We start from the raw sequence: 72,089 nt of genomic DNA, 5'->3' as shown, positions 1-72,089 counted from the left end.
ATGAGGAAATCGGGGTCCAGAGGGGAAGAAAAAGGGGAAAGACATGAAAATTAGAAATCGAGGGAAATCATGGGTAAAGCTCGTATTACAGTATAAAAAAAAACAGTGGCGACACCTGCAGGTTTTATATATTTCTTGCCAGACTAAAAAAATGTTAATTTACAGTTTAAATGTTGATTTACAGTTTCATGCTTTATTCATGCTTAGTCTAATTTTTTTAGATTCGTTTGCAGTTGCATTGGACTGTAAAAACTTAAGGTGTGGTATTTCAAACTGATTTTTCATTAGTTGTACAGAGGTTGTTCCCGTTCTTTTTTCGTTTATTTGTTTTAATATTTTTCAAATCACTAAATAAAAAATTCCTGAGAAGGGGAAATCTCAACTGAGGCGTGGGGAAAGGAAATTATTAAAGTGGAAACACTGGTAAGGATTAATCGAGTACTTCTTGAAAAATGGCGCACTCTTCCGGAAAAATTAGAATTAAAATTCTGTCCCGTTCGTTCAACATTACGTTTGGACTCCTTGTCACAAATCAACTCAGTCACTCAGACTTGTCAACAGTCACAGCAATGGTTTGTGGCTGTTGCGATGGTGGTTGCGGGTTCGATACATATGTTTGCCGCGGTCTAGGTGTTTGTGCTTGTGTATTTTGTGTGTTTTCGGACCCCCGACACAGGAGATAATCCTACTGGTGCCGTTGAATGTGAAGCGTTTATTTTTTACTATTTATTTTTCGTCTACACAAGGTTGTATTATTGCTATTTGAAATTGAAACCGTTTTTTTAAGTTTGCAAGTATATACAATTTTTTTACATGAATTCTTCAAAAACTAGTACTAATTTTATAAGCACTGTAAAGGCAATGTTATTAGATAACCTATAACTGTTATTTATATACCAAAATTTGGGAATGGATAAACAATGGATGGTCAACACGTCTACAACAATTCAAAGCTCGACATGGAGTAATAATACTTCATGTATTATTACTCTGTGTATTATTGTCAAATTTAAGGTACTATTGCTTCCTTTTCTATTCTCACTGTGTTTCTATTGTCACTGTGTGTGTAGTGTAAGTGATAAAAGAACACCATGCATAGCAGATACCTGCAATACAAAGAGCAGGTACGCAGACAATTTGTCGGGAATTCACTATGACAGGTTATTACGACCGTTAGGCATTTGTTGTGAGTTCGACTTGCTGGCGCCATATATCCGTATCCTATTGTGTCTCATAACATATGAGCCCTATTTTGTACTTTTACATCCGTAAAATTCGCTAAGACCTCTACTTTATTAAGAAATTCGGTGGTGCTTCATTCAAGTATTTTTTATTTATTTTAGTCAACATAGCCATTGAAAGCAAATAATTGAAGAAGGTTAAATAGACTTTAGAGTTTTAAATAAAAATTTACAACTGTGACAATTTGCAACAGTAAATTTTCTAAAAATCGCTAAATGTCGTCATGGTAATTTATTCCTTGCAGCTGATTTATCAATGTGCCATTAACATTTTGTTTGCCTAAGTTTGTGTGAGTAGTTTATCACTGTATCGATGGCCGGACGTTCCGTCTCGCCGCATTCCCGGCTCTTATCAATATTCTCAATGAAGTATATCCCTTTAAAAATTAATACTGAATTACTAGTACTCAAACTCGACAAACAGCATGATTTCGAATGGCTATATCGCAAACTGTAATCAACCAGCCCGCATAGTTTGTTACGAGATGACTTAATAGAGGGCACAAATGAGCTGAATGCAATAATGAAGCAGATACAGTAACACCAAATAGTGGTCACGTGCCATGAATTCGCCACAATTGCCCCGAGAAACAGAATTAGGGATTTTGATGGGGTAGTATACGATGTGATTATTGAGTTTACGATTATTTATAACGAGCCCTTTTGCTCGCTAGAAACTGATACCCGCCCGTATGCGGATTGCACAAGCTCATGAACGTGTTGATTACAAAAATGTTACGTTTACTTCCAAAACTCGGTGTCAACGAACCTTACATTAGAATATCCATAAACAAACGCCGGCGTAGATATGGTGTTTGCATTTATGAGTATTTCCTCGACATTATAGAATATTCCAAAATTAATTTATATACTATGATAAAGTAATCTATATAAATAAAAATGAATATTGCTAAGCGCATAACTCGAGAATGGCTCGACCAATTCGGGTAATTTATTTTTCGTATGTTCCTTAAGTCTCACGGAAGGTTTTAATACTAAAAAAAAGGAAAAATAATAATAATTGTTACAATTAACTTCTGACAGAACGAAGTCTGTCCGGGCAGTTAGTTTTTTAAAAAAAGTTCAAATTAAGCACGTTATTTCGTTTTTTAGAATTGGTTCAAATTTCATTCACATATCAGCTGTCTTTAGAAGAATATTATCGCTGAGATATAAATTTTTAAGTTTGTATAGTACCTACACAATACACCTTGTACTTACTTAGTTCCCATGGTGGATTTCCCAGGCAGTTATCATATGTCTGACGGTCCGGAGACTAGAGCTTGCGAGTGATAAGCGATCACTTTCATTCTTAGTAAAAGGTATTGTAAGAGGATTGAAATAGTCACTTACTTTTTATCACGTACATAAATAAATATTAGTTCACTGTAATAATAATCATAGAAAGATATCAAACGATACTAATCGTGGGATAAATAGAAAAAGATACTAATAATAGAAACGTGGCAATTAAATCAAAAACTGGTTAACTGTTTTTTTTAAGTAAACCTTATTAAAATATTATAATATATATATTATTATATATTAGGATTAATTACTTGGAACTTAAAAAGTCGACCGATGGCGGGATAACCATCCAACTGCTGGCTTTAAAATACACAGGCTGAAGACGGGCAGAAGCGTCTTCGGTGCGACAATGCCAGCCCTGCGCTCACCAACCCGCCTGCTCAGCGTGGTGTCTATGGGCAACACACATGAATTCACGCCATTTTTGGCGTGAACTTGTGGAGGCCATTATCCATCAGTGGACTGCGATAGACTGAAATAAGATAGACCTCAACTCGTCTAGAACCTAAAGAATAAGGATTAAGTAAATAGTATCTAATTGTAGCTTATGTAAGATAACTATACAATAAATATGTTAATTTCTAGTGTTCATCATTACCTTTAATACTGTTTAGGTTTAAAAGCATCTGGGAGTATTTAAAAAGTACATCTTAGCGTTTTTGATTCATTTGTATTTAGACGTATTATTAACAACCTAACAGGTTAAATTTTCATATTGTTTTAAAATTTCTTTATATTAATAGTCTCATTTTGAATAATAACGAATATAATAATTTCAAGTTTTGTGAAGGAGAGACGTAAAACAAGACAAAGAATCCGTCCTTACTCCGTGGTAACCATTATATGCGTACACGCATACACACACGTAGCAAAATAAAACTTAAAGACAGCATTCCCGGCAACCGAGGCATTTTATAGTATACGTATATTTGTGTTATAAATTTTACGCTCCGCGACAAGTGTTTGCATAGCCTGTTGGAATTTTTGGGACAACCGTTCTACTTGATATGGGCAATAAACGTCACATCTTAATTTCTAACACCGAGGACTGAAACTTGAATTATTTTATTCGAATTATACAAGAAACGACGTTGGCGATATATCGGTAAACCTAAAAACAGTGTGTGTGTGTGTGTACTTATTACGCATGTAAGAAATTATACTACATTGGCTAGCTAACTTCAGGTTGCTAACTTCTTCGTTGACTAGCTAACTTCAGGGTGTCGGTTTTTTTCTGACTGTGTGCGCGCGCATCGTAAAAATTTACTCTCATAATTCTTGCCTACCGCGCCAAAAGAAGTATAACTTCAATAAAATAAAAAAACTCCGTGTACTGTCTTGTGAGAGTTTATTTTGTTTAGATCTATTTGTTTTCGTTATACATTACTCTGAGTATGTTAGGAGACGAAAGGAATTTGTTGTAAATAAATGTGTTTCCTTGTGGGGGGTCTGACGGCGGTGCACGTTTTGATGAAGTTAGAAATACTGCGACTGGGACAGAAATTTATGATTGATGTTTTATTGACATGAATAATTAGATTTTGATACAAATATGTACAAGCTTTATTCTTCTTTTTCGTAGCCACGAATACTACTTTACCACAAATTATACTAATAATAATTGTGTTTGGTGGCAAACGAAAAAAAACCGACTTCAATTACATCGACAAGTAATACAACGTAGACGAAAAAATAGTCAAGTAAATAGACATTATCAAAGATTACTCCAAAACTTGTAATCAGATTTCGATGAAATTTAAATGTGACCACATGATCGGCTTTCGATTAAATTAAATATCATCAAAATCGGTACACCCAGTAAAAAGATATGCGGATTTTCGAGAATTTCCCTCGATTTCTCTGGGATCCCATCATCAGATCCTGGTTTCCTTATCATGGTATCACACTTAGAATATTAGGATTTTTTTATTAAAAAAAAATATCAAAATATGTTCATAAATGACGAAGTTATCCCCGAATATACATAACTATATCCATATATATAAAAGCGAAAGGTCACTCATCACGAAATCTCCGAAACTATAACACCTACAAATTTGAAATTTAGCAGGTAGACTCCTTATAGGGCGTGAACTACCGCTAAGAATGGATTTTACGAAACTCGACCCCTAAGGGGGTAAAACGGGGGTTGGAAGTTTGTATGAAAGTCCTATGTTTTTGAAGTAAGAGACTTGAAATTTAAAATTTATGCTCTATAGATGGTGAGATGGTATCCAAATAATGTATCTTTAGAAATCAACTTCCTTTTGGGGTTAAAACGGGGGATCGTAGGTTGACTCACTGATCATGAAATCTCCGAGACTATAACAGCTATAAACTTGAAATTTGGCAGATAGGTTTCGTATATGGTGTAGACATCTGCTAAGAACGGATTTTACGATACTCGATTCCTAAGGGGATAAAAAGGAGGTTGGAAGTTTGGATGAAAGTCCTGTTTTTAAGGTAAGAGACTTGAAATTTTAAATGTATGCTCTATAGATGGTGAGAAGATGTCCAAATAATGCATCGTAATCTATATATATATATATAAGAGAAAGGTCACTGACTCACTCACCACGAGAACTCAAAAACCGCTGGATGGTCCATCCATCCAGGTTGGACAAAAATGAAGTTTAGCAGGGAGGTAGATTATAGTTAGTAGACGTCCGCTTAGAACGGATTTTGCGATATTCCACCGCTAAGAGGGTTTAATTGGGGTTGATAGTTTGTATGAACTGTATACAGCAGCTATAAGTTCGCCTGATAGGCTATTTATACTGCAGCCTGAAAATAAAACTAAAAACGTGGTGTATGTGGGTTTTATAAAATAACTATACTAAATTGTACCTATTAAAAAGTTACTCAGGGTAATAAGCATTTCAAGTAATATAAATTAAAAAAATCATTTGCGTTAAACATCTTGATAGTAATGCATATTTTCATAAACACGCGGACGTAGTCGCGGGCAACAGTTAGTGTATTATAAAACAAAGTCCCCAAAAGTGTATGTGGTTGATTCCCTCAAAATTTACTGAACGGATTTTCATACGGTTTCACCAATGGAGAGAGGGCTTCAAGAGGAAGGTTTACGGAATGGCTAAGCCGATTTTGATGAGAGTTTCACTGGAAGTTTGCCGGGAAAACTTTGTGACACACTGATTTCAACGCAGGCGAAGCTGCGGGCACAGCTATATTTATATATACACGGTGAATTGAGTAACCTCTTCCTTTTTTGAATTCGGTTAAAAAATATTTGTTTTTTGAAAAAAAAAAATAACAAATGCGTGGTGCGTTAGTAATAATTAAGCAATGAAAGACATTTTTAGAAGTATTTCTGTCTATCCGCACTTTTTTTTTCAGAATAACCAGCCGAGAACATAAGTGACATACGACTATTGAAGGTAAATCAGCCACCCTGAAGGACAATCGAGCGTGGGAGCTACGCGGGAGCAGTCACTAATGGATGTTCAAAATCTTATTACTTTTATATTATTGTTGTGAAAAGTTTTTATATCGTGCCTTATATTGTGACGGACCGCATTGCATAATGGCTCTTGGTGACATTTAGTCAGTTCGATTTTTTTATTTCCCAGTGTTATAGAAGTCGAAATACAATATTATATTACAAACCGTATAAGTCATTGTAGCCTGCTGAGGTTTTGACATGCCAATATTATTTTACAAAATCACATTACATTTCAGTTTTGCTGAGCTTTTGATAGAGACAATAATGTTACTTCTGTAAATAAAAAGGCATGCGAAAATTAAATGTAATGTAAAAACTAGCCAGTAAATGTTTATAAAAGTTATAAACCATCATCATGTCTTTCATTTACCTATTTTTATCCAGCTTACATTTACTGTTGTAATCGTGGGCCTAGAGAGTGCCTTTTACAGGTTTTGGTAATCATCGATCACACGAAAATTGGAATATTTAACGTCTTCTAAATCATGTAGTGATCATCCTTCACTTCATCTACATGGGCGTTCGCTTTTCTGTATATTCGTCTTTCCCACACTTTGAACTATTTCAATATTAAATTTCATCACAGGCGGCTCAGCGGTTTGGTTATGAAAGCGTAACCGACAAACATAATTACTTTATTGTACTGTATAGCAGTTGACATAAAGCTTTCTTAATGTTTTGATGCGTGACGTAGATTGTGTTTTTTTTTTTGTGTTTAAAAGTTTTTCATGCAAGTCTTAATAAAACAGAAAGAAGAAATTATTCTCATGCAATTGTTTGAATATAGACAGCAATCTATGTATGCTAATTTAGGTTGCAGAGGGAGTGTAATGAGAATGCAGCGGGGCTGCATCAGGAATGCAAGTTTGCTAACTCCCATACGCCCAGGATGAGTTGGATATTTTTCAAAAGGGCGCAATTCTTGGAAGTATCTGTCGAGCGGTCGGAGGCTGGCGCTCGCCGGCCATTGTAGTGTGCGGCTAGTTTTGATCTTATTGTTAATGGGACGCCAAGTTTTTTCAAAGGCCTCGGAAAAAAGGTATCATCGGACCCCAGCGGAAACGTTACGGGCCCTTGTGAAATAAAATGTAGGTATGTATAGGTTCTACGAAGGAGGTGTTATTTTAATCGTAGGTCGGCCTTTGTTGTTCAGGAATGTAGATGGCCTGTCATAATTTTAATGGGCAGTTTCTCAGACGTTCTATAAATCTGATAGCGTCCTGAATATCCAATGATCGTAGGAATCAACATAATGTGTTGCAGTGTTCTGAATTTCGCTTTTATATTATTGCAAACAAAACTTATCACGTATCTAATCAGATCGACTTCTAAGTATGTATTTTTACAAACATAACATTTAGGTACTATCATTTCTATACCTATACGAGTATATACTTAAGTCTAAATCATATAGACGTTTTTTTATCTCGCATGTCGTATCTTTTAGAAAGATTACTAACTAATGCAAGTCGTTATTATATGTATAATCCGTATTATGTACTGTACTTGTACTAAGCGTGATCTATGTTAGTGTAAATACACATATGTAGGTAGACAAAAAGCTATTTTTGTTGTAAAAAATAACACTTCTTATCATCCACATCAGGTAGATACATATATTCTTCTCAAGCTATTCAAACTTCATCAGAATTAATGAAAGTAGTGAACTACTACGTTGCACAGCAGTGACAACCCTACATAGAGCAGAACTTTTTAACTGCAAAGAGCACAATCTTTTATATACATTCGCATAGGATAAACATACATAGTACATATAGGCTGTAATTCGTCACTTAATTTTTTTAGACGCAGAGACATAGTACCCTTTTGTAAGGTTATTATGTTTTGTGTATGGCAATGGCGTGACCTTTTTGAGCTACAACCTTCCCACTCAGTAAGATAAGAAGCGTTGAGCAGCATAGATATATTTACATATTTAATATTACTTACTACCAACATGTATTATTTTTATTTACAAATTGTCGTTGTAAAAAAAAATGAATGTAGATAGGAACCTATCTACATTCGTTTTTAATAAAGATATATAATGTATATATATATTATATATATATTTAACATCTTAATCTGTAATTAAAGTAATCGTATCTACGTGTTATTAACCTGGCGTCCTTCCATTTGACTACGATATCAGAATCGATATTGTAACCTAAATATGCAACTTAATTGCATTAACGCTAAAATAAATAATTATAACATTAATTATCAAATAATTTTTATTTATGAAATTGCCGCCGTGTCGTGTCAATGACTCTACCTATTCCTACTCAAACTTTTTTTTCAAACGTGTCGATTTTAAAGTTTACGTAGTAATTAGCTGTACTTACTACTGCTTCATTTATATCTATATAACCCTAGGAAGGACGCCAGTTTCAATAATACGTTGTATATGTTTTTCATCATGTATCGATAATTTTCTTTTTATAACCTACTAGCTACGCGGAAAGACTTCGTTCTGTTAACAGTAATTTTATTTTTTTATATTAAAACCTTCCGTGGGCTTTAAGGAACATACAAAAAATAAATTAGCCGAATTGGTCGAGCCATTCTCGAGTTATGCGCTTAGTAACATTCGTTTTTATTTATATAGATTATATACTTCCAATTTCGAATTACTAAAGTTATTTAATTAATATTTTCATTTAAGCATACCTCATTATTTTAAAATAACGATCATTGTAAGCCGTTGTATGTTGGTACAAGTGAGTTATGAATGGCGTCTTTTCAAAAGACATCTAAAATTCGAGACCTTTTATCGTATGACAGACTTCGGAATTCAGTTCATACGAACGACCTCACAGAGTACTTTCATTCATCAAATGCGGGAAGCTTATACTTCAACACTATCTACAAAGAGATTTGTGATGAAAAAAATAAGCTATTAACAAAACGTATACAAAAGTACAAGTGATACACGATTGAGGTTTAAGTAAAGGATCGTTGGTCGTCGTTTGAATGATACCGGTCTACCCTAACTTGATAGCGGGGAGGGAATCTCTCCTCCCACCAGAAGGATCCAGGAGGCTGTGTGAGTGTGTGCGTCGAAGAATTTTAAGGTCCAATTACTAGCGAGCAGCCTTCCATTAACAACTTTATTTATAATGGGATGAATAAGTTGCGGCTTTTAATCAATCATGTGGGTTATAAGTGGTATCCGGTTTCGACAATTGTTCAATAAACGCTGACCACTCTTATAAATTTAAATTATAATATTTATAGGAAAATATTATGTTTATAAATATATATAATAAACTTTTATTTATATTATTTTGATTTCAGTCTTTAAATTAAAAACCTTTTATATATATTTTAAACATAAATTTTGTATTATTAAAAAAGCATCAATATGTACGAGTATATAGAAAAGATGCGTATTCTAATATATCTGGCGACTGTCTGATTACGCTGGCTCGAGTGTCCAAAGAAACCGACCACAGTGGAAGCGTTTACCGAAAAAAACATCCCGAGACGTAACATAATATTTCCCAAGCAGGCTTTTATTTATTAGACGAGTAACGAACACGGGCGCAGAGCGGCGCCGCGACAACACTACTTCTCAGAACAGAACTCCGACGGGTCGGCCCGAAGCCGTTACATTTTGAAAAAAATTATATTTACGTCGATGAAAAAATCGGGATCCAATACATATTTATTTGAAGACCGTGAGCTTTTTGTTTGTATATCGATTTGCAAGAATCGACATGCGCCATTTGACTTGTAATGAATTAGTGTAGATTTGTATGAAAGGTAACTAGAAACAGGGATTCAAATGACTATATATATATATATAGTAACACATGTAGTTAATGTAAGCCTATATATTATTTAGTTTCTAATTCTAAACTTGAACACAATCACTGAAAATAAAGTCGTTTATTTTACAAATATTTAATGACCTCGTTATTATTTTGAGTCAGAGAATTTACAAAAGCGAGTATTTGGTTTCATAAACTTCTATATTTCGTATTTCTGAATTCTTATTTTTATAAAACAAGTAAACTTACTACTTTTAACTACTTACAGACATTACTAGTAAATTACATTACTAACCTGTAAGAGTGAAGTCAGTCAGATAACAATCCCTAAAAGTAGAAACAAATACATAATAAATAATGAGCGTTTGTGTAACTCAAAAATATACATAAATGTCGGCATAATCTCTTTTCAACCGAATACATTGAGCGACTCCTTCCAATCAATTAATTCAATAAAAGGTCAGGTATCTACGAGATTTATAAAAAAGAGGATTCAATTCTTTTTTAAAATACCTTTGACGTTTTGATCTTTACGTGAAAACCCATGACTGTAACAAGTGTTTTATAAACAGACATGCGAAGCGAAACGTTTAAAACATAATAATAAAATAAGGCGCCTGCTCGCAGCTCATTTTTATTTCCAGATTGCAAATTGCAACAATTTAAATTTTTAACATCGGAATGTTGATACACGGCTAATTAGAATTTTTATTATTATTTTGCGTTCGTGAAAGAACTTGTTACTGTGACGAATAACGATAATGCCTTTAAAATTTTACTAAAAGCATTTTTATAATAAATGTCAACGTCACGGTACATAACATAAATTGGAAAATAGTTAATCAACATTCATTATTTCAGCCTATCGCAGTCCACTACTGGACATTGGTCTCCACAGGCTCGCGCCAAAAATGGCGTGAACTCATGTGTTTTGCCCATAGTCACCACGCTGGGCAGTCGGGTTGGTGACCGCAGGGCTGGCTTTGTCGCAGGCTTCGGCCTGTGTATTTCAAAGCCAGCAGTTGGATGGTTATCCCGCCATCGGTCGTCTTTTTAAGTTCCAAGGTGGTAGTGGACTTTGTTATCCCTTAGTCGCCTCTTACGAGTTTGATGGTTAATACCTAAACGATATACCATTTTAGATTAAAAAATAAGAAAAAAAAAATCGTTTTAATATAGAACGAACTGAATAAGTCGCATTTCATTTTTTTATGGCACTAATGCGTTTGACACCTTTATAAATGGAAGGTCAAGCGGCAAAAAGTTCGGAACGGTGTATTACGTAGATTGATTTCGATTTAAGCAGATTGTCATCCACCTCTGACTTGTATTCTGTTTTTGTTATGGCGTACTATAAACGTGTCACGCACTGCTAAATTATGACAAGGTACAAATATTAGATGGTTTGAAATCAATTCACTAGTCGGTTCCATCCTCGTATTCTATTTTAAATTCTCAACCATTAAGTAGATATTTAGATTTTTTTTTTTTCGTTATGAAAGAGTGGTTTTGATTTTTATGAGAATATTACAACAGTTTTCATTAATCTGTCTAGGTTGTGCTACGCTTTCCGTATTTTGTTTTACTTTCTTTGTCACTACTATTTAAAAGTAACAAATATGATATTTAACTTCTTCGGAAAGTTTTTTTCTTTGTTTTCACAATTCCGTTCCTGGCCTTTTTTTTGATACAATAACTTGTAATTAACATGATCTAACGATCATGAAACAAATTTCCTGGTGATATCAAAAAGCCTAATAATACTCACGAATCCTTTTTACATCATTCGCTTCAGCCTGTAATATCCTACGCTGGGCATAGGCGTTTTTCCCCATGTAGGAGAAAGATAAGAGCTTAATCCACCACGTTGCTCCAATGCGGGTAGGCGGATATATTCCAGACCACGCCAAACATCTGTATGGCATCATGGCGCAACTATCAGCGCAAGAGCCACAAACCAGTGCTGTGACCATTGCGCCAACGCGGCGTCAACAACAGCGTCAATAACGCGCGTTTTTAATTTTTGCCGGGAACATTTATATTTACTTTAGATCTACAATTATAGACCTATTTACTAAATTATATTACTATATACTATATTGTTATTACACTACTACTATTGTAATTAATTCAATATATAATATAGGAACACAAATATATGTCTGTAGGTGAAGTTTAGTAATCGTTACTTAGATCCTTTTAAATATTAAAAATTGGTGTATTAGTCAGAGATTTAAAGATGATCACAGTAAAATGTGGAATATGGATGTGGCATTTTATCTAAGGTAAGGCACAGCAGGAAATTTTCGGCTCAAAAACTATGGAGCAACTCGACTGGGGTAGTACCTCGACTATACAGAAGATCACAGCTAAATAAAATAAAGCTGCTTTCATGCAGTGTTTTGTTCCTGTTGGTGAGTGAGGTGACCAGAGCTTGCGATGCTTCTGGTGTTGCAGGTGTCTATAAGCTATGGTGATGCCGGCTTTGAAATACACAGGCCGAAGACGGGCAGCAGCGTCTTATTTGCATATTATTTTAGAGCACGAGAAACGATCAAGGCTTTCAGTTTGAAAATACTAGGGCATACGGCTTATTAGCCAGAATTGGTTCTTCACTGGTCTAATGAATCAATTTATAGTGCGCTTCAAAAGAACTGAACCATGTTTCAGCGTGGCATACATGAACTGCTGGAGAGGTGAAAAAATGGTATAAATAACAATGGAGTTTATTTTATATTTTCTCATTATTTTCAAATTTAACGTATAATAACACAGGAGCCAAATTTGTTCAGATTATTTATAGTTATTTAACAATTAAGAAGAGTGGAGTTGTTCCAAACTGTACTTGAGCAATTATAAATGCAACTTGAGCAGTTTCTTAACACTTTGAGCAATTTAAAATATTGTATACATCAAAAGACATAGGCGATTGAAATTAAAGATAAATGTTTTTTTTTTTTTCAATGAATTTATTGATTTTTAACGAAATAATTTAAGGTGAGCAATTTTAAAAGACAACGAAATTGAATTGAGCTAGTGAAAATCTATCGATTAGTATTTTTTTTTTTACATATATTGGACCGCAATTTTCTTCCTTCGTGTCACTGTCTGTGCGCATAATCATATGATGCTAAACAAAAAGTCAGAGATACTAAAGGCTTATTCATTTTAGCAGAAGAGGAAATAAGACATCTAAGTTTTAAAAAGTAATTTGCTTTAAAAAATAATTTTAGGAATAAAAAAAATCGTGAAAATAATAAAGTTTCAACTAAATGACCTGATAGTTTGGTACTTTTAATACATGTTAAGGAATGACATGGGATCGTTATGAGAAGAAGGAACTAGTGAACAAAACTATCATTTTGATAAGCTATTTAAGAATATCTGAAATTGAAGGATACAATTCATGATGGCTTTTGCTGTATTATGCTAATTTCCCATTTGCAATGACCCATCCAAGCTACCTATATATGCTGCTGTTGGCTTGGCTAGACTTTTACAGATTTTACAACATATGTTTCGGTTCATACAATTGGCTAGGAGTAGTAGAAAAATAATCTAAATAAATAAATAAACATTTGTTACATGGGGTTAACAATGGAAAGTCATTATAACATACAGATTTTAAGTCAACTTGTTTAATCTGTTCAATGAAATTAATTTTTTTTTTAAACATAAATATCCGTATCAAAATGTATTAGAACACTCACTGCGAGTCACTATCACTGCCAGAATAATTCGCCAACAATGAAAGTCCTGATGCAGGAGGTTTACTTTTTACAGCACTTTCATTAACTGAAGATATTTCTTTGACACTTTGAGAATCTGGTGCTTCTTGTTTTTCACACTTAACTTCGACTGCTTTTTTCTTCACAAGATTAACTAAAGGTGATTTTTTTGATAAAACTCCTATACTTCTATTCCATGACTCATTTCTTTTAGAGTCGGTGCTCGTTTTAGGCAATATTTCTACTTTTGCAGTTTTAACTTTCGGTTCATCAGTGTCTTGGACATCTTCTATTATTTCCTCTGTTACAATTTTATGTTTTCCTGCATTGTTGAATTTGATTGACCTGAAATAATATATTATTTTATTCTTTATAGAGTAAAAAATAGAAATATCAATAGTATAAACAAAACAGTACAAAAATAATGAGACTACATAAAAAGAGCAACTAATCAAAAATTACAATTCATATCAGATTAAATGGCATTGCAGTAGTATTTATAGTTATTAATAGTTATGAAGCAAAAGGGTTGGTTTAATTCCGCACAATAGTCGGATTTACTGAATCTGCCTTTAAAGGCTTTACACACCATACTTACAGATTATTCAGTATTATTCAGTATTATTCAGTACATTATTACTAACTTTTCTGTTTATTAAATATGACTACATTGAGATAAAAACATGCATTTATTTTCGTTGAACGCGCAATATCTAAACCAAAAAAAAAAAAAACAAATACAATGCCTGTGTATCAAATTATACCTTTATTTAATTATTATATTATCTAAATATACTAAAAATTTCAATTTCGTTTTCACAAAAGAAATAAATACACATAATTTTTGGCCACATGCTACAATTACGTGTATTGTGAGAGTAGTCTACCTCACCAAATATCAATAGGGGGTCAAATAATTGCTAAAAGATAGCACGTGGATAATGGACAACCCCTATGCATTTGTAGTCAAAAAACTTACTTTATAAATTCGTTGTCTTCCTTTTCTTCCCTGGCTTTCCGTTCCTCAGCAGTCTCTGGCTGGTATTGCTTTAACATACTCTCATAGTCAATGGTGCGTTGCCGTCTATTAAGCTCCTTTAATTCCTCAAGACTTTCCAACAATTCAATTTCTTGCCTGGACTGTTCGGTCCTGTATTCTGTAATTCATTATCAACAGAAATCATTAAAACCAATTACATTCATCTTAAGTGCTTATGAACAAATAAATTGTTGTTTTGAATATGAATATATAACTGGGATTTATACACTTAAGTGGAATAATTCATCTAGTTTATAATACAAACAAGCTTTCGGATTTTACACAAAAATATATTTTTTAAATATTCTTAGATTAACATGTAAATTCTTAAAGTTTATGAAACACTTTTTAAAAAATACTTTCACCAATCCAGAGAAATGATGGGTGGCAGTCATTAGTAAAAAAAAAAAACCTTTTATAAATGTAAAGAAAAAGATTGGTTTGTTGATTTTAAATTGAAAACTTAATAAATCAGATTAATCATTCTCAATCTGGATATACATATCTCTTAGGAAGCAACATTACCAAATAGTTACATCTTTATAAATAAATGAAATGCAGAACTAACAAAAGTCAGATTTGTCCGGTTTAGTATAAATAGAAATACATAATGTTAATGTAACTATGTATCATAATTTGTAACTTTTTTGACCATTACCAGACCTGACTTGGAACATGATTTTAATATCTTATGCTCAAGTTATCAATAAGGTTAATAGTTTCACCACTTCACTACGAAAAACATAATATTCTGCTTTAATAGATTAGGTTGCAACAAATTCTAATGAAAATAAAAGTAAAGTACTTTCTGTGCCATATTTCATATAAATATTTTGTGATAAAATAATTACAATTTCAACATTTTATTTACTAGTGACTTAGTACCATTATACAAGATGATGATCCTTTTGGATATCCCCGCCTTGCCTCAGAGTTAAGCTGTTGGTCTTGGTTGTTTTCATAGACAATATGGCAGGGAACATATCTACAAGCCCGCAGTGGAGCAATGTGGTGAATTAAGCTCTGACCTTTCTCCAAATTGGAGAAAGAAGCCTGTCCCCAGCAGTGGGATGTTACAGGCTGAATCAATCTATCAATCATGTAAGACAATATTACCGAGTAATTTCATAGGATTATTTGCTTCTTCCTCTTTCTGTTCCTCTTCTTCCCGCTTTGCTTGTTCTTCTGCTAGTTTCAGAGCCATGAAGTTTCTAGTAGCCCCCGCTTCTATCTCATAGTCTGTGTTCTTTGGATCTGTCTTGAATGATATTTCTTGCAAACAACGGGTGCACTGAAATAATTGATTTTTATTTAAACATCCATTAATGTTTTTTAATGATTAAGGATTGATTGATGACAAAACTATTTTTTGTTAGATACACAGAGATGATAGTCTTATTAAAATATTAAAAAGCTTTTCAAATTATACAACTAGATAACATATAATTAGATATTACCGAGTAAAGAAAACTTTGCCAAAAATAAGCTTTAACTTTTGTAAGATTTGAAGAAATCGTATATCACTACATAGTATAAAACAAAGTCTCTCTGTCGTTGTCCTCAATCTGTCTGTTTGAATAGACTTAAAAACGATTATATAGTTTTTCATTACATCAATGACTAGATGCGACAAACTCCACATTACGCATCACTCCGTCTCTACATAAGTCATACTATGCAAGCAATGTTGGAGTAAATTTCTCATTCAATTTAGGTTTTTAACTTATAATGTGATTCATTTTTATAGTTGTATAATTTAAGAAAACATTTTGAACTTAGAATATTGCATATGGCGCATTTTTAAACATTAAATTAGTTATGTAGGAATACACGTTAAATACAAACACTAATAACACCTAAACTCATATTATTAATATTGCCTATCTTACTAATTGACTAATAGCTTCAAGTTTTAAATACTGTGTTTGGTAAGAACTAAATTAAAGTTATTGTGTAAAATATTAGTGGAGTAATTTTTCAAAACTTTTATAATTATATTCACTGTATAAAAACGAAAGTTTAAAATATTCCATCATTATAGCATAGTGATTACTTTTACTTACTTTTATATAGAATCTGTATATCCTTATTCCGAGATAATCTTCATTCTCAACGTCTTCTTTGCGCGCGTTAAACTTTTTTCCCTTATAAATGTACTCTCCACATGTAGCACATCGCATGTTGAAAGGGGCCATCAAACGAACCGTATACTGGCGGTTCTTTGCTAATTTCATACGAGGGATCTTCGACGGATCGAAGTCTGGAGGATAGTATTTCTAAAAAGATATGACACAGTTTTAATACATGAAATTTAGAGAAATACGTTAATAATTACGAGGTACTTACATTTAAAACTTTTCTTTCAGACATTTTGCAATTTAAAAGTAACCAATTTCACATCAATCCAGTCGTACTTTTATTTTATTCAATGAAAGCTTTAAAACTCAATCCTTTTTCGTGTTTGTGTATATACGTCACACCTGTCATGCTGTCAATACTGACAATTGACATATTGATATTTTGACAGTTGACAAAATGATATAATATACAGCCAATTTTGGATAATAAAAAATATTTGTTGAAAACACTGACAAATTGGGCACTCTAAATTCTCATATCGGCGTGAGAAAAATTTCTACTGTCACTCTTCCTGCGTTTCTTGCTTCTGTCCATAGTATCAAGGGTTTATGTTCTGACATCTTAAAATCTAATTCAGTCCAAATTACAGATGCTACAGATGCAATAGAAAACTGGAAGTTAATGTGTCCTAATGGCGATATCCCGAAGGACGTTACAAAACAAAAACTTTGGGATATGCCAATAGTTCACAATACTGACATAAGTTTGACGCAAAATCTTACAAATGACAAAAGCCATGCCAGGCTTTTAGCTGTGTCAAATTAAGAGTCAGGTCACTGGTTACACGCAATTCCGTCAAAAAATCTTGGGACACTTTTAGACAATGAAAGTTTTAGAATTGCTCTCGGTCTCCGGTTGGGAGCTCCACTGTGCTTTGTCCAGATGTCCGTGCGGAAAAGAGGCCGATTCTTTCGGACTAAAAAGCTTTTCCTGTAACAAGAGTTCAGGTAGGTTTTCCCGCCACGGTTCCCTAAATGATGCCAACAAAAGAGCTCTTGCTACCATCGACGCTCCTACTCTTATCGAGCCTACTGGAATTAGTCGCAATGATGGCAAGAGACCTGATGGATTGACGGAGGTTCAAAGGGGACGGGTACTTTTGTGGGACGCAACCTGCGTTGACACACTTGTTCCGTTTCGTGTCAGGGAAACAGCCTTAAAAGCGGGAGCCGCAGCGGAAAAAGCTGAAACGACTAAACGGCACAAATATTCGTCACTAACTCCAAATTACATCTTTGTGCCGTTTGCAGTCGAAACACTTGGACCTTGTAGAAGCAGTGCTAAAAATTTTTTAAATGAGATAACTCCTCGCCTTATTGCCTCCACTGGTGACAAGAGGGCTGGTGCATTTTTTGCCCAGAGAATACCGATTCTAGCCATAGCGATTCAACGGGGAAATGCTGCCAGCATTCTTGGCACGATTTCACGCGGACATGATTTATACCAAAACTATCTGTAAATATTTAGTTTTTAAGTTGTGAATTGTAAATATGTATAATGTTTAATAAACTATTGTTAACCATATAGCATGAGCGGGAAACTTGAACGCGCGCGGTTGTTTTTTTTCTTGCTACTATTAAAATTACTTTAAATATAGTTTAGAACAGGTGTAAAGGGTATATATTTTGTTATTTAGTTTTACTTTTGTATTTAGTTTGTTTTTCTTCTATTTTTGGTAAGTGTATGTAAATATTTACTTTATAGAATCAACGAACCTCCGGAGATGTATTTCGCAACCTAGCCATTTCATTACTATAGATTACGATGAATCAAATATGGAAACTGACCACTCTATGACTAAAAAGCCACTTAAGAGATCTCGTTTTCACAAAATTTATAAACATTGTATTAAGAGAGTTAGAAAAAACGCGAGAAACCAAAAAGTTGGTTGTCATTGTTCGGAGTCTGAGAAATCAGATGAGACTAATAAAAATGAAAATAATAAAGATTTCCCCGTTTCGGTCCGATAATCACAGCTCCAACCTGATAACACTGTCTCTAAAAATCCCATAGGCAGAAATATTTATAATGAAAATGACGTGTCTCCCATATTTAGTTCATGTTCAAAAAATTACAAAATGTGATAACGATGGAGTGATTTTGCACCCCATCACATTTGAAGACTTCCTCATGAAAAATCTAGTCTAGTATATAAAATTCTCGTGTCGCGGTGTTTGTAGATAAACTCCTCCGAAACGGCTTGACCGATTCTCATGAAATTTTGTGTGCATATCGGGTAGATCTGAGAATCGAACAACATCTATTTTTCATACCCCTAAGTTGTAGGCGGGGGGGATTAAGGGGTTAATACGATATATGGCAAAACAACGTTTGCGAGGTCAGCTTTATAGTAAGATATATAATATGATTAATGGCAGTTTGAAAAAAATAGGACGAAACAGAATTTCTGTAGTATTTAATAATTTTAAAGATGCGAACTGATTTTTCAATAATAGTAAGACGTTGAAATTACAAAATTGTTGTTGAAGGCGCTACTATTGGAAGCTCACCCAATCAGTAGTATTTTTTTTTTTGATGGAATGGATTTATGTCCTCCCAAAAAGAATTTTTATATGCTACAATTCTCTTCCAGTCGAGCTTTACATCTTTCCCACAATTCAATACTATAAATGTTGTCGTTATGGACACACAAAATTGCAGTGCAGGTCTAAGCCAAGGTGCTTAAAGTGTGGTCAGGAGCACACATCAGAATCATGAAATGCCAATGAAAATAATTATTTTTGCTGTCTATGTTCCGGCAACCATATGGCAAATAGTAAAGCGTGTCCTGAATTCAATAGTCAAAAATCTATTAAATTACATATGGCTGAACAGTGTGTATCATACACAAAGGCCAATAAAGAGATACCAACGTCATATAAATCTTATTCAGAAGTTAGTAAAGAAGTAAATATTAGCCAAAATCCTAATTAATCATACAAAAAAAAAAAACATTTAGACTCATCATCATCAAACATCTAGACCTCGGGATCCTATTAAGCCTAATGTAGGTTATGATAAAATAGCTCATAAAAATATAATCAAAGAATTTCCATTCAATAAATTTGAAAAAAAATCAACTCCAATAGATATTATTAACTCTAAAAATGATTTTACCAAAATTTCAGATGTGCTTTCACTATTACAGAGTTGTTTAAAAAACAACAAAAGTTTACCGTCCATCATTGCCCCTTTAATACAGTGTATCGTAAATATAATTCAAAATGAACAGGTCCAGATAATAATACAGTGGAACGTCAGAAGTGTATTTAATAATAAAAAAACGACATATTTTATTTGTTAAATAATTATAAACCTTGTTTATTCTTTATCTCAGAAACTTGGCTTAGGCCAAGTAAAAATTTTAGGTTTTGAAATTATAATACCATCAGAGAAGATAGACTAGATGGTTTTGGCGGTGTAGCCTTTCTCATTGAGAAAAAATTTCCTTTTAATTTAATTAATATTCCTGTATATAGTTTTGAACTTTCTATTTTAGCTATAAGTGTACACATCATGTTTTGTGTCTGTATATATTTCTCATATTTTTACTAATATTATTATTATAAACGAAATAAATATGATATATTTAAAATTGTATTGAATTATTTATTTATTTATAATATAGATATTTAATATTATATCCCATATATATATTTTTTATTTTTTTTCCTTTTCATCATAAAATATATTATTTTGTTTCTTCTTATCCTGTTCTGAATCCTGTCATAAATTCCTCTTGTCCGTTACCTCAATTTTACCTGCAATTTACCTGCTCGTCATTGGCAATGCACTAAGTGCATTCCATAAAAAAAAAAGATATAATAAATCTATGGATCGGCCCATCCTATACAAAAATCGTGTATAATGTATTTATAGTAGAATATGACCTCTCCTTAAATTTCTCACCTCAAAGGTTGACAATTTAAAACAGCTGTTTTTTTGTTTCATTTATCCCCATCAAGAAATAGGCAAAAATACAAATTTATACAGCCTCGTCTGAGGTGTTTTGTCCAATTGTTCAATAATATATAAAAGCCCATTTTGCCATGTCTTTAGTAAAATTAGTCTTTTAATCGTTACATATCGGTCAAGTTTATTTTCAAATATAAGTTGTACTATTTGAACGATATGTCGAAGTCCGATTATGTTTAGATACCGCCAGGAGTAAATATTATGTCTTTAATAGAATCGTAAGCTATGCATTTGATCGCGTCATGGATCTTCATCCAAATGTTGTCGCGAGAAAAAAATTATAATAAAAAAAGCATAGCCACGCGCGCATGGTACAGCTAGTGTGATTATAAATTTCAAATTCTTAGCATTTGCTGGATACAGCTCAGTACAAGTCACTAAAAATTAATCTTGCTTTTACGAATTTACTCAAGTTAAAAAAAAATAAAAAAGTTTGATTCTCTTTGTCGCATCCTTTTCATTTATAAGTGACCAGCTGTGCCCGCGACTTCGACCGCGTGGAACTTAAAAAAGTCCAGTCCGCAAAATTACTAAATAAATAAATTTCTAAAATATAAGTAGCCTAAGCTACTCCTTAATACATTAACTATCTGCCAGTGAAACTCCCGTCAAAATCGGTCCAGCCGTTTCAGAGATTGACCGGAACAAACAGACAGACAGACAGACACGACAAAAATTGTAAAAAATGTTATTTTAGTATACGGACCGTGTATTCATCCATACGCATTTAGTAAACAGCGTTTATTTAATATTTACAAACAGACACTCTAATTTTATTTATTTGTATAGATATATGCTCATTTATGTACACCAGTGGTTGAAATTCGACCATAATTACAATTTTTTATTTAAAAAAAAAAAAACAAAAAAGTAATGAAAATAAAGCACCTTTTTTTAATTTTAAATTAGACTACAGCTTTGACAATCAAGAAAATAGCGTATATGCGTGTGTGTGTCAAATCCATGGTAGTGTGTGTAATGTTTTTTAACCGACTTTCAAAAAAGGAGGAGGTTCTCAATTCGACTGTATATTTTTTTTTTTTTTATGTATGTTACATCAGAAGGCCTAGCCAAGTTACAAACGTTTCGTATCGAACGTCTTTCTACAATCGTTAACGGCTCGGCGTAAGTCATTTTAAATTGGTAGCCAAGTCTACACGACTGAGTCAAACGCTCATTCAACAACATCTTTAGAAAAAACTAATACTTTAGTCTATGATTAGCGTTTTTACGAGCGTCAAACTAACGTCAGTCACAACGTCGTTATACATAAAATTATAAATTGTTATTAGAACTATTGAAAGCCATTAATCCTGAAGAAGAAATTGTTATTAACTTATTAAGTATTTTATGCGTAACCGAAATAAGGTAAAGTTCTTCTTATATTTGGTTAATTATTATTATATCGCAGTGTTAATTTTAAACATTACTGTGTCTAGAAAAACTCGAAATTTTATGATAACATAATTCTGAATAGGAATGAAAGATATCTTGAAAGAATATTAGGAATCTTTGTAATTTTAATTTTAAGAATTGGTTAGGACTTGTTCTTATCGTTTCGTTAGCTGTCATGTTCATTAATTTTATTCATTTTCTCTTTTCCCTTAAATTGTAATAGATTGTAATTTACATTTTCAGAAATATTGTGCTGCCATGTATATAATATTATAAGTGGATAACGGCGCTGATAAACTTTTATTATGCAATTGTTTGTTGTCCTAAATAAAATAAAATAAAATCTTAAAAATTAAGTAGTTTATATGATGGAATATAGATCTTGAGCAAGCCCAGAACAGTTCGCAGCTTTACTGGAATTCATGGAAAGGGAAAAAAATTCCACAAAGAGAAAAGGGGGCTTAGCCAAGTTGACAATCTACAATCGATAACGCTATTAGAAAACTAACCAAATGTATAGAAATGACATCATCTCAACGTAAAGTCACGTGATCATAACAAACGAATAGAAAATTCGTAGACAAGTTTACTTGTTCAAAATGTTACAACGTCGAACGGAATCGTTTCTACAACGACGATCACTACATCCCATACAAATGGTAGCCATGTTACAGTTTTGACAAGCGTCAGCGAAACGATATCGAAATTTTTTAACGATAGTTAAAAGATTGCCGAGACCCAGTAGTAAACGTTAAAAAATGGCGTCTATTATGATAATATGAAAGAGTTGTGTTAGGACCGAGAATTATTTATTTACGATAATTTTGAACTATATGCAGCATTTAGCCATGATGATTTTGGAAGAGCCATGCTGAGTTATTATTGAATAAGTTATAGTAATTTTAATTAGTAAGATTTTATTTACATTGTCTAGTTACAAACTTTTATTCTTTTTTTATAAAAATTAATAAACGCTTTACATTCAACGGATCCCCCAGTAGGACTTTCTCCTGTGTTGGGGGTCCGGAAACACACACAATACACAAACACAACACCCAGACCACGACTAACATCTATATGGTCGATATAAATATCTGTCGGGAGCGGGAATCGAACCCGCGACCGCTAGCGCAACAGCCAGTGCATTTACCGTTGCGCCAACGCGACGTACTTAACTTCGTACGTCGTACGTAACTTTTATGTAGGTCCTTCATATTTAATTTATCATTTACCTACATATGATTAATAAGTTATTAATAGTATTTTGTAAATGTCCAGTTAATTTTATGTTCAATGTAATGTACCTACTTAAATATAAAATAATTAATAAAACATTATTATTATTACAAATAAGTTTATTATTGTTTTATTACAACACTGATGATATTCGTGGCATGCACATTTGGAAAGAAAAGATTTTTCAGTCATTAATACTTTTTATTTACAATTCACTCAAAACCCTACATTTTCGGTATTATTTGTTACTTTACATAAAAATCCATTAGCTACAGTTATTGTACATAAATATTAGTTTCATTATTACATTTTAAGTATAAATTAAAATAGGTTTTGTTATATACAAACAAAAATTAATTGTTCCTCTGATATTGCAGGCAATTTGAAATTGTATATAACCCTCAGCTGAGACCACTATCACTACATTAGACATTTTAAGGAATAGTGTTTGTCGGAGGTAGCGATGATGGTCTCAACTTGTAAAAAATGCTAAAATTTGCATCAAATTGTCTAGTACCAACTAAACGACTTAAAATTACATTTCGGCTTTCTTCCATTGCTATCTTTCGCAATTCTAATCACAACCTTTCCTTTTCTCTTTGTGGAATTTTTTTCCCTTTCCATGAATTCCAGTAAAGCTGCGAACTGTTCTGGGCTTGCTCAAGATCTATATTCCATCATATAAACCACTTAATTTTTAGGACTTTATTTTATTTTATTTAGGACAACAAACAATTGCATAATAAAAGTTTATCAGCGCCGTTATCCACATATAATATTATATACATGGCAGTACAATATTTCTGAAAATGTAAATTACAATTTAAGAGAAAAGAGAAAATGAATAAAATTAATGAACATGACAGCTAACGAAACGATAAGAACAAGTCCTAACCAATTCTTAAAATTAAAATTGCAAAGATTTAACACCTAATATTCTTACAAGATATTTTTCATTCCTATTCAGAATCATGTTATCATAACATGTCGAGTTTTTCTAGACACAGTAATGTTTAAAATTAACACTGTGATATAATAATAATAAACCAAATATAAGAACTTTACCTTATTTCGGTTACGCATAAAACAATAAGTTAATAACAATTTCTTCTTCAGGATTAATGGCTTTCAATAGTTCTAATAACAATTTGTAATTTTATGTATTACGACGTTGTGACTTTGACGTTAGTTTGACGCTCGTAAAAGCGCTCATCATAGACTAAAGTATTAGTTTTTTCTAAAAGATGTTGTAGAATGAGCGTTTGACTCAGTCGTGTCAACTTGGCTACCAATTTAAAATGACTTACGCCGAGCCGTCAACGATTGTAGAAAGACGTTCGATACGAAACGTTTGTAACTTGGCTAGGCCTTAAGGAAAGGTTGTGATTAGAATTGTGAAGGATAGCAATGGAAGAAAGCCAAAATGTAATTTTAAGTCGTTTAGTTGGTACTAGACAATTTGATGCAAATTTTACCATTTTTTACAAGTTGAGACCATCATCGCTACCTCCGACAAACACTATTCCTTAAAATGTCTAATGTAGTGATAGTGGTCTCAGCTGAGGGCTATAAACAATTTCAAATTGCCTGAAATATCAGAGGAACAATTAATTTTTGTTTGTATATAACAAAACCTATTTTAATTTATACTTAAAATGTAATAATGAAACTAATATTTATGTACAATAACTGTAGCTAATGGATTTTTATGTAAAGTAACAAATAATACCGAAAATGTAGGGTTTTGAGTGAATTGTAAATAAAAAGTATTAATGACTGAAAAATCTTTTCTTTCCAAATGTGCATGCCACGAATATCATCAGTGTTGTAATAAAACAATAATAAACTTATTTGTAATAATAATAATGTTTTATTAATTATTTTATATTTAAGTAGGTACATTACATTGAACATAAAATTAACTGGACATTTACAAAATACTATTAATAACTTATTAATCATATGCAGGTAAATGATATATTAAATATGAAGGACCTACATAAAAGTTACGTACGACGTACGAAGTTAAGTACGACGCGTTGGCGCAACGGTAAATGCACTGGCTGTTGCGCTAGCGGTCGCGGGTTCGATTCCCGCTCCCGACAGACATTTATATCGACCATATAGATGTTAGTCGTGGTCCGTGTGTTGTGTTTGTGTATTGTATGTTGTATGTGTTTCCGGACCCCCAACACAGGAGAAAGTCCTACTGGGGGAACCGTTGAGTGTTAATGTAAAGCGTTTATTAATTCTTATAAAAAAAGAATAAAAGTTTGTAACTAGACAATGTAAATAAAATCTTACTAACTTAAAATTACTATAATCTATTCAATAATAACTCAGCATGGCTCTTCCAAAATCATCATGGCTAAATGCTGAATATAGTTCAAAATTATCGTAAATAAACAATTCTCGGTCCTAACACAACTCTTTCATATTATCATAATAGACGCCATTTTTTAACGTTTACTACTGGGTCTCGGCAATCTTTTAGGTATCGTTCAAAAATTTCGACATCGTTTCGCTGACGCTTGTCAAAACTGTAACATGGCTACCATTTGTATGGGATGTAGTGATCGTCGTTGTAGAAACGATTCCATTTCGTTGTAACATTTTGAACGAGTAAACTTGTCTACGAATTTTCTATTTGTTTGTTGTGATCACGTGACTTAACGTTGAGATGATGTCATTCCTATACATTTGGTTAGTTTTCTAATAGCGTTATCGATTGTAGATTGTCAACTTGGCTAAGCCCGCAGAACTTTTGACCGGGTGGACCGATTTCGACAAATTTTGTTTTAATCGAAAGGTTGTGTGTGCCAATTGGTCCCATTTACTTGACGCTTATGCGTTTTTACTTGACGCTTTTTTCGTCGACCTACGTTGTATTATACCGTATAACTTTCTACTGGATGTATCGATTTTGATAATTCTTTTTTTGTTGGAAAGAAGATATCCCTAGTTTAGTACTATGATAAGGAAACCAGGATATGATGATGGGATCCCAGAGAAATCGAGAGAAACTCTTGAAAATCCGCAATAACTTTTTACTGGGTGTACCGATTTTGATAATTCTTTTTTTGTTGGAAAGAAGATATCCCTAGTTTAGTACCATGATAAGGAAACCAGGATCTGATGATGGGATCCCAGAGAAATCGAGGGAAACTCTTGAAAATCCGCAATAACATTTTACTGGGTGTACCGATTTTAATAATTTTTAATTTAATCGAAAGCTGATGTTTGTCATGTGGTCACATATAAATTTTATTGAGATCTGATAACTACTTTTTGAGTAATCTTTGATAACGCGTAACTACGTAACTACTTGACTATTTTCTCGTCGATATACGTTGTATTATACTCGTCGATGTAATTGAAGTCGGTTTTTTTTTCGTTTGCGAGCAAACACAATTATTTTTATTATTGATTTAATATATTTTTATGGATTATTTTAAAAAAAATATTAGCAATCTGTACTCCTTCTCTAATTTAAATTAATAAAAGATACATTGAAGATTATTTTTATATTACCTAAAAAATTATTAAGTACAAAACTCGTACAATAACTTCACGCATCGCACACTAATTATAGTCACAAATAATTTTTTCTTTTTTCTGGGAATTCAGACTCGTCTTGAAAATATATTTCCAAGAATTAGAAGAATAGGAATTTTCTGTAACAAAGTATTATTATTATAAAGACCAAATTAAAAAGATAAATAAAATCTTAGCTTAAGATTATACTAATGTTTATCCTAAAAAACTGTAGGTACGACTAAATTTATCCACGTAAATATTATTTTACTATAGAACTCTTATTTTAGGTACATACAATTAATTATATAAATATATCAAAGGGAAAGTATCTTTGATCATGCTAAGTTACTTATTAACTCTATTTTCATTAGAAACCTTTTAAAATTGAATTCGTAAGTAGAGTTGTCTAATACTACGTAATGACATAGCAAGTTAGTTACTGAGTATTAAAGCTAAAAACTTTTCAACGTAACGTCGTTTTATTAAGTTGATATTAGGGCAACTTTAGAGTCGCGTTAACGACACGCTGACCGTTGGCGCTGACTGCCGAAACGTATGAACTTCTAGAAAGCGGCCGAAAAGGCCTTATTATGCTTAGCGCGTTGCCGCCACGTAGCCATCAACGCTGATCGCACGCGGGTGCCCTCAGGTATGTTCCAGTGTTGCACCGAACATACAGTGGCGACGTCTATCGTGCGGTCAATGTGACTCTCAAATCAGCCAAACTAAAAAAAAAAAAAACAACTTTATAAGAAAATAAACTGGTTTACCTTTCACGTCGATTGCCACTAGCTGCAAGTTCATGTTCGAGAGCTGCGATCTTTTCTTCATGGCGCGTACGTTGGACTTGCGCACGTCTCTGCTGTTCTTCTAAAGCTAAAACAATTTTTTCCAACCGGTGGATCTGTTGCTGCTTATTCTCTAGCGTTGAAAACAGCTCTTGTATCTCGTCCGCTTTTGCAGCAATTTGTTTGTTTACCTGTAAAAGAAAGACCAAATAATTAAGCACTAGGATTTATAAGACGACGATATGTATGTTTTACTTTTATTGTAGTGTATTGTTCTCATGTAAGTGACATTGTCTTTTTGAGAATAAAGTTCTTTAACCTTAAATAGTTTATATTATTTTGATGTTTATTCTAACCTGAATAATGTTGATATTTGTTGTTTTTTACTTGTTGACATTCGTTATTATTTCTATTATGTTTGTGTTATTTTAGTGTACGGTTAGCGTACGGTATAAATAATTTTAATATTTCATTTGTCCATTTAGTCGAAGTGAAATACGTTTGATTTACGCGAATCGAATTTCCTGCATGAATATAAAAATGTGATAAAATAAAATAAAAAAAAAAACTCTCACTTCATCTACAATGTTCATTCGATGCTCAAGGTCTTGCTGTAATTCAGTTAGCTCGCGACTCTGTTCAGTTTCTTTATTCTTAAGCATATTTATCAGTTCCTCTCGAACCTAAAATATTGTTAATTAGTATTATAGATTTTAAATAACCTTTAAAATGTTCTAGTTCTCATTGTTATTTTAGCATTCGACTTAAGTCAGTTTAACGGGGTTTCGATCAGTCACGGTAAGATGACCTGGTATTACCTGACACCACTCTGTCTAAAACCCTTATTATTGGTTTAAAATCCCATAATAATGTATCCACAAACCCGAAGTGTGATTTAAACGCATTTTCCAGAGGGTGAATTACGAATTAATAAACCTTCAAATAGATATTGTTGATTGGTTGATTTTTTTTTAAGAGAGACATATTGAATTCACTGTGAGAATTTTTTAGTCATTCATAAATAAAATAATAGATTAAAAAACCCTCTAAAACTTGTTACGAAAATAAATATCTAGTATTGTGTACCGTCCTTAATAATGTATGAAAGAAAACTTCAAATATTATAAAATGCTTAGAAACTTAATTTAATCATACAGACTTTTTTATTTATAAGCTAGTTAAAAAAATATTTTTAGGTCCACTATTGTTTTTGATCTTTGTTAATGATACTGGATCATGCTTCCGTCACTCTAATTTGCTTTGTTCCGCTGATGATATGAAGATTAGGACCATTTCATCTCGATCTAACGAACTTGACCCGGTCTAATTGATTACGTCTGAACTCTAAATTCTAAATCTAAATGTTCATTTGTATCATTCAAATGTCAGTCAGCCCACACTCCATCAGAATATCAATTAAAAAATTGAAATTTGCAGAGACATGAAAATGCGTGATCTTGAAGTAATTCATGACTCAGGGTTTCTCTTCGATGAGCATATTGACGAATGATTAAGAAAGCTTCAAAGGCACTAAGATTCGTCATACGAACCTCAGAAAGTTTTAAGATAAACTATTAAAAATTAAAAAAACTATTAAAATTTTGTATTGCACCATTGTTAGAAGTATCCTTGGGTATGGATCAGAGATCTGGAATTTCCGTTATAAGAAGTAAGTACATAAACAGAATAGAGCAATTACAAATGAAATTAGTTAAGTTTTTATGTAATCGTCTAAAACTGCCTCTTATAATATTTACCTAGATCAATGCGCACGATTCCATTTGCTTTCTTATAAAAATGACGTGAAATCGCTGACATTGTTTTTTTTTATAAAACTTATTTCTAATAAAATTAATTCTTCGGGACTACTTTTTAAAATTAATTTCATTGTACCATCGAAATCAGTACGACCACTAGTACCCACAAATTACTGCCAAAGTGCGTTCCTGTGGCGCGCGAGTAAAACCTTAAATAATTTGTGTAAACTCGGTGATTTTGGTGCATCCAATTCGAGTGTAGCCATGGCAAGGCGAGTATTTAACCAAAACTCTTTCGCATTGTTTTGTACGTTTTTCTTAAAAAAGGTTATACTGAATCTTGACGTCTATTAATTCTGCCCGCACGACATGTATTATTTATATACTAGTTCTTATACGTGAAGACCTATCATGAGCCAAATATTTTTTAGTAGTATTGATATATTTATGCTGTTGGCTTTCCCAAAATTAAACAAATAAGTAAATAAATAAAACGATAAAAAAATAACTAATCATATATAATCATCTAATGCAATGAGTTTAAGTAAGCAAGTAACCTTAATGACCCTTGCCTGGGCACGTGACGTTTTATCCTGTTGTTCAAGCTGCTGGTCTTTTTGTAAAAGAATTTCTGATAACTCTTCATTGCGATGAACAGCATCTAAGAGACTCATCCTTAGGTTCATAATCTAAAGGAAATGAAAAATTATGTCACTTATATTTAGTAATCTAATAATAAATAATTATCCAAATTACCGTATACCTACCTCCTCTTGAAGATCTTGATAGCTGTTACCATTGGGAGTTTCCTGACACTTTGCTGAGGCTCGATTATGTGCTTGCAAGTCACGTATGTATTGTTCATATTGATTAACTTTTTTTTCACTATAAAAGAATAATATTAATATAAACTCGTTAAAAATAGCTTAAGGCAAACGTTCAGAACCCTCTACTCACTATAGTCTGCTATGTTTGGTCAGATCTCTTATTTGAATTTGCATTTTACCAATTATTTCTTCTTTATTTAAAAGTTCAGATGTTAACTTTTGCTGCATTCCTACTTTGTTCTCCGATTCCTAAAATAGCCCATTTCGTTATTTTTTTCACTATTTTTATTTTGACTAGTGGTCGCCTAGTGGTAGTAATTTAACCATAATTAATTTAAATTATAAGTTTGTACACTATATATAATTTAAAACAAAAGAGTATATATGCGTGTGTGGAATAGATGGTGGTGTATGTTTTTTTTTTATTGATTATTGTATTTTTATGCATAATTTTAAATAAACGTTAGCATTCTGCACTCCTTCTCTAGTGTGCGAAATTTCATACTCCTCCGTCCGCGCATTTTTTGTAAAAAGGGATACAAAGTTTTTGCTTCACGTAGTAATATATATAGATAAGTACAAGACTTGGAATTACCTTAAATCGGAATCGTAAAATTTTCGTGGTGTCTAATATTGAAACTAAGTGAAATTTTATTTGTTTTGTTTAAGAATAATCATGATATGTTTTACATTGGTAATCTTGAGCGATCTCACAACAAGTCTATAAAAGGATCATGAAACTCATGATGAAAAATATATATGGAGATATTCACCGCTATTTTGGTAAGAGATTCCAAAAAGCTAATTTTTTCCATTTTACACGTCGCCATTTCTTCTTCCGTGAATCGCAATGTATCTTTTGTAGCTTGCAATTCTGCCCATAAGTCCATTTCTCTTTCTGTGGGTAAATCTAAACAACAACAAAAAAAACAATAACATGCGATAGCACAATTATTAAATAAATACCTAAGACTTATCCGGATTATCTAACCTGGATTCGGCTTGCTATTTTCAAGTTCAGTGATTTTAGCTTTTAATTCTTCTATAGCGCTTTGACTCTCTCTGAGTATGGTCTCTAGATGTTGTTTTTGTTCAGATTCTCTTTGTGAAATTTGTTTTTGTTCTTCTAATACAGACGTCATATCTTTTAATTTTCTGTTGAACTCTTGTATTTCTGATTTGTGTTGAGTAGTCATTGATTGAATTTGTTCTTTCAAATCGTTTACTCTGGAAATATTTATAGTTATGTATTTTTATTGTCGCTATAACCAGAAGACACGGATATCAAATATCATTAGATATATTAAAGTATACTTTGAAATTATAACTTACTCTGCTTGAAGAGCATCTCGCTGTTGGGCTAAGTTGCTACTAGTTATTTCACCTGTTTTTAGAGATTCCTTTAACTTTCGTGCTCTCGCTTCTAATTGAACTTCTCGCTGTCGACTCTTTTCGGTAAAGAAACATTTGAAATTTTGATCAAAACTAATTTCAAGCATTGTATATGACAGAATATTATATAGTTGTGTTTGATAAAAAGACTGATACCTGATCTTCTAAAGATTTCACTGTGCCAGTAAGACTAGCTATGCTCGCTTCGGCCTCCCGTAGCTGACGATCCATTTTAGAAACACGCATACGGGTTTGCCTTAGCTGGGACTCTGTCGTTGCTAGTTTTTCTTTCAAAGCCAACTTTGCACTTCGTTCTTCTTCTAATTCACGTCGCGTTTCCTTTGCCATAAATTTTGTGTGATTAAAAATTATTACGAAATTGAATTTTTTAGAGCTCTGTTTTTCACAACTCAAACAAAAACTAAGTCAATTTGACTCTTTGTTACTTATTGTCTGTTGTAATCTATAAACAATGTACCTCCAAAATCTTTGGGATTTCGGTATCAGCTTGTGTTTCGCGCAGTTCACTTAAGTTAGCAGCGCGAGCGTCTAAGTCTTGGCGTAGCCGAGCTACTTCTCTCACTAATGTTTCTCCAACTGCGACTAAAGTGGATCGCTCTCTACATACTCTCCTGTTTATTAACAAAGGATAATGGAAGTATAATATTTTCAAAAAGAAAGTACACGTCCCATTGTTTGAAGACCTTTTCTCCTTCAGAGGTAGATAGGTCGAAGAGATTAAACAGTTACACTGTTCCATTTCGACTTGACGGATATACATAAATTAGAATCTTAAGAAACACCTTACAGGTTTTGCTGGTCGTTTGAGAAGAAATTTGAGAATATTTCCTCATGATACCTACCTTAACAATCAAATATGATATGAGTTTTAGACAAATTTCACTTGTGAACATACATCTATTATAACATCACTCTAGCTTAGATTTAAACCGAAGGTGGTCAGCTCTTGTACACCTAGTATAAGGTGACTATTGTGAATAATATTATTATTATTATTATTATAACAGCGTAGTTTATTGCGACCTACGATAATGTGAACTATGTGTAACACGGCTACTATGAGCACCGGGATATATTATTGGTTGTACACTTATTCTTAGTTCTCCTTAACAGTAAAAGGAAGTAAAAGGAAAAGTATATCGAGCTGGTAAAAATTAATTAAATCAATAAAAAATACTATGGTACATAAATAAAACTCTTATTTACTGTACTTTGTTAGCAAGGTTATGGCATCTATAGCGTTATCTGCATGCGTTTTAAGATTCCGTAGAGCTTCACACATTTCGAGCCCCTGCGAGTTATACTGCGCAATTTTATCCACAGCCTCATTGCCGACAATTTCCTATTATAAAAACACGCTAATTGTATTCTTTAAACTTATTGGACTTCTAATATAAATGATACTACGAGATTGCGTATTGGTCACAAAGACTGACTCTTGCTAGTTTCAGATTCGATTCTAATTAATGACAATGTTTGATGAACCATACTGTTGATAGACGTAGTCTAAGCGTTTGCTGGTTCTGTGTGTGTTCCTGTGCCCCAACTCATTAGTTCACACTATTATGGGGCCGTTGAGCGTGAGGCATTATATTAATTTCATTATTTATCAATTTATATATTTTGACGTGACAACACAATTCGATATAAACATTAATATACAGTACGTGACAAAACTTTAGTACAATACACGGTTTTAATTACAATTCTTAATAAGAACATTTTTTTTTACTTTTTGATTCTACTATTTAAATGAATGGTAGTCAAGGCATTCATGCAAAGATGAGGAGGTTATTATTATTAGATTAAAAGGACAGCTAGTATTTATTTAAGGGGGTAATGGTTCCGAGTAAGCTCATGCCGCTCGAACGGCAGGACAAAACTATAGCACTTTTAAGTTTAAAAAAATAAAATAGATGGATATTTTTGATTGTTTGTCTTAGTTATGAGTACTTCCTCACAAGCGGCACGATCTTACACGAAACATACAAGTAAATAATAGCTTTCTCCATCCATTCCTTGTACGAATGAATGTCTTAACGTAGTTTGTCTCTAATCGTGGAATCAAAAAGTCAAAAAAATATTCTTAATAAGAGCCGTAATGAAAAATGTGGAGTGTGCTAATGTTTTGTCACGCATTGTACATACTTCGATAAGAAACACACCTATAAATTTATCTAAAAATTCGATTATTAATCTGGACTTTTTAAATTATTTTAGTTTTTAAAGTTAATCCTACGATATACGTACATTTTTCTCAATCAAATTCTTTATCCAATCTATTAATTCCTGTCGAGCAGTAAATGCCTGAAGACACAAGTCTGCAAAACACGCTGGAATTTTTATTACTTTTGAATCCACTTCCGCAAGCGCACATTCATCTGTTAACAATACAAGATAATCCTTTGTAAATTATTTGTATAAACAGGAAAAACTGCGACTTTCACTTTATTATATATTCCAAATATATAGTGGGACCAAATCAGCAAGTAGTTCATATTCAATAAAACAGACTAAACAAGTAACAGTAGAAACTAACTTATTAAACTAATTATCAGATTTGGTAATAAGACAAAAAGTTAGGCACCAATGGGAACGGTTGTATTGAAAAGTTCGACAGCTCCATCAGTAGCGGAGGACGCAACTGCATCACGGCAAAGCTGCGTCACTTCATTTGGAGCCCAGTCCGCTACATTGAAGACTACTAACTCCGCCTGTCCTTCACCTCCAGCATTGATTCCCTCACGTGACATTTGTTCTCGCAGATTTTGAAGACCATCAAACACTTCCAATATAGCTTGCTTTAATAAACAAGTGTAAGTAAGTACAAAATGCCTATTTAATATTCTCATGTATATTGCACCTTACATAATTATATTGGGTGCGTTAAGTTTCTTTAGGCATATTTTACGGGTATATATTATTACAAATTTAGTAAGTTACTGGTATTATTTATTTATTTTTTCATTTAAAAATAGTACAATATTTTGCATGAAAATGATATACTTATTTCATTTACTACACAAAAAAAAATGTATCTCAGATTGGCAATAATGAGATTAACCAATTTTTAATAAAAGTATAGTAATTATAACAACAAAAAATACCTGTTTCAAATCAAGTTCTCTTTTCATGCGATGAAATTGCTTTTGCTTTTCAAAATATGATGCTTTAAGGTTATTCTCGTCTTTTTTAGGCGTTGGGCCTTTAAGTGAAATTACTGGTGTTACAGGACGAGACAATGAACGTATGGGCATTGTAGGTGTTCTCGGTCGAGTTAATTGTGCACTTTTCTGAGGTGTGTTTGGACGACTAACTGGAGTTGAGTGGCGCAGTGCAGACTGCAAAGGTGTACTCGGCCGGCTTGGCATTCGTGGCGTTTGAGGTCGACTCGAAATATTTTTAGGAGTTTGTGGTTGATCTTGGATTGGAGTAGGAGGACGTTGTGTTGAATTTTGCTCTGCAAATATTTTACGTCACTTATTCAAACAATAGATGATGATATTACTACTTTTACATTGATAATACCTACCGATAGTAGGGTCTAACACAGCACTAGCGGTAATTTCTTCAATATTTTCTGTAACTGTACAAATTAGGCATTAACTCAAAGTACTAACTAAACTATTGTCAAATTTATCATTCACAATAATGAATCTGAACAGACCAACAAAATCCGGACAGTTGTTTTGTAAATCATGAGTACTTTTGTTTGTAGCTTGCTGATTGTCAATATTTGCAACGTCAATTTCGTCTTCTTTAAAATTAACCGTTGGTTCTACTTCTTGCTTCACAGGAATTATCTATAATTTTACATTTAAAGTATTATTTTTAGTCAAACTAAATTTGTATAATAAACTGCCACTTTTGTACACTTACGTCAAAATCCATAACAACGGTCCTGACTTCACACTCCCAATTTCGATTAATCTAAACATATATTTAAATCATTATTTAGAAAAAGTTAAGCTATTATGAAAATGTTTTTTTTTTTTTATAATATACAAACCTTCATATCTGTTTTAGAATCAGATCTCTGTCCATTACGAGAAACAGCTGTTTTAATCTATAAAAAACATTATTTAAAAACATACTGGAGTGTAACAATAGAATGTGTAGAATAGAAGAGTGAAAGAATAATTTATAATTATGTTTTAAACTTACTGCAACAAATAAACCCTGAAGTATGCTTAGAAAACGTAAGCCAGACCTTGCGTTCACAAGATTTTGCGTGATTAATTGAGGTAGGGCAATGAGAGATTGAGGTACAGCAGGATATATCCTGCTTATAATCTGGAGCAGCCCGAAAGGAAGGGAAGAGGAAAAGGGAAAGACTTACAGAAGATCAGCTAAATAGCAGTGTTGTGTCCCTCAAGTGAATAGCGGGTAGATTTTACGTGTTGCAGGTAGCTATGGAATCACTTACCATCTGGTAAGTCTGGTATGCTTGTCTACCAACCTAGTTATATGTAAAAGAAAATATTAACATTTTCCATGTTTTAATTAATTATTTTAGTTACTTAATAAATAAGTACTAATATTGTAAAGCTGAAGTGTTTGTTTGTATGTGCTAATTTTATAGATTTCTGGTTTGCATTGAAATATTATTTATGCGTTGAACAGTCTATTTGCGAGGAAGGTTATAGGCTATATACAATTTTTAGTACCTTTTTGGTTCTCAAATTAACACTGGTGAAACCGCAGGGTACAGCTAGTAAGAACTTATGAGGAATATACCTTTGAAGAAGTAGGAGAAGGCGGAGACCGCATAGGCGACTGTCTTTGAGCTGGTATGGTAAGGTTGCGATTCGTAGCATTGCGCGCGGCTCGTGCGGTAGACGCGGCAGTTGGACGCGGAGCCAGGCGCGGAGATGAAACATCTGTTATTTTTCATTTTTATTTGAATCTCATCATGAAAAGCAAAATCAAAAATATCTTTATTCCAATAGGCTTCAAAAGCCAACCCGCCTGCCCAGCGTGGTGACTTTGGGCAACATAACACATGAATTCCCGCCATTTTTAGCGCTAACTTGTAGAGGTCCAGCAGTGGACTGCGATAGGCTGAAGTGATGAACTGATTTAAAAGTGAATTAATATTTAGTCGAGCTAAGTATCTTTGCATGCAATGATTTATTTACATTGTAGTTTTTTTTATTGCATTTAGAGTTTACCTTTAAGCAGTTGTTATACTGTTATTATAATTATATGAATGTAATCAATCATCAAATATGAGTAATTGCATATTATTTGTGCTACTTGTATAAAAAACTGTTGGTTAATATACATACTAGCTGACCCCGCAAACGTTGTTTTGCCATATATGTTATTAAACCCCTTAATCCCCACCCCATTATAACTTACGGGTACGAATAATTGTGTTTGCTCGCAAACGAAAAAAAACCGACTTCAATTACATCGACAAGTAATACAACGTAGATCGACGAAAAAATAGTCAAGCAACTACGCGTTATCAAAGATTACTCGAAAAGTAGTTATCAGATCTCGATAAAATTAAATGTGACCACATGATAAACATTAGCTTTCGATTAAATTAAAAATTATCAAAATCGGTACACCCAGTAAAAAGTTATTACAGATTTTCGAGAGTTTCCCTCGATTTCTCTAGGATCCCATCATCAGATCCTGGTTTCCTTATCACGGTACCAAACTAGGGATATCCCCTTTCCAACAAAAAAAGAATTATCAAAATCGGTACATCCAGTAGAAAGTTATGCGGTATAATACAACGTAGGTCGACGAAAAAAGCATCAAGTAAAAACGCATTATTAGATATAACTCGAAAAGTAGTTGTTAGATCTCAAATAAATTTAAATGGGACCAATTGGCACACACCACCTTTCGATTAAAACAAAATTTGTCGAAATCGGTCTACCCGGTCAAAAGTTCTGATGTAACATACATTAAAAAAAAATACAGCCGAATTGAGAACCTCCTCCTTTTTTGGAAGTCGGTTAAAAATAGAAGTTGGTTGATTCTCAATATGCGCACAAAATTTTATAAAATTCGGTCCTGCCGTTCGGAGGAGTATTGTAACTAACATTTTTATATATAAGATTTGATTATGATTTGGCATTGAAAAATACATACAACGCTAAATTTTCACTCTTCTACCAGCAACCACTATTTTAAATGGCGTTTAGCGGCAAGACAACGTTTGCCGGATCAGTTAGTATAGGTATATAAAAATTCACACTTCATCAGAAAGCACAGAAACCACAACACACGGTTTAGTACCTGCATCATATAGCTACGTTAAAATCAGATTCATATAATACCAGATCTAAAAATAATGATATTCAAATACTATCATGATTTTTTTTAAATAGGTACCTATAAGTTTTTTTGTAAGAATTCATTTCAATTTAAACAATAGTGCAAATCCTATATAGACATATAAACTAAAGTATCCAAGAAAATGAAACGAGTAGAAACCAAGATCTACATACATGTAACTTTTTGTTTTAAATCAAAGTGAATAAAGTGTCAGGTGACGGGTTAAAAAAAATACAACACTTACATGGTTTATCTTTCTGCGGTTTTGTTGTAGCCATTATTAACAATTTCACATGAAAATCAGCAAAAGTGTATCGATAAATTATTATTATTTACAACGTTTGCAATTTTGATACAACATAAAATGTCTAATTGATATTCGAGTTATAAAAAAATGACAGGGAATATTTTTTAATTTAACAATTTAATTCAATCGTACATTAAGTATCAAATGTCTAAAACAACATATGAATACTCATTACATAATTTCTTCTTAATTTTAATCGAAAATCTGAGTTTGGATACAAAATTTTGATAGAAAAGAAAAACAAGATGATGGATAGGTAGAACTGTCAAGAAATTTAATAAATAATTGTTGTCAAATTTACTATTTCGGTTTTAAATCTGTTTGATTACACGTTTCGCGTAAATTAATGAGTCAATTTTGTATTTGAAATCGTATACATTTACTAACCCCTAATAATGTAATGTAATTTTTATTTGACAATGCCTGTAGAACCGAAAACGCAAGGTACTAGAATAATACTATTTAAGTCGTCATAAGTAGTTTAAACATACGACTTTTAGCATTAAAACGATAAAAATAGTATTTTATGCTATTCATAAAATCGTTTAAAATCAATGTATTTGTTATATTTATAATAAAAAAACAACATATAAAAATAACTGTATTAAAATAAGTACATAGCCACTACATACATCACATTGCAAGAGATTTATGAAAATTAGCATTCGTTAGATTGAAAACTAGATGAAACTGTAGCTGCATTGGAGGCTATCACTGAATAATATTTAACAACGACTTGTTTTTTGACGTTCCCGGTCATATTTTCTATTGAGTATATAATATATACAACACATGTATAAAGAAAAATACATATATTACATCAGGTTTCGTAATGGGAATCGAACCTAGAATCCCCGAAGCAGAAATCTTTTCAATTTAACGAATATCATTATCTATAAACCAATTTCTGCCTGTAAATAGGCTATTAAATAATAATATGTATATATATCTTAATTTTAATCACAGAAAACAACAATTCAGTAACTAGCTACAAGTGCCGCATTCCGCAGCGTATACCTCCCGCACGGACAAGATTCTCCGCAAAATCGAAGCTAAATGAACAATTGGTACCTATTTTACTAAACAAATTAATACCTCTATAAGTAAATATTATAAGTAAACAAGTTAATAATTTTATAAAAGGAAGTCTCCTTTATATCTGTATTGTCTGTATATTTTATTAGTCAATCAAATTTTTATCTTTTTACATCTATTTTATACGTACGTGCTTGGCAGCGTTTTTAATATATATAATGACGGTGATTATCTTCCGTGTATGTTGAACTTCTAAACAAATCGTGTTTTTCATAAAAGGTTCGTCCACAATCTGCAAACCGAGCGAGTAACAATTTAAGCGATTCGATTAAGATGTATCCTGAGACGAGATCAGCTCGACCGGAGCGTGAAAGGCTTTATCCAGCTCAAAAGGTAAGCTTCAATCATAAAGGAGTCTGAACCATGTTCACGTATTTAGTTATTTATAAGTTTACTGTGAAAGAACAAAGAATTTATTGAAAATAATTTTTCTTTTTCTTCTATTTCTACTTATCTATTGTTAGAAAAAATATTTTATTTTATCTTATCTTATTCGTTCAGTCTCTTTTTTTTTAGTTTTACCTATGTATATTATTATATCTATATGTATTGTGTTAAGATTAGTATCTAGTAATAGTACTATTACTAAGTAGTAGTACCTACTACTTACGTAATAATAGTGTATGCATGCATTCAGCATGTATCATCCCACAGCTGGGCATAGGCCTCTTTCTGCACGTAGGAGAAGTAAGGAGCTTAATCCATCACACTGCTTTATGCGGGTTGGCGGATATGTTTCCTACTATGAGTAACGATAGCTATGAGGTATTTATGATAACAACTGGGACCGACGGTTTAACGTACTCTCCAAAGCATGGTGGGGTGACCCACAAGACACTTAATAATAGTGCTACTTATTACTATCACTACATGCATCTATGTTTGTCACCTTTTGAATTACTTAAATATTCTATGAAATAATACTTGTTCTTATTTTTCAAATAATGACAAATATGTCATTAGCTACATTTTCATTGTCCATTCAAATATGTTTCAATTTCTCATGGTTTACGGTAACAACAAGGTTAAACTATTTGTACTTGACATACAATATTAAAAAATCAAATATATGTAAATTTTAAAATAATATTTTGGAGTTCCTTGGGTAGTACGATAAAAGACACCTTTTTGCTTATTACCCGACTGCCAAGGAAGGGTTATGTTTTTCGCGCGTATCTTGTATGTATGTATGTATGTTTATATGTAATATTCTTTACTACCTCATATTTCCAGAACCACTGAACGGATTTACATAATTGAGGTATCGTTAGGTTCGTCTTAGCTGGCCAAGTGTTCTTAGATAGGTGACATTAAAAAAAATCAAACATGGCGGCTGCGCGAAGCCATTGTAGTTAATGAAAAAAAAAAATTTCTCGAATACTACAATATGGGTATCAAATTGAAGGGCACAATACAAGGATTTTAAAAAGGTATATCATGATTATTATTACCGTAATACTAATACAGAAATACAATATTAAAGTTTAAAAAATGTGGACTTTGTTCTTTCCCACGCCTATGCCATGTCAAACTCGCCTCCTAGGCGACGATCAACTTCGGGGTGTAGCCTTTCTAATAAAATACAATGGTTAAAAAAACATACAATTAAAATTACAAATAAAAATTAATAAATGTCACACCAATTTACAATTACATTAATAAAATCAATAACAAATACATAATACCAAATACAAACAAATAATTTTAATAATAATTTCATTATATTAAAACTAATAGCTGTTGACTTAAGCAGTCACCTATTTGCTAAAGGTCAGGCTTACGTTGCTTTGAGCAGAGTGAGATCTTTCTCCGGGCTTGCTATCAGTTCTCTTGACCCTAAAAAATTACTTAATCAACCACATGATGTAAACTGTTTTAATGAATTGAACCGATTACGTAATTTGTCTGACTAAAAAGACATAAATAAAATAATAATTAAAAAAAAAAAAAAACAAAAAAAACCCGCCTGCGTGAAGAACAACTAATAGAAAATCAACTGAAAAAGCTGGAACAAGGTAAAAATTAAATATGCACACAAAGTCAGCGAAATAAATAGAAACAATATCAAACATTTTGTGCTGTACATTTAAAATATATTATTAATACGGTAGTCCTGCGAAACTTTATGCAACGTTGTAGATAATATGCAGTCGGAGGCATGAAATTGAAGGATAAGTCAAATCATTCTCTCTTTGTGCATGTCTCCGACTGCATGTTATGTACGACGTTGCATAAAGTTTCGAAGGACTACCGTATTAATATATTTTAAATGTACAGCACAAAATGTTTGATATTGTTTTTTTTTTTTTTTTTTTTTTTTTTTTATGACAAGTAGGCAGGCATTTGACCACTATCTCACCTGATGTTAAGTGACGATGCGGTCGAAGGTGGAGCATGCCTGCCTAATAATAGCCTATTCACTCTGGCCTTGAAGGCACCCAGATTGTATCGTTCGGGAAACACAGACGCGGGCAACGAGTTCCATTCCTTAGCTGTGCGCATCAGAAAAGTAGAGCCAAAGCGTTTTGTGCGCGTAGGTGGCATATCGACGACATAAGGATGGAACGATCGACCGCGCCTAGTGTCCCGATGGCGGAAGGTTGTTGGGGGAATTAGATCGTGTAATTCCTTCGCACACTCACCGAAATATATTTTGTAGAACACCGACAGACGAGCTACCCTACGCCGATGATCGAGACTCTGCAACTTGGTGTCTGTCAGAGTAGGGTCACCTATGAGTCTCTTAGCTCGTTTTTCCACCGAGTCCAAAGTTGCCAGTTGGTATTTGGCGGATCCATCCCAAAGATGGCAGCAATACTCCATACAAGACCGAACTTGTGCTTGGTATAGTTGAAGCAGCTGTTCTGGAGTGAAGTATCGCCTGACCTTAGAGAGAATACCTAGTTTTTTTGCTGCAGTTTTTGCTTTGGACTCGATGTGTTGCCCAAAGTTCAGATTGGACGATAGCTCTACACCGAGGAGCTGTAGGGAGTCGGTAATTTCCACAGAAACATCCCGGAAAGTCGGAGCCAGGTGTAAAGGGCTCCGTTTAGAGGAGAACACACACGCCTGAGTTTTTGTAGCGTTGAACGTGACCAGATTGGCATCGCCCCATTCGGAGACTGCCTGGAGGGCGACGTTCAAGCGGCTGACCATATCCTCTCGACAAGACTGGATAACATCCTTACTAGCCCTCGCACCCGAAAAGTATCTGTCCGTCACTGTGCAGTCGTCAGCGTACCCAAAGGTACCGGGGACGAGCAGATCGTTAATATGCAGCAGGAAGAGGGTAGCGGACAAGACTGATCCCTGAGGAACACCAGCGTCGATAGCCTTTTGGTCCGACGAGTACCCGTCAAGGACAACTTGTATTGAACGTTCGCTCAGGAAGTCAGAAATCCAAGTGCAAAGGCCAGGTGGAATACCATATGAAGGAAGCTTGCTTATAAGGCTCGCGTGCCAAACCCTGTCAAAGGCCTTCGAGATATCGAGAGACACGGCAAGTGCTTCGCCGTGTTTGTCAATGGCCTCACTCCAAATATGTGTGGCATACACTAGAAGGTCCCCAGTCGAACGGTGCTGGCGGAAACCGTACTGCCGGTCGCTGAGGAGATCATTACCTTCCAAGTGGGCCAAGAGTTTGTTGTTTAGTTCACGTTCCATAGTCTTACAGAGTATGGATGTGACCGAGATGGGACGGTAATTGACAGGGTCTGCACGACTACCTTTTTTGGGCACAGGCTGCACGTTGGCAAGCTTCCAAGACTTCGGCACTTTGCCAGTCTTAAGTGACAGGCGGTACAGGCGTGTAAGAGGTGGAGACAACTCAGGGGCACAGGTACGCAGGACTATCGCTGGTATACCATCCGGTCCGCTGGCCTTGTTTACGTCTAGAGTTTGCAGGATTTTAAGGATCTCTTTTTGGCGTATGCGTACTTCTGCCATAATGCAGTCAGCACGAGTTGAGATTGGTGGTGCTTTTCCTGCAACAACCAGACGCGAGTTCTCAGCAAAAAGAGATGCAAACAAATCCGCTTTCTCTTTTGCAGAGTGGGCCAGTGATCCATCAGTCCTCAGCAATGGTGGAAGTGACGGCCGACAAAAGTTAGATTCAACGGCTTTTGCCAGGGACCAAAACGCTTTGCTCCCAGAAGGGTAAGAAGCTAGTTTGGCCCCAATGCGGCTGATATGGTTGAATCTAGTCCTGCGTAACGTCCTTTTACATGCCTTGGCGGCTTGGCTAAAAGTGGTGTTTCTATTTATTTCGCTGACTTTGTGTGCATATTTAATTTTTACCTTGTTCCAGCTTTTTCAGTTGATTTTCTATTAGTTGTTCTTCACGCAGGCGGGTTTTTTTGTTTTTTTTTTTTTAATTATTATTTTTTTATATAAGTACTAGCGGACCCGGCAGACGTTGTCCTTGCCCGGAAAACAGCTACCAAATTTGATAGCTTACATACCGATAGCAGCGCCACCTACCGGGTCCAATTGAGATAAAAACTACCATATCTTCCAAGTTGGACAAAATTACAGATGCTTACAAAATTTGATAAAAATTGATTCAGTAATTTCAGAGCTACATACTGATAGCAGCGTCACCTACCAGGTCCGAATGAGATAAAAACTACCCTATCTCCCAAGTTGAACCAAATTACAAATGCTTAAAAAAATTGATAAAAATTGGTTCAGTAGCTTCGGAGTTACATGTGACATACATTAAAAAAATTCATTGTTAACATCCACCCATCCATCTTTATTGTGCATAAGTTATCCTAAAATCCGCTCATCGATCATTTCTACATCACATATAGGAGATTCGTACCAAATTTGGAGTTGATAGTTTAAAAACGGGAATTTTCCATTGTTAACGCCCCCGCAACAATATAATAGGTAATCTGAAATAGCTAGTTAATACCATTTTTACTGTATGTAAATTAAATTAAAAAACGGTCTACGAATAAGATCAATTTAATCAATAACTTACGTAAAATGCGCCCTAATATATTATTTAACATGAACTTTATTGAATAGCAATAAATGTTCAAATTGACTCTACATTTTAGTTAGAAAAAGTTTGTATGGGAAAAAGAAAAGGGCTTTTTTTAGGGTTTTCACGGAAATTATTCGAAATTTTTCTCGCTGTAAAAACTATCCTTTATACGCTTACTAACACATTTTACGATTCATTTTTATATATAAGATTGTACGCAACAAACTACGAGATTTCTCTTACATTATTATATTTACTCATCTGTGTAGATACTCATGATATTATCTAATATATAAAATTTTCGTGTCGCGGTGTTTGTAGTCAAACTCCACCGAAACGGCTCGACCGATTCTCATGAAATTTTGTGTGCATATTGCGTAGGTCTGAGAATCGAACAACATATATTTTTCATCCCCCTAAATGTAGACCACCCCTAATTTTTTTCTTAATTTTTTTGATAAATTATATATATTTTTTATTTTCTTATGATTTGGCGTTGAAAAATACATATTTAAATTTTTAGATAAATTATATATTTTTTATTTTATTATGATTTGGCGTTGAAAAATACATACAACCGTGCATTTTCACCCTTCTACCACCAACCCCTATTTTTAAATAGCGTTTAGCGGCAAGAACGTTTGCCGAGTCAGCTACTTACAACCAATATAATATTTTATGAGTAACCTATATAATATTTTATGAGACTAACGAGATTTTTGTTTTAATCGGTCCATTAGAAGTCGCTTATTAGCTAACCCGCAGGGTAGCTGCGTGGAGGATTAATGCCCAATATTTCTCGTACATGGAGAAAGACGCCTGTGGCCAGCAGTGGTACGTTACAAGCTGAATCGAAATTAGCACGACAAAGCAAAAACAGGTGTAATAATAAAATATAGATGAAACAACTGAAAAGAAATGTTAAACTTGTGATATGATATAATTTCGAAAAATTCACATTTAAAACACTTAAACAATAATCTGTATAAAAACAAATTGCTACTGCGCTAGCGATCGCAGTTTCGATCCCCGTACTTATTAACTCGTAATAACACTGAAAACTTCCTTATTTATTAAGCAGCTGACCCTAGATACAATTTTTTTTGTACGTATTTCTTTTCTCTTTTTCTTTTTTCCTCCATTTTTTATGGACCTATTGTGTCCTTGTTGGCACATACCATGGAATGATAGAATATAAAATAAGCTTATATATCAATATACCATCATCTACGAGCCCTGTCTTCATTTGTCCCAGTTCTGTACATCTAATCCTCTATTCCTAACTTTGGGGGGGAACCTGGTGACTTATATAGTACAGGTATTTTATACCTTTTTTGAGCACCAGCGTATTATTATTATTATTTAAGATTTTAGATTAAAATGGTTACTTCTATTACTAAAACTATTTAAAAACGGGATATTTACCATTTTATTAACTGCGAATGTCTTGTTCACGAGACTATGAGAGACTCGTGAACAAGACATTTATCGAGCTCCGCAAAATGAAAATAAAAAACACGGGAAATATCCCGTTTTTGAATAGTTTTAGTAACTATTATTATTATTATTATACGAGTACATATATTACACATGTTAATATAGGCCATTTAGATGTTTGTCGTAGTCTAGACGTTTGTGGATGCGTTGTATTTCCGGACCCCTGATACAAGATTCTTATCCTTTCTGGGTCGTTTGTGTTAAACACTTACTTAAGAGATAATCTGAAATTAGCGTTATAAATAAAATTTTCAATTTTTTAGAATCCAGTCCCGCTAATTAGTAAAAAAGCTTTGAGCGATAAATTGCACGGAACGTCTGTGAACAAACTTGGAAGACACGTTATAACAGTACCAGTTAAACAAGTACGTTCAATTCAAAACAACTTCTAAATTTATCTGTTTTCATTTTGTTCTATGAAAAATAAAATATATTTAATTATTTATTTTATACTAGCTGGCGCAGACTGCGGCCTATTTTGTGAATTGTTAAACGCTTCACGCGTTGTTCGGAAGTTGAAATATTCGTTACGTTTTTTAAAACTTTTGATTTTTACGCGCAATTTCGTTAATATTTTTTCTATATGAACCTTTTACAGTGTGTTAGAAAACCTTAAAGAAAAATTTGTCCAAATTGGTTAAAGTGCCCTCGAGTTTTGCCTTTAATTAACACATTAACCGATTCAGCTTTGTTTGTATCGATGGATTCCTTTTAATTTTTTACTATCTTGTACAATATGCAAATTCAAATTATTCCTGATGTAAAAATGCGTCACTACATGGGTCATAACGTTACATTTTTTTTTTAATTTTATATTTAAAGATTTGTGGTATTAACGGGAGTAAATACCACAATTCTTAACTGCGACCCTCGATTAAAAACTGTATTATCTTCCGAGCTATCTGGTACCTATGTATAATGTTTTATAAACCTATTTTGTCTCAATATTGCTGCTTTCTAATTTTAATAGTAATTAGCATGTAAGTATTAGCCGTATAATATGTAATTCAATTTCACAGAAATTTTTATCTAGAACAACGAATGATCGCACAATGGTAAACTTGCCTGATCAGGTTGGAATAAAATTATTAAATCTATCTAAACATTGTAAAATTACGTCACCATAATATTTTAAAGTAGCAACTTATTAGATTAATTTCCTTATATCACATACATTAAAATAAAAAAGGATTTTATGAACTCAAAATAGTATAAATTAGTTTCCAATTTGTTTCTCCATTTGTCTATATTTTAGTGTTATTTGTGTTCAAATTTATATAAAACTAATGGATTTTATTAATTCTATTTAGGAAACAATAAAAAAATGTGAAGATTTGGAATTAATACACGACTTTTCGGATGCGGGTCGGTTATGTAATGATTTAGACGATCTACTTTTGGATTTAAACGATGAAGGTAAAATTATTTCGCTTCAAACTTTATTGCACCATTCTTGACACTTAAGGATCGAAGTTGCATAAATTATAGTCCAATGAGTTTTTTATTAGCTACTAGCTGACCCGGCGAACTTCGTATCGCCTAACACAAACTTTATCGTATGGTATTAAAGTTCAAATTGACTTTTAAGTATAGAAAAGTGTTGTTTTTAGACTTTTTCAGGAAATTTAAATTTTTTTTTTTAGAATTTTTCTCTCCGTAAGAACCATCCTCGTACTTCAAGGAATATTTTAAAAAAAGAATTAGCGAAATCGGTCCAACCGTTCTCGAGTTTTGCGCTTAGCAACACATTCAGGGACTCATTTTTATATTATAGATGATTTAAATGTACTTTGTGGCTACGGTACAAAAGAATATAGCCACCCCCTCTCTTCCCGTGGGTGTCGCAAGAGGCGACTAAGGGATAACTCAGTTCCGCTACCACCTTGGAACTTAAAAAGCCGCCAGGTAGCGGGATAACCATCCAACTGCTGGCTTTGAAATACACAGGCCGAAGACGGCCAGCAGCGTTTTCGGTGCGACAAACCCACCACTGCGGTCACCAACCCGCCTGCTCAGCGTGGTGACTATGGGCAAAACACATGAGTTCACGCCATTTTTGGCGTAAACTTGTGGAGGCCTATGTCCAGCAGTGGACTGCGATAGGCTGTAATAATGATGATGATGATTTAAATTAATATTAATTGTAGTAAGGATGAGGGACTTTGCTTTTACAAATGATATAAACACACAATAGGTAAATTATTTTAGATTTAGTAAAAATTCAAGTTTATTAATTATTGTTCGTATGTTTATTATCTTTAAGAATCTATTACTTCAAAAAGTAATACCGTATTACATCTCAGAAAGGTGTGGCAGGAGAAAATAACACAATTTGAAGGAATGAAAAATGAGCTGAATGATCGACAGGTAATTATTATTACTATGCAATTGACCTTCAATTGGCCACTTAAAATAAATACAGATAAATACTGTTTTACTTGTTGAAAAAAAATATATTAAACTAACAATTCATGTCGATGAGAATATTTGTATTGTTAATATATAATTATGCATATTGACGTATGTGCATACATACAAACACAGAACATCTAAGTCAATAACGGTCAGTGACAAGTTTAAGACCTAGTTGGCGAAAATTGATTTTAAATTTTTCAATTGGTCTTTAAAATTAATATTGTTTTTCTACGATGAAGTTTAAAGATCCAGGAAACTTACATATTTCCAAAAGAAATGAGAAAATATTTTCCTATTTGACAACATGCTATGACTCAACTCGCTTGACTCGATTAACCCAGATTGTAGAGTCAAACAACACTGTTTCGTAAAAACTCAGTATATAAAAGTAAACGATGCTACTAAGGACACTATCCACGGAAAACCCGTTTTTTTCACGTCTCTAAGCACGCTAAAACTTAAGAAAAGAGTTCATGAACTAAACGATTTATGGTCTTGTCCGTGACTGCAAGAACTTAAAGACACGACAAATCTTAATCCTGACTAGCCCGTTGGCGCAGTTTGTAGTGACCCTCCTTTCTGCTCCGAGGGTTGTGGATTCGATTCCCACCATGACTCTGGGTGTAATATAAATATTTATTTATATACGTATCATATATAAGTATGTTTATCGAAAAAAAAATATGTAGCTATACCAGTCGGCTGTTACCTATAACACAAGCTTTAAGTTACTTTAGGTACAGACGTCCGTAGGTATGTGTATTGTGTAGATATTTGTTTATTTATTATTTATCATTCTTACATTTAAAAGTTATTATAATTTACCACAGCAGGAGATTGAACACTTCAAAAGAAAAAAATATAACGGCATACCAAAACTACTTAAAATTCTGCGAATCAAAATCTTGAATTGAGTTCTGATAATTAATATTTAACTGAACTCTTCCGAATTTTCTGATATTCTTACTTTTAACTGTTTGCGTTAATGTCGAAATATAAAAAAGTACTTGGATTAAATTTTATTGTACACGCACACTTATTGTAAGGTTAATGGTAATAATTGTTCTATCATTTTTTTTTCGTAAAAATAATAAATGTAAACTTATATTTTTCTAGTTATAAGTTTATGAGTTATATAATAATCTTTGCTACAGAATGCTATAATGGAAGTATATGCGTCATTACGAAGCACAAAGCAAAAGTTAACGGCATTGGGTCAAAGTGAAAATTTGCCATCCACCGATGACTTGCATATCATGAATGTAGCCAATATGACCCCCAGTCAGCTGCTTCAGCTCTGCGCTGAAACGAAATATCAAAAATATGGTAAGCTTTTCCGTACATCAGTGTAAACACGAGAAGGAATAACAAAACTGTAACTTCAAGTTTCCGAATTCGTCTTCTTTCTGCGTTATGGACTTATGGTATTCGCATATGTAACAAAATCCCACAAAAATTTTTGCAAATGTATCGACATAAATTTAAAGTCATCATCATCAACATCATCATAACAGCCTATACAGTCCACTGCTGGACATAGACCTCCACAAGTTTACGCCAAAAATAACTTGAACTCATGTGTTTTGCCCATAGTCACCACGCTGGGCAGGCGGGTTGGTGACCGCGGGGTTGGCTTTGTCGCACCGAAGACGCTGCTGCCCGTCTTCGGCCTGTGTATTTCAAAGCCAGCAGTTGGATGGTTATCCCGCCACCGGTCGGCTTTTTAAGTTCCAAGGTGGTAGTGGAACTGTGTTATCCCTTAGTCGCCTCTTACGACACCCACGGGAAGAGAGGGGCTGGCTATATTCTTTAGTACCGTAGGCACACAGTACAAATTTAAAGTGTTTATTAAAAATATATTAATAGATAAAGCGTATTACTCGGTGCAGGATTACATAGTTGATAAAGATGTGTGGACTTAGTGACGCTGTATTTCATGCAAGATATTACTAATTTTATACTAAAACGCAGTTTATATGTTATGTTCAAAAGAGTAACTGCGGAAATGCCTGCCGATTATTCTCTGCAGAATCTACATTCTGAATCGGTAGTAAATAAAAAATTTAATTTATTAAATGACGATTCAGAGGTGCTTTTGAAGCCTATTTGAACAAAGTTATTTTTAATTTTTATAAAAATAAAAAAGGAACATCACAGTGACATTCTTATAACACACTTACTCTAGTGATACTACATTTTAAGTAACAATAAACTATTTTTAGTTTTCTTTTCGTCGCAGATATTCAATCCACTAAAAACGCTATGACCATCGACATGAAAAAGTTGAGCGATATGCCTTCTAAGTTGATAGTTACATGTAAACAAGCGTTAGAATCTAGGAAAGAGTTTATAGAATGGTTTGAAAATTTGAAGAATCAAGAAAAAGTATGTGTACTGATTTAAATTTTATACATATATATGGATTGTACATGGTTTTGAATGTCTTAATGACAACATTAAATTTACATATTTTATCTCGGTCTTATGGTTTTGGTCCTATTGTATTTTATTATAATTACATTTACAGTATTGGTATTCGTAAAAAAAAAATATAGTAATATTAAAGCTAGAAAGTACACGTACAAATTTGAAATTATTTTTTTAAATTTTGAATTTTATTTTAGGGTTGTTCAAAAAGCATTCTTTCGAAAAAAATCAATGAATTTAACGCGGAAAACGACATGTTAAGTAGTTCTTTGAAAAACAAAGAAACTGAGTTTCTCAAGGAATTTAGTGACTTCATAAGGTTTTATAATTTATGTATAATTAATACACTCGTATTTTTTCTATTGTTATTTATATTGTGTATGATTTTACTATTCACAGAACAAGCTGGAATCAGACAATAGCTTTTCAGCTTCGTAACGAAGATTTGACGAATGAATTATCGAAATTAGATGCGTTGAATACGGAACTTAAGAAGCAAATAAATAATTTTGAAAACCACAAGTCATATACTAGTAAAGTAAAGGTTGAGGTAATTGAGAAAAAATACATACATATAGAGCATGTGTACCGGTTGCTAATAAAGCTATCTGACATATACGCTTACCTACACTACGCTTCAGCCTGTAATATCCCACTGCTATATGGCAGACAATATGACGATACCCAACGAAGAGTATAATATATGTCTAAACTAAAAGTTTTCTATATATTATTCCCTTTAATCAAATCTTGATGTGTCAAATAAAATTTCTACTAAAATTATTTCTATTGCGAATATTAATTATAAAAATTACATGAGATAAAACAGGCTTTAAGGAGCTGTAATGTTATCAAAATTTCTGAGTCAATTATTATTAAATTCAACTACTGAACCAATTAAACGATTATTTACTTTTACATTGCTATATTAATTAGAAGTTTCATAAATCTTAAATACCAAGTAGCAACTACACATTGCTAGAACAGTAGAATGCAACAATATAGATGAAACTGCGAAGTAAAAGTAATGTACTATGTCTTCGAAATCTTATCATCGTCTTTGAATAATGAGTTGGATTTTGATAGGGACTTGAAAAAGAGTTGAAAGAAGAAAAGATGAAGAGGATGGCCATGAAAGACAGACTGACACGCACTGAAGGACAGATAAGAATAAATGAGGAACGAGCCAATCTTCTCGAGTCTGCTCTCAATGAAGCGCGAGCTCAGACTCGTGTTCTAGAACGAACGAAACAACAACTACTGGAAAAGGTGAACATTTAAATATTTAGTGACAACATTCTTAAGTGGATCTGCTTGGGACATGTTTCTGAATATAGAAAATATGGATAAGTCGTTATCCTACATTGACGAAATCAACAATGAACATACTATATTTTTATTTTAATAAACAAAACCAATTAATTGTATCAATATTTTTGTCACATAGAATCAACAATTACAACAAGAGTTAAGTGCTGAATTAAATAAAGTAAACGATAGTTTAAAAAAGAACACAATGCAATTGGAAGAGATTGCTCTCGCCAAAGAAACATTACAAGCAGAGTAAGTTTTATTAGTAGATTTTTGTAATAAAAAAGTTTGTACTATCAAACCTAATAATGTTCATTAGCAAGTTATTAATATTATATACATTTTTTTTTTTGTATTAGAAAAGAAGATTTGAGAAGTAAACTTGAAGAGTTGTCAAATCATTATAACACATCCATCAATAATATGAAACAGGAATTGAACAAAAAGACTGCAAATTTGATTGACACCGAAAAAAGATATAACGAAGAAAAAGAACGCAATAACCAATTGAAGACAACGATAGAATCTCAATCTACTCATTTAGATGATTTAAACTTACGTTGTATGGAAACAGTAAAAAAGTTACAAGAAAAAGAATTTGAATTGGGTGACATTTATCATTCCTTTTTTATTTGTTTAAAATGCTTTTGATTACTGTACTTAAATAAAAGTAATATATATTAATAACTAGCTGAACCGGCGAACTTCGTATCGCCTAACAGTGACTTTTAAGTATTATCACAAATCTTTTGTATGGGAGTATAGAAAAGTGTTGTTTTTAGACTTTTTGAGAAAATTTTAATTTTTTTTTTTATAATTTTTCTCTCCGTAAGAACCATCCTCGTACTTCAAGGAATATTTTAAAAAAAGAATTAGCGAAATCGGTCCAACCGTTCTCGAGTTTTGCGCTTAGCAACACATTCAGCGACTCATTTTTATATTATAGATGATTTAATAGGATTATAATAGGTACGAGTAAAATCTTTGTTTCCGTAAAGCAGAGAACAATTAAAATAATAATTATATAACAAGAAGTAATAAAATTGTAATATGGTTTTAACTCCGCCGCGTTGGCGCAGCGGTCACAGCCATGAATTGTACCTGTTGCGCTGGCGGTTGTGGGTTCGATCCCCGCACATGACAAACATTTGTATTGGCCATACAGGTGTTTGCCGTGGTCTGGGTGTTTGTACAGTCCTAGTGGATGTCCCCACCGTGCCTCGGAGAGCACGTTAAGCCGTCGGTCCGGTTGTTATCATGTACACCTGATAGCGATCGTTAGTCATAGTAGGGAATATATCTGCCAACCCGCAGTGGAGCAGCGTGGTGGATTAAGCACTGATCATTCTCCTACATGGGGAAAGAGGCCTATGCCCGACAGTGGGATATTACAGGCTGAAGCGTTTGGTTTTAAATAATATATTGAGGTAGGACACAGCACTATATCCCGCACAAAATCTGGAGCACTCGCAAAAGCTGTATAAAAAACATATACATTTTTTTTTTCTTTTTAAGTAATATAAATATACTTAGCATAAAATATAGGGAGGTGAGTTAGTCTTGGAAAAATCTAAAGTGGTTCCATAATTTATTTCTTTTTTTCATTGATATTATACTTTTTCTAATTAAAAAAAAAGAACTTAAGAGATGGACTTAAGAGTACCTACGTTAAAAATGATTTTTTTTAGATAAGCTGGTAAATTATAAAAGTGAATTAGAACACATCAAACAGGAAATAAATGAAAAAAATGCTGAAATTGAAAAATACAAGAAATGTATTCTTGAAAGTGCAGATGCGTTTCAGGAATTAGAGGTAGTGTAAATGATATATAGTTACAGTAATAAATAACTTAGTAAAAGACTTCAAATATCATATTTTTCAGAAACAAATGCAGAATGCAAATGAACAAGAAACAAAATTAAGAAATGATATTAAGGACAAAACGGAATGTATAAAAGAACTTGAAAAGAAACAGCATTTTTTACTTCAACAGTCGCAAGAAAAGTACGTTTAAAACTTTCCGATATAGTTTTAAAAAAAAGAAAACTGCAATAATTAACTAATCTAATTTTAATTTTACAGTGAATCTAAAATGGAAATGTACGAGGAACAACTGCTGACATTAAAAAGTCATATAACTAAGTTAAAGGAACATTTTGGTGAATTTGAAAAACTAAATGACCTCAACGAACAGGTGAAATAGTCGTGGAATTAATGTTTGAGCCCATCATTACGTATTTCTTTTATCTACTAAAACTTAAATCTATTAAAACTTTTAGATAAAACAACAAAATTCTATATTGAACAACACGAGACGCAGAAATAGTGAACTACTACGAGAAGTAGAAGAGAAAAAAGAAACTTTAAAACAACTAACCGATACTATTGATGAACAAGAAAAGACTTTTAAAGAAAAACAGGTAGAGCAAAAAAATATCGTGAAACTTCATGAACAAATTGATGAAAAGAATGCCGAAATTGAAACGCTTGTTCATAATATAGAATCCCAAAAATTACGCATAGAGCAATTAGAAAAAATACTTCTTAATCTGGAAGATGAAAATCGTAAAGCCTACATTCAGCAACAACGAGATCAAAGTAAAATCCATGCACTTGAAAAGCGAATTATTTATTACGAGAATTGTAACATTCATAAAAATAAAAACATACCCTCTGACGATCTCGATTGCATCATTAAAATTCTTGAGGAGGAATTGGAAACCCAAGATGAATTACAAATAATAAACAAGAGTCATAACTATTACAATACCTGTCCTAATGAAAATATAGGGGATTGCCATAATAGTAACTTTAAAGCCAAGCAACCATGTTTTCAATTGGAAAACGATAACACAACAACTAAAATAATAGCAGGAAATTTTAAAAACAACATATCTAATTACCATAAAAAATATAAAATTGAAAATCTTGGACGAAAACAAGCCGTTACAAAAATAGACACACAAAAATGGAAACTGAATATAACTGGCAAAAGCTCTTTTCCTTCGGTATCACATATTGATAATGAAAGGTTTTGTAAAGATGAATATCAGATCCATCTGCCTGATGAAAAATTAAGAAATATACAATATTTTGCAGTAAATCAAGCTCATGATCAGAAAAAAGACAAAATGTTTAAATTCGCTAGCCATCAATTGTTATAATATTTTAATGTTTTTTTCCGTGTATACGCTTAGAAGTAATTGTTTTTAATTTTTGTTTATTTTTATTTTTACATAAAACTACTTGTAACTTATGTTGTATTAAATAAAAGATTTTGTCTTTTCAATTTTTGTTTTTCTTTATTTTTATTATCAATTCGTGTAACATTATCTAGTCAAATAATAGCTCGAATCTGAAAAAATGAAACAAAAAGTTAATTGATTCGCAGAAAAAAACACGTTCAAGATTATGAGAAATTTTGATTGAAAAATTGAAATCATTAAATTTAAAAAAATAAATCTTATATAATAACTAGCTGACCCCACAAACGTTGTTTTGCCATATATGCTATGAACCCTCTTAGCCCCCCCCCCCCCTCCAATAGCTTAGGGGTATGAAAAATAGATGTTGGCCGATTCTCAGACCTACCCGATACGCACACAAAATTTCATGAAAATTGGTCCAGCCGTTTCGGAGGAGTATTGTACTTAACATTGTGACACGAAAATTTTATATATAAGACTAGCTGACCCCGCAAACATTGTTTTGCCATATATGTTATTAAGCCCACCTTATTCCCCCCCCCCCCTGTAACTTAGGAGTATGAAAAATAGATGTTGGCCGATTCTCAGACTTATCCGATATGCACACAAAATTTCATAAAAATCGGTCCAGCCGTTTCGGAGGAGTATGTTAACTAACATTGTGACACGTGAATTTTATATTATATAAGATAACTGAAAATACCAAACTTGAATTTGGCCCAACTTTTTCAGATGAAACAGCGTGTCGAGTGCGAAGTATTTCCCTCTCCAGCATAGCTCTGCGGCGCTCGAGTTGTGTCCTCACCCTGCCTTCTTTTTCTAGTTGAAGACTTTGCGCGAGCACTGCACTTTCCAACCGAATAACACGAGCTCGCTCCGCTCGGAGCGCGGACCACGTGTCTGCTGCAGAGGCGCATACTGATGATAGAGATCTGGAAAACTATAAAATTATATTCATTTTTAAATTGAAATACTTCCATTTTTAGACGATCGCTCTGGTGTAATGGTGCGTGTGCCGTGTCGGTGGCACCTAAACACTTACGGTCGCGGGTTCGATTCCCGCTTGGAGTGGATATTTGCGTTTGTACAAATGTTTATTTCCGGTCTGGTTGTATGTCCTTGTAGGTCTCCCCACCGTGCCTCGGAGAACATATCAAGCTCTGATCCTTCTCCTACATGGGGAAAGTGGCCTATGCCCAGCAGTGGGATATTACAGGCTGAAGCATAGCATTTGTTAGAAACAAGCTAACCCGATAGACATTGTCATTGTCATGCGAACTGTAACTGTTTCGTATACAATTGAAATAATTGGTAAATTTTCTGAAACTTCCTAATTATATAATTTCAGAACAATTTACTTAATTTTTAATCCTGCATAAAAAAATTTAGCCGACTTCCAAAAAAGGAGGAGGTTCTCAATTCGATTGTATTTTTTCTTATGTGTGTTACTTCAAAACTTTTGACTGGGTGGACCGATTTCGACAAACTTTTTTTAAATCGAAAGGTAGTGTGTCGTTTGGTCCCATTTAAATTTATTTGAGATCTAACAACTGCTTTTCGAGCTATATCTAATAATGCGTTTTTACTTGACTATTTTTTCGTCGACCTACGATGTATTATACCGCATAACTTTTTACTGGGTATACCGATTTTAATGATTTTTAATTGAATCGAAAGCTGATGTTTATCATGTGGTCACATTTAAATTTCATCGAGATTTGATAAAAACTTTTTGGTACGTGGCGAAGATAAGTTAGAAGAAGATTGTTATAATTTGTTTAATACCTCAAGGTGAATAGTGTCATCAATAGATGAAGGTTCGGTTTTTCCGTCAAGATGTGCGGCAAGCTCCCGTCGCACGCGAGTCATACGCGCAAAGAGATCTGCGGCGCGTTCGTGGCGCTCCAACATGAGCGCGCGAGACGCGGCTGCCGATACTAAAGCTGATCGCTCCCGGGTCAAAGTCTCTACTTGCATATGCATCTCCAATAACTGTTACATCGTAAAATGATAGAACGTAATATAATAAACTCTTAATTTTTTACACTTTTTATCCTGTCGTTGAAAACTGTTTATACTTAAACTACAAAACAAGTTTGATAAAAAGTGTTTACTTGGGTCTGTAAATCCTGATGTGGTATTTCTTTGGCATAACAATCATAATTTCTTAGCCTCATAACTTCTAAACGTAATGATGCTAGTTGGTTTTCGTATTCAGTCATACCTTGCTCCCTATAATTTTAAAGTAATAATTTAATTGAGTCAAATAAATATACGGTATATAATTTATCAATAATATTTATACATTATTTTTTCATTTTCCCGTTGTTCTTCAATGACTTGTTGTAACTTCATTATTTTTTGCTCTCTAACTACTAGCTCAGTTGCTAATTTGTCCCCTTTGTCGGCACCTTCTTCTTGCTTTAAAGATAAAAAATTCTAATTAATACGATCAATATTACTAGACAACAACAAATTAAAATTAAATAAATCTATTCTCACAGCAATCTTTGATAGTGACTTTAAAAAACTGTCTTTATCAGCACGACTCTGGCGGAGTTCTTCTTCGGTGCGAGACAGAGCAACACGGGTAACTTGTAACTCTTTCCAAATTTCAGTTTCTCGGTCAGATGGTTCACTCTCTATAACATAAATATGTGTTAATAAAAATGTGTTCTTATCAAATATTAATTTAATTAAAAAATAATGTTAAATGAAATTATGATTGCTTAGTTTTTAAAGTGTACCTTTTATAGGCACGTATTCGAGGCAACGCCTGCGCTCCATATCGACTAATCGTAAAGAACGTTCACGTAGACCTTGCAACTGGTCTTCTAAATCTTTAATGCGTGCTTCTAACTCCACAACTCTTTCTTCAGCAGCTTTTTTGTTCTTTTCCTATGGTATATATTTTAAAAGTAATGTAAACGTATATAAAAATATAATTGTATAGTTGCATGTAAGCAAATAAATTCGTAAGTTAAAGTACATAAGTAATCACTAACATATCATATGCTGAAATCTTCGCCGAAACACGCTGCATCTTATGGTATAAGTATTATTCCGATCGGTTCAGTAGTTTTCGCAATATAACCAAACAAAAAAACCAGCTCTACATTTATTAGTATAGATATCGTTATTAGTGTAGATATAGATTTAATATAAGTAAATTTTAAAATAATAATATATAATAATTTTCAAATTATTCTTCAAGTTAAGAGAATCTCAAAACATATTATATCGACTCATTAGAAAAAAAACTAGTTTTTAATCAAATGAATTATACAGTATTGACCGTACGTGATGGACACACATCATACAAAACTATTGCCCGATACAAACTTATTATACGTAATAAATAGTATAGTAAGCTATTATCGGTAATACTTCAGACATCTTAATGTCACCTGTTCTGCTACCTTCGCCTGCAGCATCTCGGCGCGAGCCCTCTCTTCTGCCTCACGCATCTCCGCTTCACGCTCTGCTGTCTCTGCTTGCTCCCGTAACTCTTTTACTCTAATAATGAAGTATAATACGTGATTAATTGTATTTTTTTTTATTCATTTTCATTCAACAATTGCTTCATTAAAAAAACATTAAATATTGACCTCAACTCTAGTGCATCACGTTGACGCGACAAAGCCTCGATTGTCATTTCTCCAGTCTTCGAAACTTCTAGTAACTTCTTTGAACGTGCATCGTAATTTGACTCTCGATGACGGTACTAAAGTAACAAAGGTATTAATATATAACAAAGGTATTAATGTATATTTAAATTTTACATTTATATTCTTCTTATAAAGAGAAAAATGTTATAAGCATACGAATATATAACAATAAATACGAACACACTTTAAATTGTTATTATCATCATCATTACAGCCTATACAGTCCACTGCTGGACATAGGCCTCCACAAGTTTACGCCAAAAATAAAGTGAACTCATGTGTTTTGCCCATAGTCACCACGCTGGGCAGGCGGGTTGGTGACCGCAGTACTGGCTTTGTTGCACCGAGGACGCTGCTGCCCGTCTTCGGCCTGTGTATTTCAAAGCCAGCGGTTGGATGGTTATCCCACCATCGGTCGGCTTCTTAAGTTCCAAGATGGTTGTGGAACCTTGTTATCCCTTAGTCGCCTCTTACGACACCCACGGGAAGAGAGGGGGTGGCTAAATTCTTTAGTGCCGTAGCCACACAGCACAATTGTTATTATCATGATACTGGCAAAAGATTATTTTATATTATAAAGTACAAATACGATCATCAATATTGATGACTAACACTTATAATCTTAATGCGCATAATACGAAATAACAGATTACAAACTAGTACATAAACATTTTTATTTCGATTAACTAACAAGTTGCTCCAAGTCCTTATGTTTGCGACGAGCCGTTTCTAGCTCGACTTTCATCTCTTTGAGTTGTCTCTCCAGTGTCACAATTTTGGCTCGCGCCACTCGCAGCATGCTCTCCGCAGCGGTCACTACTTCCTTCAAAGACTCCCGCGCAGCTCGTTCTTTGGCTAATTCGTTGCACACGTTCTAAGCAAAAAGGAAAATGAGGACATCATTGAAACGTTTACCCTAAGCTTAATGTCTGTTTTAGATGTTTATGTCCTATTACGACAAAATTTCTTGTCAAATCAGTTTCGCTCAACTAGGAATCGCTAAAATTAGTAAACGATATTTATGTGCATCTACAAAATAAATAAGCCTAAAGGCATTATTAAACCTGATAGCCATTATTATCATTGGTTTCGACTTCCTTATTTTCATCAGCTCCTTTCTTATTCATTTCATCAACTTTGTGTTGAAGTAGTGCATTTTCTTTTTGTATACGTTCAATTTTTTTTACTATAGATTCTCTATCTATCCACGGTATCCTAAAAACAAAATGAAATAATACAGTACAAAAATAAAAAGTAAGTTATAGAATTTTTTTTTTCTTAATTTAATAATCATTAAAAGAAATCGTCAACAAAAAAAATCTGCTATAAAAAGCACACACTTGGCAAGATCGATGGAATAGTTTATTTTGGCCTTTAAATTTTCTGCGGTCCCAGCTACCATTCGGTGCAGCTGTTCCGTTTCATTGTCGAATTCGAGGTTTTTCGCCTTCCATTCCAAGTTCTATATATATTAAAAATACCAATGTAGATAAATATACTAATTATAGTCTTATAATTGTACCGTGATATTTAAATATTACTAAAAATTATATGAACATCATTAAATTATTATTATTTTTTTTAAATTATTTCGATAAAATTTTATGTTATGTTAGGATTTGGTATAAGAGTTTATAAATACTATGTTTCAAAAAAAAACTTACAGTAAGGTAGGTACCGCGGTCGTTTCGGTGTTTATAGCGTAAGAGACTTAAAAGTTCAATGCGACGAGCCATTATTTCAGCTCCCATACCAAGGACCTCCTCGGGAATTGGATTAAGTTGCGCCTGCAGCTGTTGTAAGACTTGCGGACCTAATTTTTGTTTTAATTAAATATTAAATTGAACAATTCAAATTATTGCATCATAACTGCATATATTCACAAAAATATTATTATAAAAATGACACTTTCTTTTGGCAATGATTGAGATGTTTAACTTCATTTTAATAGAAGTATTTGGTGTAATAATATTTTAGCACTTCTTGAGTGACAAAAAAATATATGATTCATTGCTGAAAACTAATCTACCCATCCAACCACCAGCCTTTAAAAGTCCACTGCTGGAAATAAGCTTCAACCTGTAACATCCCATTGCTGGGCGTAGGCATCTTTCGCCATGTAAGAGAAGGATCCAGAGCTTAATCCACCACGCTGCTCTAACGCGTCGTCGTAGGATGTTTGTTTGTGTTTTTTTTGGTGTAGAAATCACGCGTTCAACGAATAAATAAATACACAAGATATCTCAATATAGCCTTTCACCTCCTTATTATATTTCACAATGGTTTCCCGAACCCACCCCTTTTCGAACCTCACATGATTAATGGAACGAACCCTGGTTCAAATTTTATCATACTTTTATAAAAGTCCTTCCAGCTACTGTATAATTCACTCTACAATAAACTCAAAATAAGATTAGTATATCATCAGAGCAAGCTTATGCATGCTTGGGGTAATAATGGTTTATAAGTATTTTTAAAAAAGGTTTCGATATATTTCAATTATTGTGTTATTGATAGCAAGTTTATTAAAGTGGTTATTATCAATAAGATAAAATGTAATACCGAAAATGCCGCTTATCTCCGAGTTCACTGGCATTTCGAGGTCGTCTCTCACTAGAAGCAGCAGGTCGTGTGCTGCCCAGCCTTTTACTGATAGAATACGAATATCACCCAAATCGTCATCCACTATTCCTGCTCTTGATTCTAGGTCTTTAAGAGCCGCGTAATGTTCTAGCAAGGAATTCTGTGAGAATGTACGAGTATATAATAATTTTAATATGTAGGATCATACATAACTTAAGATAGATTATAGACGCTTAAAACACGGCAAACATCTGTTTAGCTAAAATAAATGTTAGCAATCTGCGGGAATCGAACCCGTAACCCCAGTGCAACAGCTACAAACCAGTGCTGTGATCGATGCGCCAACGAGTCGTCAGTTTCAACAAAAACAAATCAATAAACTTACTTGTTGAACAATCAAGTTCTTTTTCATTTTAATAAATTCTCGTTTTTTAGTGGCTAACGCCCTCATCGTTTTCGTGAGTATACAATGAGGCATTACTAGATCTTTTTCTGTAAAGTATTTAGAAATAAATAAAGTTTTTAACTTTAAAAAATTCATGCTCTATTTTATTTTTACCTGGAACTTGAAACTTGTCCTGAAATTGTTTTGCATTATGTATATTTTCAGGTGCTGACACAGTCTGTTGCGCATATTCAAAATGTTCATATGACTTCTTTTGCATTTGCTGTTTAAATATATATATATATTTTTTTTATTTTCTTTAAAATCATTATAAATAATGTGGAAATTTTAACTTACATTTGAAGGTGATAAACTTTGACATCGTCGATTTTTTGGCACCATCTTACAGCGAGAAGGGTCCTTTGATTAAAAACAGTAATTACTTTCCTCGTGCTTATATTTCCGAATATTAAAAATGCCATACAAAATACAAACGTACAAAATGTAAAAAGAACAATAAGAGTTTGAAACAAGTTCTCAGAAAAAATTCCTTACTTAAATCATTCCTGATGCTTGGATTTATTTGGACACTCGAACATCGGCTCCGCCGTTTATTATATTCTGAGAAGTAACTTATATAAGGCACAGAGTTGTAAATAAAAATTCAAGCGCCAAGAACTTGTAATAAACATTTATTAATTAAATTTATAAGAATAATAGATAAATAATAATTAAGGTTATGCAAAATAATCTCCTTTCCTGTAATTTGTTCCAGTAATTTGTGTAATTAAGTGTTCAAAAGGTATTAAATAAGTACTTATATGTAAATAATGTAAATACTTAATAATAATACATAAACGTCAATCTGTCGCATATATACAGAGGTGTCAAATATTCGCATATTAAATAATGAAGATAAATTAATGCTTCTGTTTCTATTAAATGAGACGTGATCGAAATGAGAAATAATTAATAAAGCTTAATTGAAAAAGAAAATCGTAAAAAAGAAGCAACCGACTAACGGCCGTTTTACGTCGGTCGGACTAATCAAACAAAATACACCATAATTAACATATTTCTTCCTATTACGAATAGAAGAACAACAGAGTCTTAACGATAGAATGTTGTTATTACTCTTTGGATATGAAAAAATCTGAGCAAATACCCAAATTTAATAATATATAATTACACGCAGTAATATATATATAAAAATGTCATGTAGGCGATAAACTTCGAAACTACTGAACCAATTTTTATCACATTATGTAAGAATCTGTAATTTGGTCCAACTTAGGAGATAGAGTAGTTTTTAATATGTACGATTTTATTTTTGTGTTACCCACACATTAGGAATTCTAAACATTTTTGAATATCATATAAAAAGGTTCGCTTAAACCGCAAAATAAAAATCATCATATCAAAAGTTTCGCTCGAGCGGGTACATCGTTCCATAGCTTAATTGGCTAGAGCGCCGACACGGTCAGTCGGAGACGCGGATTCGAATCCCGCTGGAGCCGTCAATTTTTGATATGATATTCAAAAATGTTTAGAATTCCTAATGTGTGGGTAACACAAAAATAAAATCGTACATATTAAAAATAGCATGGTGTCGTCTCTTGTCAAAGATTTTCATTGTATTAAGAAACTTTGAATAGTTACGGGTCTCTGTAAAGAACTCACTATAGACGGCGCCACGGTTCGCTTAAACGGAAAAATAAAAATCATCATATCAAAAGTTTCGCTCGAGCGGGTACATCGTTCCATAGCTTAATTGGCTAGAGCGCCGACACGGTCAGTCGGAGACGCGGGTTCGAATCCCGCTGGAGCGGTCAATTTTTGATATGATATTCAAAAGTTTAGAATTCCTAATGTGTGGGTAACACAAAAATAAAATCGTACATATTAAAAATAGCATGGTGTCGTCTCTTGTCAAAGATTTTCATTGTAATATGAAACTTTGAATAGTTACGGGTCTCTGTAAAGAACTCACTATAGACGGCGCCACGGTTCGCTTAAACCGAAAAATAAAAATCATCATATCAAAAGTTTCGCTCGAGCGGGTACATCGTTCCATAGCTTAATTGGCTAGAGCGCCGACACGGTCAGTCGGAGACGCGGGTTCGAATCCCGCTGGAGCGGTCAATTTTTGATATGATATTCAAAAATGTTTAGAGTAGTTTTTATCTCAATTGGACCCGGTAGGTGGCGCTGCTATCGTTATGTAAGCAATCAAATTTGGTAGCTGTTTTCTGGGCAAAACAACGCCTGCCGGGTAGTTATAGATAAATTTAATATGTGTTAGAAATGTTTATTTCTTACGCGTGGTCTTGGAGTAACAGGGCTAGACGAATGAGCTCTTTTGTAGAGAGGGGGTCGCATTAACCGCTTTCTTTTGGAATTGTCATCATCTACCATTAAAATGATTAATTAAAGTAACAAATTATTATTATACTGTAATTGTAAAAATAAGTTGCTTATTTAGAAAACCTGATTTATAATTTTTTTCAAAAAATCGTGTTGATATATACCTAATAGGCAATTTAAATATTATCTTTTAAAAAGAGCTCAATGTTCATATCATAAAGAAGAAAAATGTCTGTATATAATTATTATTTTACTTAACAGAAGTTAATAACTCTAAAAAGTAATTCAATACAGAGATAGTCTTAAACAATCGCGCCAACTTTTTTACAAATGTATGTTAATAAATTTATCTTCTTCATCTGATATTTATTACACAAGCTGATGATATCAGTAAAGTTAATCCGAATTGAAATGATAAGAACGATCACAAATAATACTAACTACCAAGGTAAAGCTGATCAAGGTCATAATGACAAACGTTATATTAAATAGATGACCTTTTTTACAATGAAGCAACTTCTTTATCGCGGGATTATTCCTGTGTTAATACAGATAGCCACACAAGGCCTTATTTTACGATTAAATATTGGATAAAATTACCAAATACATTAATTATTTTTTATGGTGTGTGCCTAAAACAATTTTCAAGATATTCTACGCGATGAATTGCGATCCCCGTGAAATAGATCCAATAGATCATGGTTATTATTTCATTACGCAGCGTGAAGTTTTATAGCCTACAGCCTATCTTAATAAACGGGCTGTTTACGCTATGTGTCTCATTAAATCATAATTAAGCTAATAATAAGTACTTAAACTTTTTAAAAATAATTTATAATATACATCTTTTGAAAAAACGTACCCGGATTTGTATTACACATCGTTTTCATCATATTTTTTTATTATTTTATTATTTTCAGCGTAAAACTAGAAATTTGACAGTTGGTAACAGATTTGACTTTGTTTTGACAAATCTAATACTCTTGATATATTCTTCACCAACGAATAGTTTACATGTAATTTATAGAATTTAATCAGCATATTATTTATTTTAAATATATTAAATAAACTGCCATCATGATTAAAATTAAAATGTTGTATAATAATCACATTAGACTACCCGTGCTGTTTCACTTGGAATTAGCTAACGAGAGGTATATGGCTACAACGCTTCAGCCTGTAATATCCCGCTGCTGGGCATAGGTCTCTTTCCCCATGTAGGAGGAGCTTAATTCATCACGATGCTCCAATGTGAGTTGGCGGATATATTCCCTACTATTAGTAAGGGAAGCTATCAGGTATACATGATAACAACCGAGACCGACATGCTCTCCGAGGCACGGTGGGGAGACCCACAAGAACTGTACAAACACCGTGACCACGGCAAACATCTGCATAGCCAATACAAATGCCAATACAAATTTTTTGGCGCGAACTTGTGGAGGCCTATGTCCAGCAGTGGACTGCGATAGGCTGAAGTGATACAAATAAATAAAATTGGAGTGTCTGTTTGTAATATTAAAATAACCGCCTTTTACTGAATGCATATGGATGTATTCACCAAAACAACATTTTTTACAATTTTTGTCTCTCTGTCTGTCTGTCTGTTTGTTCCGGCTAAACTCTGAAACGGCTGGAGTGATTTTGACAGGATTTTCACTGGCCGATAGCTGATGTAATAAAGGGTAACTTAGGCTACTATTATTTTAGAAATTTATTTAATTTATAACTCTGCCGCCGCGTCATGACGCCGCGTTGGCGCAGAGGTCACAGCCATGGATTATACCTGTTGCGCTGGCGGTTGCCGGTTCGATCCCCGCACATGACAAACATTTGTATTGGCCATACAGGTGTTTTCCGTGGTCTGGGTGTTTGTGCAGTCCTAGTGGGTCTCCCCACCGTGCCTCGGAGAGCACGTTAAGCCGTCGGTCCCGGTTGTTATCATGTACACCTGATAGCGATCGTTACTCATGGTAGGGAATATATCCACCAACCCGCATTGGAGCAGCGTGGTGGATTAAGCTCTGATCCTTCTCCTACATGGAGAAAGAGACTTATGCCCAGTAGTGGGATATTACAGGCTGAAGCGATATAACTCTGCGAAATGAACAATAACTTTATTTGTTAAATTACACGTGCACGAAGTCGCGGGCACAGCTAGTAGATATATCGACTTCCTACTTTATTTGCGACAAAATTAACAAAAATGCTATAAAAGTGTTATCGTGAACTAGGAAATTTTATTTTAAGGTTGGTCAAGTACATACTGATAACTTGCAAAAAAACGTAAATAATGTTCTTAACTAACAAGGTCACACAATGAGTTTTGTTATCTCAAAATTATATGTAAAATTAGGAGGTACTCATATCATATCGTAAATCAATATGCAATAATTCTAGATCATTATTCAATATTCTGAAATTATTAATACATAACAACTTTCTGGTGATAACAGGCTTATAAAAACCAACAAAAGGTCCATTTAAAAAAAAATCAAAATTTGTTATGATAATGTCTTTTCCGACATTTTGTATCAAAATAAAAATCGCTCTATTGTCTTAAATTTAAGGATATACTTATTATGTAACAGACATAGTGATCTTTTGTTGCCCTATTATCTCATATTACACACCATAGTTGATCATTTAGTCGAAACGACTCAAAGTTAAACTAAAGCCAAAGTATAGAAAACACTAATTTAAAGTTTAAGAAAGATACTAAGTCTTTCGCGAAAGTTATTAGTGATGATAGATAATGTAATACAAGGATAACAAAATCACTATTCTTTTATTCTTCAGTACCGTAAATTGTTCGACTTTTTCGAACAGATATTTGTCACTTACAAAAAAAGTAACTCAAAATATTTATTCATACATCTATTGTTACCGCATGTGTACGGAATACATAACTAGGTAAATGGGACTACATTACACTACATTATTTATCTTAAACATACGATAGGCAATAATTGCATTTAAACAATGTGATTACGATTCAATATCGAATCTTATCTTTGACCTAAATTTAATTGTTCTAAATAAATATTTGTAATGGGCTACCGTTGAATAAGTTATTTATGTTATTAAGAAGAAATTTAATGCAGGTGTTCTCTTAATCATTTTGCACGGTAGGTATAGATTTTATTGCTTTTCCCGTCTCATTGATATTATTGATTAAGTATTTTTACTCAATAAAAAAATATCATCACTTAAAGATTCCCACTTTATAATCATTTTTTCATTACAGTTTGCTATTAAATATCAAAAATTAAGCCCTACAAAATGATCTCTAGCCACCTACCTACCTACAGGATTCATCTTTAAATGAACATATATAACTTTAATATATGTTAAGATAATACATAAATAAAGTAGAAATCACAAGGACAAATAAGTCTTGCAAAAACTCAAACTAAAGAATCGAAAGAATATCTAGTAAAATTTTACTAAATACAGTATTTAACGGTCATTCGTGTGTTTCAAATACCTAAACTTTTCAGAAAGCAACATAGGCAAAGCATAAATTGCTATGTACATTTTTTGAACTCTATCACATAGACATAATTCCACCAAACAACTTAATGTTTTAGATATGATACTGAAAATAGAAAGCAATAATTAGGGTAAAGAAAGTAAAAAAGTTTAAAGAATAAAAACAAATTTAGAAAACTTTCCGTGCAAATTGGGTATTGATAAAAAATATTTTTTTTATATATCAGAAATCTTATTTAATACAATTTTATAAGAAATAACTATCAAACTATTGTACTTATTCTTATATTGTGATTGCAACAATAATATAGTTTCGCTTCACTGCTGTTGAAAAGGTATCGCAATTTAATCTTTGTAATATTAAAAAGAGAGTAACCATTATTTATTACTTTTCCTGATTCGATCAACTTTAATGCTTAATATATTTTATCAATTGTAATCCCACCAAAACCATTTTCATGTAAAATGTTGTCAAGACGAGATCATATGACTCGCACTGTCAAAAAGTTATCAGATCTCATGTAGAGCTAAGCTTCTAACTCTACACGCCCTAACTCTACAAGCTCTACATCTTAGTCAAAATATGTGGCTTGGCCGTTTCGTTACTACCGGCTGCCGATGCTGTAGATAACGACTTTCCTGTCTCGTTTATATATATATATGTAATATTAAAATAACCGCTTTTTACTAAATGCATATTCATATATACACGCTACATATACCAAAATAACATTTTTTACAATTTTTTTCTGTATGTCTGCCTGTCTGTTTGTCTGTGTGTTCCGGCTAATCTCTGAAACGGCTGGACCGATTTAGATAGGACTTTCACTGGCAGATAGCTGATGTAATAAGAAGTAACTTAGGCTACTTTTATATTATAGATTTATTTATTTTGTAACTCTGCGATCTGAACAATATTTCTTTTTAAATTCCACGCGGATGAAGTAAAGCACCGCTAGTCTTAAATAAGCTTTTAAAAAGCTGAATTTCCACAAAGTATTTTCCGTAAATACTACCTATAACGTTAATGCTAGACTAACGTGTCTTTCCAAAGTAAAGATGTAGAGATACAAAATAACGAATCTTCAACGAATTAGTTTTCACTCAAATTTATTTTTCTCCTCATCGCAAAAGTAGAGAAGATATTTTGAGCGACCGCCGCTGCGGAAATAACGGCGTTCGGCCGTGACCCGAAAGCGTTATACATTTTCTAACGAACCAGGATCAAACAGAACGTATTAATATTTTTATATATCAAATAGATAGCCCGCAATGAAAATTAAGGAATTTATTACAATATTATTCATGAAATATACATCTTAAAACATACCATATATAATATCTTTAAATTGACTGAAGCTCTATCTTTATTTCTGTTTTCTAACGAAAATAAATACTGCATAATATATACATTCGTCTACCCGCACGGTTACACCCATATTCATTCTTATAGTTCTGCTATAATAATATCGTTGTAAAATAGTTTATTACACTAAGAACGTTATGATACTTTTTTTTAATGACTTTTTAGTGAAAAATATATATTTTCTTAATTTGATCATAGAATCCCAAGATTATCTTGAGAATAAGTACTTACTGTTTTAAAAATTAGAATCGAAGTATTCTTAACTACCTATAATTAAACATTCGTAAGTTCATTGACTCATTATAGTAAATTATTATTATTTACTTAACTTATTTGATCTAGCTGTTAGCTCTAGTTAACGACTCTAAAAGTTCAGTATAACTAACTCATTACTAAATCTAAGCTATCAATGTTATTATATTTACAATAACAAAAAACTAAGTATTTTTTATCTTATTTAGGTTCAAAGATCCTTCTCAAAAAAATTCTAATATTGCCTCTTAATGCAATTAAAACGGAGCAATATGAGTACTTAACAGTTGGACAGTTCGCTTATCGGGTACGAAAGGCTTGACGATAAGGCGGTCTGCGCGCACGCAGTCGTCAGTGCCGTAATAGACTCCGGCGCACCAACTCACGGTGACCATCGCTCTCTCGCTGAAAACTATATCGCGGCGAGACGTTTGAAAATATAAACAATATTATACAACTGCCGGTCAGTGTTTGGTAAACTTTTGTGTTGTGACGAACATCGTTTTAACTCAAACTAGTGCCATTCAATTTAAGAAAAACATTGTCAGTTGTCAGTGAACTAACTCTCTTCACACCTTTTATAATTTATTTCTTGTGAAAGCGTACTAGAGGTAAGACTGATCCCATCAATGAAATATTAAAAGGACGTTGATGTCACGCGCTGTCTGTGACGTTTATTTGTGAACACGATGCGGAAAGTAACTGCTAACTCTCCGTAATTGACAATAACTAGCAACGAGAGTGTCGTCTGAGAACGCAGCCGACCGTAACTGGCAACTTGGATTTATTTTCACTCGCTATAGGTTGTTCTCGTATTTAACTTTCTTTAGCTGCCTTAATATGATACAGGTACAACAACACGTTGTTAGAAACATAAGTGTTCAGTGTAATGTTAAGTTAAATGTTTGCATAAAAATGTGTCAATTACACTACAAAAGTAATTAGTATCAGATTGTTTATATTTTAAATGAATTAGTTTAAAATTAATTGCTCTCCTCAATTGTTAAAAAATTATAATGTTCATCAATGTTATTGTATTTAGTAATATTTATATCAATACTTTTAAAATTGTATTTTATTTGATTGCTTTGTTAACGCATGAAGTTATAAAGTAACAATGATATATTTTTATTTGACAGTAGATAAAATAAAACAATAAATCCAAAACAAAATTAATTACAAAATATGTTTTTAGAATTCCATACACACATATATTGTTTTGACTTATATAATACTAGTTGTGCCCGCAACTTCGTCCGCGTGGAATTTACCAAAAAAGTTAGTTCAGTTCGCAGAGTTAAAAAATAAATAAATTTCTAAAATAAAAGTAAGTTACTCCTTATTACATCAGCTATCTGCCAGTCAAAGTCCCGTTAAAATCGGTCCAGCCGTTTCAGAGGTTAGCCGAAACAAACAGACAGGCAGACAGACAAAAATTGTAAAAATGGTATTTTCTTATATGTACCGTGTATACATCCATATGCATTTAGTAAAAAGTGGTTATTTTAATATTACAAACAGACACTCCAGTTTTATTTATTTCTATAGATATGCACAAAAAATGTGTTTAATTACGACATTTTATTAGAAACCTCTAAAACCATCAGTGTTTCTCTACTATATTATTTATATATATTATATTTATAAATACTCAGAAGTGATTCCAGAGGAATTTTCGCTTCACGTATCGGCAAAGCGCGAGCGACCTTTGCGCAGCTTCTGCCCATATAGCAATCACGGAAACTGACAGGGAGAGTCAAGCTCAAGATATTCCGGTCCAACTTAAAGACCGTTTTGCTGGATTGGTGTGAGACATGGAAGGTCACCAAGGATGTCTCGCATCGACTCCAGGTCTTTGTTTACCGATGCCTTCGCAGAATCCTCGGTAGTAAGTAACCCAACATAATATCCAACGAACAACTTTGAGAGTGCTGCAGTGAAAGCCTGATCGAACAGCAAATCAAACGCCGGAAATGGAGCTGGATAGAACACACTCTCCGAAGAGATTCTAACTATATACTGAGGCAATCTCTAGACTTGAACCCCCAAGGAAAGCGCAAACGTGGCCGTCCAAAACAAACCTGGCGGCGGACTATTATTGACGAAACCAAGACCCCTCTGCCCCAGCTAGGGGACACAGGGAACCTTTACTCTGGAATCTCTCTATTTACCAAAGATAACCACATCCAAATCCGTTGCGTGGTTTTAAAGATCAGACAGCGGAAAAAGACTTTGTTTTATAATATGTAGTCATCACAGCAGCCTTTCGCAGTCCACTACTGGACGTAGGCCTCCACAAGTTCACGCCAAAAATGGCGTGAACTCATGTGTTGTGCCCATAGTCACCACGCTGGGCAGGCGGGTTGGTAACCGCAGGGCTGGCTTTGTCGCACCGAAGACGCTGCTGCCCCTCTTCGGCCTGTGTATTTCAAAGCCAGTAGTTGGATGGCTATCCCACCATCAGTCGGCTTTTTAAGTTCCAAGGTAGTAGTGGAACTATGTTATCCCTTAGTCGCCTCTTACGACATCCACGGGAAGAGAGAGAGTGGCTATATTCTTTGATGCCGTAACCACACGGCAATACTATGTAGTGATTTTCCCAAAATTGATTATAAATTTAGTTTGAAATAAAAGTATATTTGACGACTAAGCCTTTTCTTTCGAAATTTGTAAATGAAGAAGGGAAATTTAATATCGAATCAGGATACTTACTTAAGTAAAAAGAGTTATTGAATTGTATTATAATTTTATGTAGATTAAAAATCACAATAGAATTATATTAATCATACAGTAAACTCTTTGATTAAGCAAATA

The 72,089-nt window shown here is 33.2% G+C and overlaps 4 protein-coding genes and 1 long non-coding RNA gene across 5 annotated transcripts; 2 read left to right on the top strand and 3 right to left on the bottom strand.

The window, feature by feature from the left end:
• Positions 1-13,410: 13,410 nt before the first annotated feature.
• LOC123669915 (splicing factor YJU2) lies at positions 13,411-17,036 on the bottom strand. The gene is made up of 5 exons (XM_045603431.1): positions 16,902-17,036; positions 16,619-16,831; positions 15,672-15,846; positions 14,496-14,673; positions 13,411-13,861 (listed from the first exon to the last, which is right to left on the bottom strand). Exons 1-5 carry the CDS (start codon positions 16,923-16,925, stop codon positions 13,495-13,497), a joined length of 957 nt encoding a protein of 318 aa, XP_045459387.1. The 5' UTR covers positions 16,926-17,036; the 3' UTR covers positions 13,411-13,494.
• Positions 17,037-26,955: 9,919 nt separating this feature from the next.
• Positions 26,956-38,194, bottom strand: LOC123670408 (paramyosin-like). Its single transcript, XM_045603905.1, has 20 exons — positions 38,161-38,194; positions 36,360-36,502; positions 35,632-35,688; positions 35,290-35,425; positions 35,155-35,208; positions 34,730-35,082; positions 34,210-34,423; positions 33,873-34,003; positions 32,834-32,964; positions 32,080-32,233; positions 31,758-31,940; positions 31,542-31,657; positions 31,201-31,436; positions 30,983-31,119; positions 30,340-30,458; positions 30,150-30,267; positions 29,940-30,071; positions 28,201-28,308; positions 27,608-27,816; positions 26,956-26,974 (listed from the first exon to the last, which is right to left on the bottom strand). Exons 1-20 carry the CDS (start codon positions 38,192-38,194, stop codon positions 26,956-26,958), a joined length of 2,784 nt encoding a protein of 927 aa, XP_045459861.1.
• A 13,644-nt stretch (positions 38,195-51,838) lies between these two features.
• On the top strand, positions 51,839-52,441 carry LOC123670295. Its single transcript, XR_006745893.1, has 3 exons — positions 51,839-51,916; positions 52,095-52,210; positions 52,318-52,441. It is a non-coding gene; the product is annotated as an uncharacterized LOC123670295 (long non-coding RNA).
• Positions 52,442-54,051: 1,610 nt separating this feature from the next.
• Positions 54,052-55,123, top strand: LOC123670407 (synaptonemal complex protein 1-like). The gene is made up of 3 exons (XM_045603904.1): positions 54,052-54,153; positions 54,239-54,557; positions 55,059-55,123. Exons 1-3 carry the CDS (start codon positions 54,052-54,054, stop codon positions 55,121-55,123), a joined length of 486 nt encoding a protein of 161 aa, XP_045459860.1.
• A 118-nt stretch (positions 55,124-55,241) lies between these two features.
• LOC123670406 (myosin-14-like) lies at positions 55,242-64,235 on the bottom strand. The gene is made up of 17 exons (XM_045603903.1): positions 64,121-64,235; positions 61,976-62,084; positions 61,802-61,908; positions 61,396-61,576; positions 60,498-60,646; positions 60,174-60,295; positions 59,898-60,048; positions 59,525-59,707; positions 58,774-58,889; positions 58,573-58,681; positions 57,913-58,063; positions 57,668-57,807; positions 57,471-57,586; positions 57,280-57,397; positions 56,951-57,157; positions 55,874-56,105; positions 55,242-55,314 (listed from the first exon to the last, which is right to left on the bottom strand). Exons 1-17 carry the CDS (start codon positions 64,214-64,216, stop codon positions 55,289-55,291), a joined length of 2,313 nt encoding a protein of 770 aa, XP_045459859.1. The 5' UTR covers positions 64,217-64,235; the 3' UTR covers positions 55,242-55,288.
• Positions 64,236-72,089: the final 7,854 nt, after the last annotated feature.

The sequence above is a fragment of the Melitaea cinxia genome, chromosome 4 (assembly GCF_905220565.1).
Source record: "Melitaea cinxia chromosome 4, ilMelCinx1.1, whole genome shotgun sequence".
Lineage (NCBI taxonomy): Eukaryota > Metazoa > Arthropoda > Insecta > Lepidoptera > Nymphalidae > Melitaea > Melitaea cinxia.
This window is presented reverse-complemented; position numbering and strand designations above follow the sequence as displayed.

Excerpts from the sequence above, each read along its gene's own strand:
- LOC123669915 (XM_045603431.1), bottom strand. The coding sequence starts at position 16,925 with ATGTCTGAAAGAAAAGTTTTAAAT. Across the intron at positions 16,832-16,901 it reads CTGAAAGAAAAGTTTTAAAT|AAATACTATCCTCCAGACTT; the intron begins GTAAGTACCTCG and ends ATATCTTTTTAG. Across the intron at positions 13,862-14,495 it reads GAAGACAACGAATTTATAAA|GTCAATCAAATTCAACAATG; the intron begins GTAAGTTTTTTG and ends ATATTATTTCAG.
- LOC123670408 (XM_045603905.1), bottom strand. The coding sequence starts at position 38,194 with ATGGCTACAACAAAACCGCAGAAAGATAAACCAT. Across the intron at positions 35,426-35,631 it reads ATTCTAAAACAGATATGAAG|ATAATTCCTGTGAAGCAAGA; the intron begins GTTTGTATATTA and ends GTAAAATTATAG. Across the intron at positions 31,941-32,079 it reads AAATCCCAAAGATTTTGGAG|GAAACGCGACGTGAATTAGA; the intron begins GTACATTGTTTA and ends TTTATGGCAAAG.
- LOC123670407 (XM_045603904.1), top strand. The coding sequence starts at position 54,052 with ATGGAAATGTACGAGGAACAACTGCTGACATTAAAAAGTCATATAACT. Across the intron at positions 54,154-54,238 it reads TAAATGACCTCAACGAACAG|ATAAAACAACAAAATTCTAT; the intron begins GTGAAATAGTCG and ends TAAAACTTTTAG. Across the intron at positions 54,558-55,058 it reads TCAGCAACAACGAGATCAAA|TAAATCAAGCTCATGATCAG; the intron begins GTAAAATCCATG and ends AATATTTTGCAG.
- LOC123670406 (XM_045603903.1), bottom strand. The coding sequence starts at position 64,216 with ATGGTAGATGATGACAATTCCAAAAGAAAGCGGTTAATGCGACCCCCT. Across the intron at positions 60,647-61,395 it reads GGAGATAAGCGGCATTTTCG|GTCCGCAAGTCTTACAACAG; the intron begins GTATTACATTTT and ends AACAAAAATTAG. Across the intron at positions 57,398-57,470 it reads CGGGAAAATGAAAAAATAAT|GGAGCAAGGTATGACTGAAT; the intron begins GTATAAATATTA and ends TTAAAATTATAG.